Source organism: Salvia miltiorrhiza, unplaced genomic scaffold (genome assembly GCF_028751815.1).
Source record: "Salvia miltiorrhiza cultivar Shanhuang (shh) unplaced genomic scaffold, IMPLAD_Smil_shh fragScaff_scaffold_61, whole genome shotgun sequence".
NCBI lineage: Eukaryota > Viridiplantae > Streptophyta > Magnoliopsida > Lamiales > Lamiaceae > Salvia > Salvia miltiorrhiza.
This window is the reverse complement of record NW_026651474.1, coordinates 228,396-300,484: the sequence shown is the minus strand read 5'-3', so window position 1 is coordinate 300,484 and position 72,089 is coordinate 228,396. Positions and strand designations below refer to the sequence as shown.

The following is a 72,089-nucleotide window of genomic DNA, read 5'->3' as shown; positions in this document are numbered from 1 at the left end:
GCCGAATGAAGATGCCCTGCAGTTTATCCGGGACTTCTGCACCCAAGTGCAAACTTTTCCACTGTTGGAGATCACAGATGATCAGCTGAAGCTTAAATGTTTCCAGTATGCACTTAAGGATCGGGCAAGGACTTGGCTTCTCTCCTTACCGCCTAGTTCTATCACTACTTGGGGAGAGGCCTGCGAGAAGTTTATGTTGAAGTTCTACCCAAATCACAAGACACGAGAGATTAGAACTCAAATCATGAACTTTGTTCAAGGAGTCGACGAGCCACTTCATGAGGCTTGGGAGAGATTCCAGGAGCTCCTCCGCCAGTGCCCGCAGCATCAGTTAACCCCAGTGATGTTGATGCAACTCTTTTATGACGGGTTGCTGCAGACTTCTCAATTTATGGTGGATAGCACGGCAGGAGGCAACATTGCCCGGAAGACAGCTGATGAACTCAAGGAGATCTTCAACACACTTGCCGCGAGTTCCCAACAAAAGTCGGTAAGAGGAAGGAGGGTTGAAGCTAATGCAGCAGATCCAAACAATGAGCTTCAGAAGCAAGTAGCGGACTTGATGAGGCAAGTACAGCACCTCAGGATGAACCAGGTGGAGGCTCCACCCGCTCACGCACCACCAGCAGAAGGTTGTGGCATATGTGGCGAGTATGGCCATGGAGCCAACGAGTGCCATGGGATGGGCGAGCGTACTTATGAAAGAGGAGTAGAAGTCTTTGCTGCACAAGGGTATTCGAGTAGGCAACTCCAGGGTCACATGCAAGGACACGGGCAGAGTTCTCAATACTGTCAATTCCAGCAGCCTATGGGTTATCAGAACCAGCAGCAGTTCTACCCACCTCAGCAGCACCAACCTCCAGGCTCCTTATTTGAGGATCAGATGCAAGCTAGCAAACAGGCGATGGAGGCTCAGAGTGCTACCATCAAGCGCCTCGAGACTACAGTGGGGCAACTAACAGGAACCTTGAATCAGCTGCAGCAAAAACAGCCAACTGGGAAGTTCCCAAACCAGGGCAAACAACCGCATCAAGCTCATGCCGTAGCGGTAGTCAAGGAAAATGCCCCAATAACCATGGGGAAATGGAGAAGCAAAACAGTGGAAGCAATCAAGGCTACCCAATGCCCCAGTGAGCCACTGCCACCTGTCATTGTTGTACCAGACCAACCACCACCCAAGCAAGGAGATCCAGGTAGCTTTATTTTTGATATTAGCTTAGGTGGGGTTGAAAAGGTTTTTGGAATGCTTGATCTGGGCGCGGCAGTGAATTTGATGCCACTTGATATTTTTGAGAAATTGGGTAATAAAGAGCTGAAATGCACGAATATTAAGATAGAGCTAGCTGACGGCTCCATTAGCAGCCCACGAGGTCTTGTTGAGGATGTTGAGGTGGTAGTGAGGGGGATTAGGATCTTGGCTGATTTTGTTATCCTGGATGTGGGAAAAGGGATTAGAGGCGAGAATGGGCATCTAGTGCTACTTGGCCGACCCTTTATGGCTACCACCCATACTCGCATCGATGTGGGTACGGGAACTGTAAGTATGGTAGGGGCAGGTAGAGCGGTAACATTCTCAGTTTTTGATAAAAAACCTACTACCCCCACTCCCTTAATTCAAATCTGCTCTTATGTTGAAACATTTGATGCTTTGGATGAGGATTGTATTGTGCAGGACTTCCTTAATAAGCTACAGGAAGAGGACGAGATCGTGGAAGAATTTCTTGCTAACTTGCAAGATGAAAGTGAGATTGAGAGAGAATTCCTGGATAAGCTACAAGAGAAAGATGATAAAGAGCAAGGCCTTCTGTGTGCCTTGCTACTGGAAGAGAAGCTGGATGAGGTTGGGTCACTAAATTTCGTTGGATGTGTGGATAGAGGGCCATCCCAGGATATGAGCATGGAGCACTCATTTGGAGGACCCGCAGCTGCAATTCAAGAAGATGAGTTTACAAGGGCGTTAAGGCAGCTGGAGCTTCAATCGGATTTTGGTTAAGGGACCTTCTTAGTCGGGCTGACGACTTAAAAACTAGCGCTGCATGGGAGGCAACCCATGTTTTCTTGCTTTTTCTGGTTTTGTTTTTCTGTCGTTTTGTTTGTGTTGTGTTTTGTTGCATCTGTTGTTTGGTGCAGGTTGTTGCGTTGGAGACTGCTTGTTCTTTGGATGAGAGAGAGGCAGACATCGTGGGACACTACAGACTCACCACTGGATCGGTATTTAGGGAAGTTTCCTCCTTCACCCCTCTTTTTGTTTGCACTGAGGACAGTGCCAGAGTTTAAGTGGGGGGGGGGGTGTTTGTTGGTAGTTGTGAATCCTGTGGGTGTCTTCTTGCTGTGTTCTTGGGCTTTCTTGTGTGGGGCGAATGGTCCCCTTGTCTTGATTTCTTGTTTGTTTTTTAGTGCACCTCGCATGTTGATGGTGGTTCACTAGCGATTCTGGTTTTTGTTTTGAGTGGTTTGTTGTCCTTGTTCTTTGTGATTGAGTTGTTCCCAATTTGGTGTAAGTAGTTTAATGTTTGGATGCAACACCCTGATGAGCAACTCTTGATGTGATTTGTCCGATAGAGGCTAGGGGGAGTGTTTTCATTGCAATTTCCTAATATCTTTCTCTGAGTTGAAATGTTTGGTTGGTTGTTGAGTTTTAGATAGCTCTGGGTCTCTGCTCCTCTAATGGCATCATTATGAGCATGGGAAACCACGCGAGAATATTTTGGATCACCTCCAAAAGTGTCAATCTCGTGAATTACGGCCCATCTATTAAGAGCGAAAATAACTTCACCCCAAAAAAAAAAAGTGAAATGTGAAAAAAAAATGAAAGAATGTGAAAAAGGAACGAGATATGATTATAAAGGAAATTGCATTAGGAAATTCACCCCTAGCGGAGAATTGGGTCTGATCGGATTGAGTTGTATCACCTTGTTGTTGCATTATAAACCTTAAATTTGAACACCTGATTGGGGACATTGATATCTTGGAAGACTTGGATTGGTTGGTGTTTTGGCTTGGTGAGTAGAATCGCTTGTGGATTTCCATTTGATGTTGTGACTGTTGCTTGAGGACAAGCAAGGATTTAAGTGTGGGGGGGTTGTTTAGCCCTATTTTGTGATGAATTTGTGGGTGTTTACGACTTATTTTGACTTTTATTTTGGTCTCTTTCACTCAAGAGTTGAATGATTTGAGCTTTTGTGCTAATTTTGTTGTCTCAGGATTTTGTGCTCACATTGATTGATATGTGAACAAACGTAAAGTCAGAATTTAGTTGATTGGTCTGAAGAAGAATCGAAGTTCGTCTCGATACGAGTTCGTAGGCGAAAACGGATCTAAAATCCGACTTGAAACGAGGGAGAACGGACCAAAACAAAAACGCTGCGCATTGCAGTCTGCGAAGGGCATACACGGCGCCGCCGTGGGACGGCGGCCGCCGTCCCTGGGCGCGTTTTTTTCCGTTTAAAAGACGAATTTTAGGGTTTTTCACCCCATTCTCGATCCCAGCAGCCTCTAGGGCGATTTCCACTATTTTCCTTTGGTTTTTAGAGATTCAAAACATCAACTTTCGCTCTCGGATTCATTGGATTACTGTGGATTGCACTTTTCATTCCGTTGGATTAGTTTACTTGGATCACTACGTTTTGTAAGAACTCATTTGTTTCTCTTAGTTAATTTGAATCCTTTGATTTATTTGAATCCTTTGTTTTATGCTTTTGATGAATGTGATGATTTGAAGTTACTTTCGTTGAATCTTGATAATTTACGTGATTCGTTAGTTCGTCATTGTTTGCCTACGTATTTCTCTTGTTTGAGTATGCTTAGGAATCTCTCGCTTATGGTGATTTAAGCTTTCTTGAAAACTGAATTGGATGCTTGATTTAGTTTCTTGCCTAGGTAGTAATTAATCGTTGATTTTCATGAGTTTATGATCGTTTGGTTTAGAGTACTAGATTGAAACCCTAGTTGATAGCCTTAATGTTCAATCTCTATGTTCTTAGTTATTACATGTCTACTGCATTAGTTAATGTTTATTACTTTCTTCCGTTTATGTTTTGGTGATTAGAGTGCGAGATAGTGCCAGACCCAACTACCCGATTAGAGTGTTTAGGTTTATTTCCCGTTTTCTGTGCGTAGCATGATCAGAGCCCTGCTTAGCCTTCCTTGAGAGACGACTTGGGTTAGCTTATTACACTAGGACGACCTCGTACGATTGCGAGTCAATCCCTTAGGTGTTTTGGGTTGAGTCAGTGGTTTATATTAAATTTAATTAGTAAAAAAATAGTGAAATTTAGATGAGCATTAAAAGATATAAACAAATGACTATAATTTGAATTGAAATTCTCAATTTCGAATTATACACGGTCACACGGATTGTGTTAATATTTTAATTAAGCAACCTAATAAGAATTACTATTAATATATTATTCATATGCAAAAAAATCTACTATCTATTCTCATATGGAATTTCATATATATAATTTGGCTAAGTACGTAATTCAAGCACGGTACACGATACAGGCGATCGTGGGCCGTGTGCGGATGAACGTGAAGAGTGTCGTGCAATCGTGTAACTGTGTTCACATTAAATGCATAGCTTCCTTTTAAGTTTTGATTAATTAGATTTTAAATTTATCATCACTGATGTAGTTTACTAGTTTCCCAAGGTACAGATTGGCTCGTCTATGCGGTGGAACGATTACTATGGTGACATCTTGGCATCTAATTGCAGCCATTGATTGAAAATCTTAGTCAAAATTAGGTGGAAACCTAGACTTAATAGTGGAAGCTAATAAAGAACCATCAACATATGTGATTACTAACGAACCATTATTAGCTAAAAAACATTCATAACAATAAGCTTATCACATTTTTTCGTCATACTGCATTAGGCATATCAAACAAAATTAGAAAATCACTAAATCAATGCCAATTCCCTAACAAGTCACGGTTAGGGCTCACGCTTAAGGTTTAGGGCACACGATGGGGAGTTCATCGGCCACGCTGAAAAAGAAATCGTGCACGGTACACGCTATATGCTGAAATGAAAATTTTATTGAAAAGAAAGAAAAGTTGTTACAAAACCGGAGTAACGAAAAACAGTACAGCTGGGACCAACGTAGGGCGCAACACGACCGAACAAACAACCCAAAAAAACAAAACCATAGTTCAAGGGAACGGGAAAGCCGCCGCCACAGCAAACGAGCCGCGCAAACAAACATCAAAGCAAACGAGCCACGCAAACGAGAGCACGCCAAACCACTCCAGCTTTGCAAAAGCATAAGACCTCCGGAGCCACTGTAGACGCCGCATCAGCGCAAACGGGAAACAACACAGATCTGCAAAAAACCAACAACCGACAGAAGAGGAAACCGAAACAGCAAAAAAGAGCAAACAAACGCAGAAAAGGAAAAAGAGGGGACAACACCACAAAACTAGCCCCAGCCCATCGAGGGAAGACCCAACCAAACAAGACAAACTGGCCACCAAACAAACTTCAGTACAGGTTGAACTCCAGAGGGGCACAACCTCTAAACAAGCACCAATCAAATCCAGGAGCAAAAGATCAACCATCACAGATGAAGAGAAGAACAAAAGTAAGGGGCGTCACAACGAAAAGACCAAACAAGACGATCAGACCCAGTTCTCCGCTAGCAGTGAATCTCCTAAAGCAATTACTTTTATAATCAATTCTCAAACCTATTAAGCTTATGCTCAAAATATTAAGCTTATGCTCAAAACGTGCTTTTAAAGGTCATAATCACGGGATGAAACCCTTGGTTGTAACCCAAGTTTTCCCGCGCGGTTTCCCATGCTCATAATGAGGGATCTATCAGAGGAGCAGAGACCAGCAGCAAACACCAATACAAACCAGAGAAGATATTAAGCATATCGCAGTGAAGACACTCCTGCTAGCATCTACCGGACAAATCACGACAAGCAAGGACCGCCAAGTGTGACTACCCAAACTTTGGGAACCTTCCCAACACCCGGACAGCAGGATCAAAAGAACCAGAACAACAACCAAAACAAACACAAACCAGTGCCCCAAGGAGACCAAGCTGGACCAAAGAAGTAAGAGAGGCAAGAAAGTGCGAGAGGGATAAGTCATCACCCCAGACAGGCAGAAGCAAGAGCAAATAAAAAACAAACAAAATGCAAACAAGAAAGGTGGTGAGAGGAACACCCAAGAAAGAAGAACACCTCAAGTAACAACCCGAATGTAAGGTAGTTGCCGCCTGTCATCCTGCACCAACTGGAGGATCTCCGGGATCGTAAAATTCCAATAGCCTTCCTCCGCTACAGAAGAAGCCAAACAATCCGCAACCCGGTTCCTTCCCTGTAGATGTGAGTGATAATAAAATGAAAACCATCAAGGGAAGAGAGAACCTTACGCCAGCGGCTGAAGAACCTCCAAGGAACCGTGTCTGACCGAGAACGGAAAAGATCCACCAAATAAGCGCAGTCAGTCTCGATCCAAACATGTCTCCAATCATGATTGACAGATTGCTCCAAAGCAATGATGAGGGCAAGCAGCTCTGCCTCAAAAGCCCAACCACGTCCAGCAGAGAAATGAAAACAACCCAGGACGCTAGAAGAATCTCTGATAACTCCACCAGCGTGAATCAGAGGAGGGGAGCCATGAACCGAGCCATCAATATTGATTTTGCGCCAAGGAGTCGGAGGCGGAATCCAGAAAACATAAACATAAGAGATCGGGCGACGAGGTCTGCCCGGCACCCCAAGGCCATGAAGAATCAGTAAGTCCTCAACAGAGTTAGCCATCTCCCCAGAACAAATGTGGGAGGTTTCCAAAATAAAAGCTTTGATCTGGATCGAAAGAGCCCTCTCAGAGACAGGAGCCTCATCAAATACAACTCTGTTACGAATATTCCAGATGCTCCAAATTGTGGACATAACACCAATATGCCAGAGATTTTCAACCTGCTTGCTAGCCTGCACCTTCATCGCCCAGAGGAGCAGACTCCCAATGTCGTGAATCAACGGACTATCCACCCTGAACCAGCTGAAAAGGGAGCGCCATATTTGTCGCGCAAAAGTACAGTCCCAAAAAAGATGATCAATATCCTCATTCGCATTCCGGCAGAGGGGGCACCAGCCCTGAACGACGAAGAGAGCTAGCCGTCGCAAGACGACCCAGAATCACCCGCCAAGTGACAATGGAACGCCGCATTGGGATAAACGGAGCCCAGATCCACTTACCCCAATCAACGGTCGGAAAGCAGGGACGAATATGATCCATAGCAAGCGACGCGGAGACTTCACCAAAATGAGAATGGGTCCAAGCTCTTCGATCCTCTCCCTCGCTAATAGGAACCGAGACAATATCAAAGGCAATATCCGGAAAGATCTGTAAAAAATCCAAAGTAAAGTGCCAGGTATCATCAAAGTAGTAATCCGAGATCGGCTGCAAAATAGCGTGATGAAAAGTAGCCGGAATGCCGATTCTATCAACCAGACGATACCCTAACCAGTTATCAGTCCAAAAAAGAATAGTAGAACCAGAACTTATAGAACAGTGAGTGTCGCTGACGAGAGTCTGAATAGCAGCCCGAGTGCCCAACCAAATCGTAGAAGAGAACCAAGGGGAGCGAGGTCTGAGGCACGCATCCAGATATCGCTGGCGAAACAACTGAAAGCCCATCGAATCCGCAGTAATCAGCAACCAGCCTAACCTCAACATGAAACTTTGGCTGATGTGTGTAAAGGATTTCACATTAAGCCCACCCTGAGTCTTGGGGGCGCAAACCCGATTCCAAGCCACAGAAGACTTAGGCCTAGAAGTAGTGCAGCCAGTCCAAATAAACGACCGACAAGCTCTATCCAAATCATGAAGAAGCTTAGCTGGCCAACGATAAATCAGCATACTGTGAACAGCCACGCTCTGAATGACAGAAGTGACGAGGCAAAGACGGCCCGCCATAGGCAACCACGGTACACGCTATATGCGGCGGTGTACCGTGGTTGTGCATTAAATGCATTGATTTTGTTTTTTGTTTGTTTGTTTAATCTATATATAATATATGAATATATATATATATATATATATATATATATATAGGGGCGCGCTCCAGTGAGACCCCTTATTTTTCGTGAAACACTAGGACAATGAATAAGACATATAATACTAATGAACAAAACGTATATCTAATGAACAAGATGTATATACTGATGAAAATTAAAATTTAAAAAATTCGTAATGAATAAGACATATATACTGATGAACAGGACCGTATATACTGATGAACAATGCAGTATATACTAATGAATAACAAAATTTAAAATATTATGCTCCCTCCAGGATTCGAACCCTGCGAAAAAAAATCACCCTCCAGATACAATATCAGCCATAGGATTGATAAAATAAACGCACCAAATCGTGCCCTAGATCTCACTAAAATTAGGGGGTCTCATTGGAGCGGCCCCCTATATATATATATATATATATATATAAAGAGAGGAGTTTTCCCTCTATTTCTTTCCTTTTTCTTTTTTTCTCTCTCTTTTCTTCCACCAATTTTTTCTCCGTTCTCTATAAATTTTCTCGCTGCTCTTTTATTAATTTTTTACTAAATATCCTTAGATTTGATTCACGATAAAATATCTAATACTCATCTTAAATTTAAGTTCGTGTGAAAAGATCTTTAATATGGTATAAAAAAATCATCAAAAATGAAATTAAAACAAATAAATTTCAAAATTTAAAATATATTATGTTTTCTCTCTAGTTTTTTTACAACTTTTTGTTTATGTTAAGTATATGAAATTTTTATTTATTTATTGAAATATATTTTGCATTTATTTACATTTTGGTTCTATTTAATATTATGATACACAACATACTATAATATGTAATACAATAATGAAATAATTATATTGTGAAACCATTTCATATTATCAAAATAGAGTGAAGCGTGCAGCCGTGAAGCGTGCAGCCGTGTAGCGTGTAGCGTGCAGCCGTGAATGTTACATTGTAGTTTATATTAAATTTAATTAGTAAAAAAATAGTGAAATTTAGATGAGCATTAAAAGATATAAACAAATGACTATAATTTGAATTGAAATTCTCAATTTCGAATTATACACGGTCACACGGATTGTGTTAATATTTTAATTAAGCAACCTAATATTGAGTTCAATATAACGTGTATGCATATTTTAATTAAGCTGCTATAACGGATTGTGTTAATATTTTAATTAAGCAACCTAATATTGAGTACAATGGTTTTGATTCCAAAAATTAAGCAACCTGACCGTGTACCCGTGGTTGGATGAGCATATATAACGTGTGTCGTGCAGTCGTGTAATCGTGTGTAAATTAAAATCTTAGTTTTTTTTAATATTTGTTTAATTAGATTTGAAATATATCATCACTATTATGTTTTATTAGTTTCCCTAAATACATATTGACTCAATATTCGGTATGAATGATTGCTACAGTGTCATCTATGAATCAAATTGCACCAATTGATTGAAAAACATAGTTGTACTTAGTAGTAAGCACTACTTAATAGTTCAACCTAATAAAGAGTAATCAAGTTATGTGATGAATAACAAATGACTATTAGTTAAAAATCCTTCATTACAATAAAGTTATCACATATTTTAGTCAAAATCCATTACGCAAATGCTATAAAATTGTCAAAATATTAAATCAATGGTCATTCCCTAACAAGTCACAGTTAGGGTTCACGGTTAGGGTTTAGGGCACACGGTTAGATGTTTCTATCACGGTTATATAGAAATCGTGCACGATTACACTGCACGGTCTATTATAACTTGTAAAGAATTATAATATCGTGTATATGAAAATAGCGTGAAGCGTGTAGCCGTGTGACCGTGTACAATTCGAAATTGAGAATTTCAATTCAAATTATAGTCATTTGTTTATATCTTTTAATGCTCATCTAAATTTTTAACGTATGCATAACGTATATTGAGTTCAATATAACACAATTTTTAAAACAATTTTTAATATTATATTTTGGCGTGTTTCATTATAACACAATTTTTAAAACAATTTTTTTGGTGCTAAAATTCTGTCTCATCTCATTTATTCTAATTTAAGACTATTAAAAAGATAATAAATTTAATTCATAGAAAATATTTAATATGCATCTTAAATTAAAAATTATAACATGATCTTTAATTTGATGAATAATTCATAACAAATAATTTTTTTTTTAAATGTTATAGTATTTAAATTGATACTATAATAATAATTAAAAAAAAAAACTGATTTCCATTATCCCCACATCCACGTTTTTTATTTTATTTCTTTGTTCTCATTTTCATATTTTTTGTGTTTAATTTTGTGTTTTTTATTTACATGATTTTTAATTACATTATTTTTTAATATAAAATTTAAAGTAATTAAATCTGAAAAAAAAAAAAAATTAAACCCCAAGCCCGTCCCCTCCCTCTCCCATCCCTACCACCACCAGAACCAGAAAACCCATCGTCTACCTCTGTCTCCCCCCCCCCCCCACCACCACCAATCTCTACCACGACCAGAGAACCCTCCGTCGTCGATCCTCCTTCTCCTATAATCGTCGTCGCTGGTCTTCCTCCACCAACAACAGTCGTCGGTTTTTTTTTCCCTCCATGACCGCCGGTCTTCCTTCCCCAATTCCAGAAACCTTCAAATCCCACCAACTACCAGCAAAATCAACAATCGAATTCACCTATCTTTGAAATTGGAAGCCAATTTTCGATTTCATCAATCTCTGAAATTGGAAGCTAATATTCGAATTCAAATAGAGAAGGAGGAACCACGGCCAGACGACGCCGCAGAGGCAACCCGCCGCAACCATGGCCAAACACCGCCGCTACACACGTGGCGGCGACGTTGTTGGCGTCTCCGTCTGGATTCTCAGCTCCGGTCACTGTTGCTCAGAATTATTGGCGGCCGCGCCGCCTGGACTAGATCTACCAAGAAGTCTTCAACCTTCCTCGGTTCTCTCTTCAATTCCCGGCGACCTCCGATTCACCCCACAATCGCCGCACGCTTCACCCCACATTCAATTGTAACAGTATACACGGTTGCACGCTTCACGTATGCACGCTACACGGCTGCACGCTTCACGGCTGCACGCTTCACCCTATTTTGATAATTAATATGAAATGGTTTCACAATATAATTATTTCATTATTGTATTACATATTATAGTATGTTGTGTATCATAATATTATATTTTCTAATAAACTTATAATTAAAATAGAGCTTATATTTTATAATAAACTTATAAAACACACACATATAGGGTGTGGTTCCAGAGAGAACTACATTATTTGTGAGAACGAGAGAACCATCAAATATAATGCATCCACTGTAAAAATTAATGCATTCGCTGTTAAAATTAATGCACTAAATTTTTTTAAAAAAAATGCTCCCTTCAGGATTCGAACCCAGGATCTGCATTCATCCAACAAGATGATGCATCCACCGTAGATCTTGATGATCGAATGGCTGAAAATGGTTCTCCGGTCTTCTTTTATTTATGGTTCTTTCTTGAACCTCTCCCCACACATATATATACATATATGTATATATATAGACATGTATAGCAGAATATCATTATGTCAATGTTTTACTACAATAAATTGTTAAAGTTTCAATATTAATTAATTTATATACTACAAAATAGTTAGTATAAAATTAGAGCTCGAGTCAAATTAAGTTGAGCACCACTAACTTTAAGTTCGATAATTTGTTAACTACCTCATTGAAATTTAGTCGTATTATTGAAATTCCTAAATATTTATTTAAATCTAATTTCTTAATTATTTTAATAATAAATTACTACTTTATTCTAATATATATTATATGTGCTAAAATATTAAAGGAGATGAATCAATTTTATTAAAAAGAAGACGAAGATGAATCAATAACTAATATATTTGTTAAATCTTGTAACAAATAAAAAATTATTAAAAATCTCTCTATCGATCTATATGCTCTATATATATATATATATATATATATATATATATATATTGGGGGGATATATATATATTAAAATGGTATTTGTATTGATTGCCATTATATTTTGAGGAACTTTGGACGTAGAGAAACAAGAAGAAAATGGATAAAGCGACGTTAAAACGCGGGGGGGATTTGCTTAGGTTTAGCCACGTTGAGGTAGTAAACAGCGCTTACCCTGACTATAGGGTCCTATACGCGATAGGGGTCCCAACGTTTGGGGGGGGGGGGGGAATTTGGTACTTAACTGTAATACCCGGGCTTTTGATGACGTGTTTAATTTATTGAGTTTGAGTAATTAGGGTTTAGATCCCTTGTTTGATTTACTTTGTAAAGAGATGAGGAGTTATATGAAGTTTTCTTGTTATTTTTTTTTAAGATGTTGAGATGTTCTTTCGATGATATGAGAATGATGTGAGATTTTATATCCGTATTTGAGTTTGAGTATTTGAATAATTCGAGATAATTATTTGAATGAGAACGATGAACTCGAAAGTGAGATCTGAGTCCGTTAAGACGTTTTTCAAAATTTTGACTTTTTGACGATGAATAGTAAAATACTGCTATTTCGTCTTTTTGTCGACTTTCAAAATCTTATGTGCACGTCGTCGAGAAATATTCTTAGTTTTTCGATACGAGTCCAATAATGAAAGTTTTTATTTTTGGACGACGAGTGAATAGTAAATCAGGATTTCTCGATAACTCGTTTATCAGAATTTCGAGAACGAGCTTGCGTTTTCTTTATTTATATAGAATTACGAGTGCAATGAAAGTGAGTAGAGGTTGAGAGGGCGAGTAACGAAGAGTATGGGTAGTTAGTCGTTAAAACGAGACGAAACGAGATATTTAACGACTAACGGGTTAATATCCTAAATATCTAAACCTACCCTACCCCAAACCACCCCCCAACCAACCAAACCCACCCACTCACATTTATTACACGGCTATATCAGCCAACTCACACAACAACAAACACATTCACACACACAACACCTAAAACACACACACACTTCACGCCATTTTCATTTTAGCTTGAGCTCAAGCTTTTGACTTCCGATTTGAGCACCGAGACGAGCGCCGATCATCTTTTCGATCACATATCTAAGTAGGTAAGATCTCTACCTACGTTTTGATGGTTTTCTTTTCGATTTTCGTCGACGTCGAAAAACGTCGATTCTCGACTTTATTTTGAAACGACGTCGGATCGTCGTGAAATTTTAGTATGTTGTTCTTGGGTAGATGTTGAGCATGTTTAATGAAGGGAGTAAGAACGGAACGAACCGTAGCTATGAAACCCATGAGGGCAGCCCCGTTTTTCACATATTAGCTTGTCTTTCGATTTTTGTTTGATCGTTTTGACTTGATATTTGTGCTTAAGGGTATGCTAGAATCGATATATATTAAATTCGTATTTTTCCAAGCACGAAAATTGTATAAGTTTTTAGAGTATGATTATTTAAATTCGTGAAGTTTGGGACGTTGCATAATGAATATTATTGCGTATATGTGTTCTACGATATCACATGAGCATGCTAATTGATTTACAATTTATGGATGATAATTGTTGAACGAAATTAAAACTGGAATTCTGTCAAAATTTTACAGCAGTTTCAAGCTTATGTTTCGATGAGTTTTCATTGCTTGATGGCTCTGAAATTTTAGTATGTTTATCTATGATATGTGTATTTCGTCGCTGCAAAATTTCATGTCTTTTGGATGATGTTTGGTATTTTAAAGATATTTTGAAAAAATCCTTGACAGAATCTGTCAACTGTTGGTCGACTTCACAAAAACGTTTATATCTATTAATCCATGAAGGATTTTGCATCACCGTTTTTTTTAAAAGAAACTAGACTTCAATACTTTTCTAAAAACATAAGAGTTCGATTTTTATGACCTCTGAAACAGAGCAGTTTATTATTTCAAAAATGCCCTGTTCTGCTGTCATATTTTTCCAACAGTAAAAGTGTATGAGTTTCATTGTTTATTTGGCAGATCATATGAACGTTTTCTCTTGTGAAATTTTAACCAAATCTTCAAGGATACCTTTAGTTTTGGCTGATTAAATTTGATGGAATTTTATTAAGGTTTGCCTTGGTTTCTAATGGCCTAAACAAAATTGGCAGAAACTGTCAATCTTTGACAGCCTGCACTAAAAGAGCAATATCTCCAAAAACCTTTAACCTTTTTGGTTAACTACCATTTTTAGAGTGAACTACACTTCATGGAGTTTTTGAGATCAATTGGTATGAGAGTTTATGATGATTGAGTTGGTTGTTATGAATTTTTAAAGATGACACAAAAACAGCAAAACTTTCTAGAAAATAACTTGATTATATTTGTTTTGATGGATGATACGATATGACTAAATGGTGTGAGTTGTGAGAGTTATGATTAACGCACATAAATGTTGGTATCTGACACTCGAACAATTGGTGTCGAGTATAAATGATAGTTTACTGATAAAGAGTTTTGATGATTTTGAATTGTTTGGGTTGCGTTGAAAAGATGTCAAGATGTTAAGTTTTGAGTCGAGAGACGAGTTCATGTAGTGAGATTCACGCGTTGAAATCTCGTGGCTGACATTATATATGAATAGGTCATGCCGAAATTTTTAGTGAAATTAGAATTTGAGCATAGTCGATTCTTGTTGACCCGTGACTCAAATACATGCCTAATGGAAAGTTTAACTTTCTAATTGGTTAATTAGACGAGATGAGAGCGAATAGATCTGCTAAGAAAGTGGACTTTTCGATGTGTTAAATATTTCTTTTAATTGAAGCGCTGCTAATTATAACATAAGGATGTTATAATTAATGAGTAATGACGAGAGATAATAATTGTTATATTGATTAACAATCAAGAGAGATGAACATTAGAGATACTAATGTTTCATAAAAGAAATTAGATTATTAATCGAGGTTTCTTTTATAACTTCTCACCAATTCTTCATAACGATGAAGGTCCTGTTGGGAAGTAACGACTTGAGGGAGAGAGTGACGTTACTCATTGATACAGAGACACAACGAGGTGGGCATTACTTTTACTATACGTATATAGAGATCCCCTGCGTGTCGCAGGCCTCTTATACGAATGAATGCATGAGATGATTTAACTGTTAATTTCAGTTTTATATATCTATCAAACGAGTTTAATGCTACCTTTGAACAAGTTATTTCGTTACAAATCTTTGAACTGGAAAATATTACAACTGTTGTCTTGCCATAAAATGTTTAAATTTTAGTATGATATCTATCTGCTTTGGCTTTGCCAATGATGCAATCGAATTCGGGTCCTGAGCAGTTGATAGCTATCCTGCCAGGGCTAGTGTACACCAGTGACCGTGAGTCATCTAGCGGGTTGGCCGGTCAAGTGACCGTGAGAGGTGGCCACCTCTCCGGCACACAGTTTCAGATATGATAGATTACAAAAGAACTTAGTCTGATCAGACGAACTTTAAGAATCACAAATGAACTTAGTAAGCTTGGGCATTTTTAGCGAAAAACTCCCTTGCTGTACTGATTATGATGGCATGACAATTTACAGTTTTGAAGCATGTATTTTTATACCTAGGCATACGTGCCCACTGAGTGCTTTTTGTACTCAGCCCTGCATATGTTTTCTAAATGTGCAGGTTGAGCTGATGTGATGATGGTGCTGCAATGAGCGGAGTCTCCAGGGTTGTTAATAAATAGTTAACCTGTCTAGAATATGTCTTCATACATATGTCTAGCTACTTTCCGCTGCAAGATGTTGTTGATGTTATAGTATGTTATGTCATACTTTGAGTCTTAAGAGAATGGTTTCATATGATGTATAACTTGATTAATGATATTAATTAAGTTTTATGATGTCTTTCATAGACTGTTTTCAATTGAGTATTAATGAATAAAAATGACGAGTTTTATTAAGATGAGTAAGTTTTACGGCTATAAATAACGCCCCTTTTCTTCCCCTTCTTCTTTAACCCCATCCCTAGTCGTGGATCACTCGGCCTAACTATCCCTAGTTAGGGCGGGCTGTGACAGAGTGGTATCAGAGCGAAGGAAAGCTCTGAATTAGAAGTCTTGAGTTTAGTGTAGAATGAGTCACTAGACTAATAGTTATTAACAACCGTGAGCTCAGCGCACCATCACACCAGGCTCAACGAGGTATGTAAAATTTCAAAGTTTATTTGACGTTAAATTTTGAAGAGCATGATGTTGAGGTTATATGATGAGTTATGATGTTACACTTTTAAGGTGCATAGTTTGAGTTTGAGGATGACAACATGATTAATAATGAGTTATTATGTTGTAAGAGCATATGTTGATGTTACATGATGAATCATGAGAGCGTTTGTATCGTATGATGTTATATGATTGAGGATGCATAATTATGAGTTATGATGTGATGTATTTGAGATGTTTTGTGATGAGAATTGTTTGAGCAGTTGTGATAAGTCACGATGATTTCGATGAAGGAATCTAATGTCATTGTTAAGAGAGATTTTTTTTTTTTTTTTTTTTACTAAGTAGAAGGATGAAATGAGAACTTAGAGCTAAAGCTTGAGAGAATTAGCAATTGCTTTAAGTACTTGTTGGTTTGAGTTATGAGTTTGAGTTATGAGCTTGAGTATAATAGCATGATTAATGATGAGTTATTAGCATGCTGCAATGAGATATTGTACGATATGTTGAGTTGTTTTGTGACGCGAGTTTTGCTCACGCAACCTTAATGGTACTTGAGGAGGTATCATGAGCCATAGTCTTTGGAGATGGCTTTGAGAGAGAAATGTTGAGTTGTCTTACTGAGTCACGATGATTTAGATTAAGGGATCTAATATCATTGTTTAGAGAGATTCCCTACTGAGTAAAGATGGGACGAGATGAGAATTTAGATGTTTTGAGCTTGAGTTTTAAGATAACAGTACTACTTAATAGGAGTTTTGCTAAGTTATGTTTTGTTTATTTCTGTTGCTGGAGCCAAGTAGAGTTAGTTCCTAGAGTCACCTTTAAGTTCTCCTTATAGGTTGGCCAGGACTGTTGGCACTGCACGAAAGTGGACTGTTGTGAGATCGAACTCAGGAAAGATCGGATACGAGGACGAGGCGTACAGTATGTGGTACAGAGATACCCTAGCAGATTTTCAAACACATGTTCATAGACTATGAAAGGATGAAAGCCTTATGGTTGTTACTAGACTGGATGGCATCGTGCACCTAGTCCCCGTGCTACCAATCGAGTGGTAGGATTGAGCAAGGAAGAAAGCCACTCAATATGATGGGACATGTTGTCTTGAGCATTGGACCCACAGGAGATGAGATTTGTTACAGATACCCAGATTTTCTATGCGGATCTACTGACCGGATGCTTGTTTTCTACCAGGGACTCTAGAAGAGTGTAGTAGATATCGAGTCGATCCTTGAGTATCAGTTACCAAAGATGATAAAATGACAAACGATAATGAGGATGAGAAGTAGCCGAGGAGGGCTAGAGTTGATGAGGATGAGAAGAGAAGTCGATGTAGGCTAGAGCTAAGGATGATCTTGAGAGTATGCGCGGTACACCCTCGTTTTTGATTAGTTGCAATTACATTGCGATGTATATAACTTACTTAGGAGATACTGGTACTTGAGATTTTGACATGATGATAGATAAGCATGCGAATATAGTACCCTACTGATGTTAAGTAGATGGATGTTCCTAGTGTGCTAAAGTAGCAACTAGATGAGTTAACTGGTAGCAATTACCGTAGGAGGTCCAGACCGAGACATAGTACTATTAATGGTGTCGGTTTAGAAGGGACATTACGATAGATACTATGGTTTTTGTAGGGTTTAAATAACCCCTTTATGTAAGCCCTCTAAAAAGAGGCATTCTACTGATGGATATATTAGGTTGACCAGAGTGGTCTTTTTGTTAGCATTTTGTGAGTGCTTATTGCCTTACAGATGAATGTTAAGGTGACCGTGAGGGTTTTCCTTAAAGTTGAGTTAGTAAATTGAACTTGAGTTTTGAGGATGCTTAGAGCGTTGGTCGAGTTGAGTTTTCCTTTTGTGATTTCAAAAATGCCTCAAAGATGTCATCAAGAGTGTGATGTGAAGGATAGGCGGGATAATACTCCGCCACCACCACCGCAACATGAGAGGAGAGTAAAAAAATCATGAACTTTCGAAACAAGAGTCTAGAACATAGGACCCTGAGTTTAAGCTTTTAGCTTGCTGGTGTGAACTTAAGTTTTGTTATGTATAGTATGTTGAGGATTTAGAAGACACAGAATTTCCAAGTTCGGGATAGTATATCCCGTGTGACTGGGGAGTGATTATGTTGGACCTGGCCAGTCCGCATGATCCAAATCTCAGTAGACGTGTTTTGGGTTTATAAACCCATGTGTTTCAACTTTCGGTTGAAAAGCCAGATGGGTTCTTACTCTAGGTCATTTTTGTTCGACCTGGTAGTTACTTCATTCTACCCTCTGGTCATTCATTTGAGTCTCTTGAACAATTTGTTTTGATGTCATTCTAGGGTTGAACCCTTACAGCTTTTGAGTTATCCTAGTAGATTCTTTTGATGTATAAGACTAGTGGGAGGCACGTCAGAGGACTTTAACACCTGAGCAACTGGCAAACTACACTTGAGAACAATTGAAGACTACTCTTGAGAAGTATGTACAGAGGAGTACAGTAAGCAGCGAGAGGCTGATTATCGAAGTTTGATGCAAGGAAAGAAATCGGTTGTAGAGTATAATCGAGAATTCTGTGAGCTAACACGTTCGCTCATCAGAAGATGGATACTGATGAAGAGATGTCTGAGTTTTAAGTGCCGGTTTAAGGCAGGACTTTAAGGTAGTATGGGCAAGTTATTGGATGCACCAGTTAGAATCCTGTTTAATACAGGAGCCTCGCATTCTTTAATTGGTTGAAGCATGTTACCTTCAAACTCGAACCAAAAACAAGCTAGTCCCGAGTTGAGAGTAATCACTCCTGTAGGAAGAGCTACTACAATTTCTCACATGATTTCTAACTTAGAGCTTGAGTTAGGATCACTAAAGATGAAAGCAAGAACCTTGCACTTGATGCCTATGTGGAACGTAGACATTATTCTAAGGATGGAATGGTTAGCAGAGAACTTTGGCCCGATTGATTGTAAGAAGAGACAGATAACTTTCCAACCACCTGGGAAGGAACAGACATGTTTTCACGACATTGATAGAAAGAAGAGAATTTCAATCATTTCGGCACTTCAGGCATCGAAATTGGTAAAGAAGAAAGGAGCACAAGCTTACCTAGTTTACTTGAATGATGAAGGAGAATCAAGTAAAAACTTTGAGGATGTAGTAGTGGTAAGGGAATATAGAGATGTATTTCTCGAGGTCTTACCAGGATTGCCACCAACAAGACAGTTGGAGTTCACTATCGACCTAGAACCTGGATCAGCACTAGTGTCGAAGGCACCCTATAGAATGGCGCCTAAGGAGCTACAAGAGCTGAAGATTCAGCTACAAGAATTGCTCGAGTTAGGTTTTATTAGACGTAGTGTATCCCCGTGGGGAGCACCAGTCCTTTTTGTCAAAAAGAAGGATGACACGTTGAGAATGTGCATAGATTATCGAGAGCTGAATAAATTGACACTCAAGAACAAATATCCTTTGCCGAGGATAGATGACTTGTTTGATCAATTGCGAAGAGCGAGTTTTTCTTGAAAGTTGACTTGAGATCATAATACCACCAGTTCAAATTTTGACAGGAGGATACACCTAAGACAGCTTTTCAAATGAGGTATGAGCACTATGAGTTCATAGTTATGCCATTCGGTTTGACGAAGGCACCAGTAGTTTTCATGGATCACATGAATCGAGTGTTCCATCAATAACTGGATAAATTTATCCTAGTTTTCATAGATGATATTCTCATCTATTCGAAGAATGAGAAGGAGCGCCAAAACATTTGAGAACGATGTTGGAAACGCTAAGAGTTGAGAAGCTTTTTGCCAAATTCACCAAGTGCGAGTTTTGGTTGAACGAAGTAACTTTTCTAGGACATATTGTATCATCCGAAGGAATTAAAGTTGACCCCGTCAAGGTACAAGTTGTACATGAGTAAAGATCACCAACTACGCCTAACGAGATTCGCAACTTTTTAGGTTTAGCAGGATACTATCAGAGGTTTATTAAAGGATTTTCCATGATAGCAAGACCGAGAAAAGAAGTTAAGTACAATTGGAAAGAGGAGTGTAAAGAGAGTTTTTAAGAGCTTAAAGGAAATTGACTACAGCACCAGTGCTGCTAGTCCCGGAAATGGATAAAGAGTATACCATCTACACAGATGCGTCAAAGAATGGGCTAGGATGTGTTTTGATGCAAGAAGGAAGAGTTATAGTCTATGCATCACGACAACTTAGATCCCACGAGATAAATTATCCAATGCATGATTTAGAGCTTGCAGCCGTTGTGCATGCCCTGAAAATTTGGAGACATCATCTCTACGGAGTTAGATGTGAGATTTTCACGGACCACAAAACTTTGAAATACTTTTTCAAGCATAAGGATATTAACATGAGGCAAATGAGATGGCTCGAATTAGTAAAGGATGTTAACTGCGACATTAACTATCACCCTGGCAAGGCCAATGTAGTAGCCGATGCATTGAGCCGAAAGGTCTCGTCAAAGTTAGGATGTCTTCTCACGAGAGAGGATGAGCTTATAAAGGACTTTGACAAGATGAGGATAGAGATGATAAAACCACCAGGGACGATAGCAAGTATTGTTGCGACGATGCCTAGTTTGAGGAAAATGGTGATTGAAGCACAAGGAAAGATGAGACAATGAACAAGTTACGAGAAAGGATAAGAGCAGGAGATCTCAAGAGTTACAAAAAAAAAAAAATCAGACAATGCTATCTTATTTAAGGGGAGAAGATGCATTCCCCGCGATGATGAACTTAAGAATACGATCATGAGTGAGACTCATGACACGCCTTACACCGCCCACCCAGGAGGCACAAAGATGTATCAGGTTGTAAAAAAAATAGATTTTTGTGGGACGGAATGAAATGAGACATAGCTTCGTTTGTAGAGCGATGCTTAGCTTGTCAGCAAGTGAAAGCATTACACCAACGACCATATGGGAAGTTAAAACCGTTGGAGATTCCCGAGTGGAAATGGGATCACATAGCGATGGATTTTGTGACAGCTTTACCCAAAAGTCAAAGAGGAAATACAGCAATTTGGGTGATTGTAGATCGACTAACAAAATCTGCACATTTCTTACCGATCCTAATCGCGTATGGACCAGATAAGTTAGCACAATTGTACGTTCGTGAGATTATAAGATTGCATTGAGTACCGGTGTAGATCACCTCAGAAAGAGAAAATAAATAAATTTCATCACATTTTTGGATGAGTTACAGAAAGAGTTGGGTACAAGGATGAATTTTAGCATAGCAGGCGATAGAAGATATGATAAGAACTACTATCCTTGATAGAGGAGTAAATCGGGAGAATGTGTTGCCACTAATTGAGTTTGCCTATAAGATGTGAGACAAAGTTTCGAGATAGGAGACAAAGTTTTCTTGAAGGTTTCACCCTCAAAGGGGATGAATAGATTTGGAGTTAAAGGACAGCTTAGACCCAGAGTTATAAGTCCTTACGAGACATTGCAAAAGATAGGTCCAATAGCGTATAGGTTGGCTTTGCCACCTAGCTTTGGAAATGTGCATAACGCGTTTCACGTGTCACAATTGAGAGGATATATATTTTCGACCCAAACCATGTGGTTTACTAAGAAGAAATGATCTTAGAATCAGACTTGAGTTATGAAGAGATACCTCAGATGATGCTAGATCATAAAATTCGGCAATTGAGTAATAAGTCGATTGCATTGGATAAGGTCCAATGGAGATATGATAGTTAGAAAGAAGTGGAAAGAGAGCTTGAGGATAAGATGTGAGAGAAGTACCCGAAACATTTACAAGAGGTACAAATTTCGGGACGAAATTTATTTTAAGGGGGAGGGTATGTAATACCCGGGCTTTTGATGACGTGTTTAATTTATTGAGTTTGAGTAATTAGGGTTTAGATCCCTTGTTTGATTTACTTTGTAAAGAGATGAGGAGTTATATGAAGTTTTCTTGTTATTTTTTTTAAGATGTTGAGATGTTCTTTCGATGATATGAGAATGATGTGAGATTTTATATCCGTATTTGAGTTTGAGTATTTGAATAATTCGAGATAATTATTTGAATGAGAACGATGAACTCGGAAGTGAGATCTGAGTCCGTTAAGACGTTTTTCAAAATTTTGACTTTTTGACGATGAATAGTAAAATACTGCTATTTCGTCTTTTTGTCGACTTTCAAAATCTTCGTCGAGAAATATTCTTAGTTTTTCGATACGAGTCCAATAATGAAAGTTTTTATTTTTGGACGACGAGTGAATAGTAAATCAGGATTTCTCGATAACTCGTTTATCAGAATTTCGAGAACGAGCTTGCGTTTTCTTTATTTATATAGAATTACGAGTGCAATGAAAGTGAGTAGAGGTTGAGAGGGCGAGTAACGAAGAGTATGGGTAGTTAGTCGTTAAAACGAGACGAAACGAGATATTTAACGACTAACGGGTTAATATCCTAAATATCTAAACCTACCCTACCCCAAACCACCCCCCAACCAACCAAACCCACCCACTCACATTTATTACACGGCTATATCAGCCAACTCACACAACAACAAACACATTCACACACACAACACCTAAAACACACACACACTTCACGCCATTTTCATTTTAGCTTGAGCTCAAGCTTTTGACTTCCGATTTGAGCACCGAGACGAGCGCCGATCATCTTTTCGATCACGTATCTAAGTAGGTAAGATCTCTACCTACGTTTTGATGGTTTTCTTTTCGATTTTCGTCGACGTCGAAAAACGTCGATTCTCGACTTTATTTTGAAACGACGTCGGATCGTCGTGAAATTTTAGTATGTTGTTCTTGGGTAGATGTTGAGCATGTTTAATGAAGGGAGTAAGAACGGAACGAACCGTAGCTATGAAACCCATGAGGGCAGCCCCGTTTTTCACATATTAGCTTGTCTTTCGATTTTTGTTTGATCGTTTTGACTTGATATTTGTGCTTAAGGGTATGCTAGAATCGATATATATTAAATTCGTATTTTTCCAAGCACGAAAATTGTATAAGTTTTTAGAGTATGATTATTTAAATTCGTGAAGTTTGGGACGTTGTATAATGAATATTATTGCGTATATGTGTTCTACGATATCACATGAGCATGCTAATTGATTTACAATTTATGGATGATAATTGTTGAACGAAATTAAAACTGGAATTCTGTCAAAATTTTACAGCAGTTTCAAGCTTATGTTTCGATGAGTTTTCATTGCTTGATGGCTCTGAAATTTTAGTATGTTTATCTATGATATGTGTATTTCGTCGCTGCAAAATTTCATGTCTTTTGGATGATGTTTGGTATTTTAAAGATATTTTGAAAAAATCCCTGACAGAATCTGTCAACTGTTGGTAGACTTCACAAAAACGTTTATATCTATTAATCCATGAAGGATTTTGCATCACCGTTTTTTTTAAACGAAACTAGACTTCAATACTTTTCTAAAAACATAAGATTTCGATTTTTATGACCTCTGAAACAGAGCAGTTTATTATTTCAAAAATGCCCTGTTCTGCTGTCATATTTTTCCAACAGTAAAAGTGTATGAGTTTCATTGTTTATTTGGCAGATCATATGAACGTTTTCTCTTGTGAAATTTTAACCAAATCTTCAAGGATACCTTTAGTTTTGGCTGATTAAATTTGATGGAATTTTATTAAGGTTTGCCTTGGTTTCTAATGGCCTAAACAAAATTGGCAGAAACTGTCAATCTTTGACAGCCTGCACTAAAAGAGCAATATCTCCAAAAACCTTTAAACTTTTTGGTTAACTACCATTTTTAGAGTGAACTACACTTCATGGAGTTTTTGAGATCAATTGGTATGAGAGTTTATGATGATTGAGTTGGTTGTTATGAATTTTTAAAGATGACACAAAAACAGCAAAACTTTCTAGAAAATAACTTGATTATATTTATTTTGATGGATGATACGATATGACTAAATGGTGTGAGTTGTGAGAGTTATGATTAACGCACATAAATGTTGGTATCTGACACTCGAACAATTGGTGTCGAGTATAAATGATAGTTTACTGATAAAGAGTTTTGATGATTTTGAATTGTTTGGGTTGCGTTGAAAAGATGTCAAGATGTTAAGTTTTGAGTCGAGAGACGAGTTCATGTAGTGAGATTCACGCGTTGAAATCTCGTGGCTGACATTATATATGAATAGGTCATGCCGAAATTTTTAGTGAAATTAGAATTTGAGCATAGTCGATTCTTGTTGACCCGTGACTCAAATACATGCCTAATGGAAAGTTTAACTTTCTAATTGGTTAATTAGACGAGATGAGAGCGAATAGATCTGCTAAGAAAGTGGACTTTTCGATGTGTTAAATATTTCTTTTAATTGAAGCGCTGCTAATTATAACATAAGGATGTTATAATTAATGAGTAATGACGAGAGATAATAATTGTTATATTGATTAACAATCAAGAGAGATGAACATTAGAGATACTAATGTTTCATAAAAGAAATTAGATTATTAATCGAGGTTTCTTTTATAACTTCTCACCAATTCTTCATAACGATGAAGGTCCTGTTGGGAAGTAACGACTTGAGGGAGAGAGTGACGTTACTCATTGATACAGAGACACAACGAGGTGGGCATTACTTTTACTATACGTATATAGAGATCCCCTGCGTGTCGCAGGCCTCTTATACGAATGAATGCATGAGATGATTTAACTGTTAATTTCAGTTTTATATATCTATCAAACGAGTTTAATGCTACCTTTGAACAAGTTATTTCGTTACAAATCTTTGAACTGGAAAATATTACAACTGTTGTCTTGCCATAAAATGTTTAAATTTTAGTATGATATCTATCTGCTTTGGCTTTGCCAATGATGCAATCGAATTCGGGTCCTGAGCAGTTGATAGCTATCCTGCCAGGGCTAGTGTACACCAGTGACCGTGAGTCATCTAGCGGGTTGGCCGGTCAAGTGACCGTGAGAGGTGGCCACCTCTCCGGCACACAGTTTCAGATATGATAGATTACAAAAGAACTTAGTCTGATCAGACGAACTTTAAGAATCACAAATGAACTTAGTAAGCTTGGGCATTTTTAGCGAAAAACTCCCTTGCTGTACTGATTATGATGGCATGACAATTTACAGTTTTGAAGCATGTATTTTTATACCTAGGCATACGTGCCCACTGAGTGCTTTTTGTACTCAGCCCTGCATATGTTTTCTAAATGTGCAGGTTGAGCTGATGTGATGATGGTGCTGCAATGAGCGGAGTCTCCAGGGTTGTTAATAAATAGTTAACCTGTCTAGAATATGTCTTCATACATATGTCTAGCTACTTTCCGCTGCAAGATGTTGTTGATGTTATAGTATGTTATGTCATACTTTGAGTCTTAAGAGAATGGTTTCATATGATGTATAACTTGATTAATGATATTAATTAAGTTTTATGATGTCTTTCATAGACTGTTTTCAATTGAGTATTAATGAATAAAAATGACGAGTTTTATTAAGATGAGTAAGTTTTACGGCTATAAATAACGCCCCTTTTCTTCCCCTTCTTCTTTAACCTCATCCCTAGTCGTGGATCACTCGGCCTAACTATCCCTAGTTAGGGCGGGCTGTGACATTAACCCTATATTAAAAGTCTCATGCATCTACTAGGCTATTAATATCAAGTGTCTTTAGAATCATCCATTGCACACTATAAATAGTGTTGCTCTCATTTGTAAAATCAAGTAAAACCAAGTAAAATATATGAGTGTGCTATAGCAATTCAAGTAAACTCTATCTCAATAAAATTCTCCCTAAATTTTCCCTATCATAGCTTCTGCAAAACCAACATATATCACATCTAAGTAGGTATATATGTTCTTATATCCCCAATAATAATGTCATTTTTTTTATTCATATGAAATGTAAACGTTGCATATGGGGTTACGCAACCTCAATGATTCCACGGATGACTAATTCCGGCAAATGAATACAAATTACATTTTCGATTCTATCGTGGATTGAGGTGAAAACTCAAAAATACTATTCTTGATTTCCTAGCTATAATAATTGGCTTTCCAATAAGCATTCTTAAGCAAAAGTCACACACATAACGAGTGAGTGATGAAAGTCTATGCACGAGAAAATTAGTAAGATAATAAAGAAAAAAAAATTACAGTGTATTGATTGACGAAAATTAGTCGAATTAATAACCTAAATTTAGTTAGGCGAGAATATTAGATAATGTATATATTCCTTGAGAGAGAGAGAGATAGAACTATGCAGTACTATATGAGAAGGCTTATTAAGTCAGCAAGGCATAAAAATAGTATTAGAAGGTGCAGCGCATAACTAAATTATTCAAGAGTATGTCAAATCGTCACAAATAGAGGACTCAAATTATCTATTGAATGATACTCACTAATTAAGCTAATGTCAAATATTCTGTTGAATATATTTGGCTACATTAAGTTTTGTGCATGCACCTCATTGATTTATCTATTTTATCTTGAGGAACATGATTTTCATCTCTAGAGAATCCTGCTTTATGCTGCTGATTCAACTATTTGGATATCTCTTCTCAAACATTATTAAATTCAACTTTATTCAAAGATTCTTCCCAACTTAATTACGCTTCATAAACTTTTGTTCCGTGCATGGGATGCAGATTTGGACACTACCAATTGCTGTTAAGTCTGCGGTATTATTTAATGGCGATTCGGTTTAATTAGTTATTCGATATTTATTCTTGTCAATATTTCTTTTCTTTTCTTTTTTCTTTGGGCAGGAGGATGAAGATCGAATAACGATTTCTTATAATTCTTGTATTTCATGAGCTTAGAATGATTATGATTGGTGCAATAAATTATATGGACTTTAAGCTATCATAGGGAGATAATTAACCAATTCAAATTCAGATTGATGATATATTTTAACACTCATGTGTTCTCTTTATTTGATAAATTTATCATATGAAAAAAAAAATCCCTTTAAATTCCTTATTGCTTTTTCCTTAACACTACAAATAATCACGCCGATACCGTTGGAAATATGGTCACAAGCAGCGAGACGCCGCTGGTATTTCGCTCGTCGGTGACTCGAATACCGGCGGCAAAAGCTGACCGCCGGTAATTAACAGCGATATCGCCGCCGCTACATATTGGCGGTCTATTGTCAGAGATTTGCCGGCGGCGGAGCGTCGTCAAGGCAGCGGCGCCGATAATTTATTAACGTAAATAAATAAATTAATATTAGATACTGGCGGCACCGCCGTTGGTGAGTGGCCAGTAATTACCAGCGGCAACCGGTAATTTTGGCCTGTATTTTTGCTTTTTTTTGTAGTGTTATTATCTATAAAAGAGAATTATATCGTTTCTCATTCCCTTCTTATCACTCCAATGAGGGATAATATTATCCCTTCATTTTAGAGGGCGTTTACTTTGCATGATTGATATAAGATGCATGATTGAGTATTTTTATCCTTAAGATTGGAATATCTCCAATTCCACCTCTTTAATGGGATAAAAATCAAGTAAAACTAGCTCGAATGATTAAAATAATCAAGGGCCTTGGAATATCCCAAAGTTTCAATCCATCAATGTAAACAATGGATTAACCTTATATCAAAGCTAATCCTTTAAAGTAAATGCGCCTACTTAGTGTGATAATATTATCCCTCTTTGAAGATTTTAAGGAAGAAAATTTTGTTATTCCTCTTTTTCTCATGATAAATTTATCAATATAACTAAAGAGAACGCAAGCTTATACTAAATGAGAATTAAGGGCTCCTCTCTATGTGCATGAGAAGGGCTCGAGATAAATGGCATCCCATTAATAAGACTTGGGTTTGCCCAACGAAATTGCGTTCCTTTTCCAATTATATTCAGCAGAATAAAAGGTGGATATAGTTTTTGAGATGAAGTGATGTATCTGAAGTTGAGACTGTTGGAGTGATTAGATTTATTCAAATTAACTTATGTAGAAGTGGGAATTGAATCATTTGCAGATGATGAAGGGAAGTTTAGCATGATTAGGAATATAATATATGATTCTAACATTCCAATCAAATGGAATAATAATGGCTTGGCATACATTTGGTAAATAAAAGAATAAAAGATAAAACTTAAAAGAGAAGCAATGCCGAATTATTTTTGAATCCCTGATCTTCTTAAGATCAAGTATGGACAGCCCAAACTTGAAGTTGTTGAAATGTAACAAGTCAAATGTGCAATATGACGTTACGAATACAACACTAGTAAAGAAGAAGCAAAATAATGAAATAGGGTTATTCTTAAATTATAGCCCAAACTTTGACCATACCGTGAGTTTTCAATTTGAACTTATAAATACTTCAAATATAATATGCATTTTATCTATGTTATTAACTTAATAGTTAATTATGTTTAAAAAAATTGGCCAACTTAAGCTAGCGTGTGCATCGTTGGGAGTTAATCTGGAGAATTGACGTACGTATTGAATAAGAATGAAACTAGTGTATAAGTTAATTTTAAAGATGGTAGTATTAACTTCCGGCGATATATGTCAATTTCAGTTCGTCGAAAACTTTGACTCAAGGCTTTTCAGTGAACAACAGATATAAGTAAATAAATATATTAATTAGTAATGATTGAAATTTGGAGCTAAAAAGTCATGATGAGTCTAATGTTCACACTAAAAATTAAGAATAACCCAAACAAAATAGGATATGGCCAGGCAAGCAACACACTGATATCTTACAAGGAAAAGTAAAAAGAATATCTGTTGCATTTACCATGATTTCAAGGTGTTGACACATATCTATCTCAAAGGATCTAATCCCACCATCTGGTTACATAATATCCTCGAATTTATCTTCTTGTTGATGACGATATATGATATTCCAAGATGTAGAGAAGAAAATGACACCTCAAGAATTCACCCAAAATGATAATAATCTTTCTTGACTTGTTGTGACCCCCCTTTGTGCATGAGACGAGAGCCACATATTCCACACACAAAAATTAAAGAAAGGAAAGAAAAGATAAACAAAAATATTCATCAACTTGAGCATCACCTTGTGTATTTAAACACCTTAAACCAAAACACACACACATCACATTACACTTGTTGTTGGTGTTCATAGAAATGGCATCAAGCTCTATGACATGGACGCCAAAGCAGAACAAGCAATTCGAGGAAGCCCTAGCCATGTACGACAGGGACACACCACGCCGTTGGCATAACATTGCTAGAGCCGTTGGTGGGAAGACCCCAGAGGAGGTCCGGAGGCACTACGAGGCCTTAGAGAAGGATATTATCAAAATTGAAACGGATCAAGTGCCCATACCTAATTACACAACCATAGCCAATGCTAGAATGAGCAGAGGTAGCTTTTTTCACTATTAGTTCTCTTACTATATTAAACTCGTATTAATATATTGTGGAGATGTTATCAAATGTATTTTTACATCTTTTATTAATTAGCACCGTTTCTACTAATCATGCATCATAATTTGCTCATGGTCTTAGCAGGCTTATGAAGAATGCGAAGCTGCAATGATATATCAACAATTTGGATAGCAAATCACTATCATCCCCTTGTTCACAAATAAGATAGACACTTTGACATCATCATGGTATATAGATTGTAAACATACGCGCTTGAAAATATATAAATTAAATAATAGTACTACTTGATTGTCTTTGTTCAAGGAGATCTTCATGCTCATGTATATATTTACATTTATATTTATCCCGGAATATGCTTTTTGTTAGTTTAATTAGTTAATACGGCGAGTCCACATTCGAATTATTGTCTTTAATTAAGAATTAAGATTTGAGTATTCAAAGTATAAAATAGAGATTCAAATTAGTATAAAATGGGAATGGTTTTTGTTAGTATGGTTAATCGTTAATACGGAGTCCGCAGCCGAATTATTTTTAAGAATTAAGATTTTATGTTATAGTAGTATTTGAAAGAGCACGTAAAAAACAAAGTCAGTAAATAAGTATAAAACGAGATGCAAATAAGTATAATTGATCACTAATTTTGTTGGGAAATAAATGAAATATCCTAGCCCTAGTTTTGATGATATGAAAACCCTTAGTTTTTCTCTTCAATAGACTAGAACTTTTCGAACTCGTGTGTTAGAGTTCAGTTGTTAGTTAGACTGAAGATCTGAAGACTGAAGACCAGTGGACTGAAGTTTGAAGACTGAAGATTGCTCGACTGAAAATCGTATTTGAAAAGACTAAAGTCAAATACTCAAGTATTTAATGGACGAAGTTATGACTGAATAACTAATGCTGGCTACGTGGATTTAGCGGACTGATACATAAGTCAAGTATCAGTTCATATTCTTCCTCGGACTGAACCTCTTAAGTTAAAAGGAAGCCAGGTACACATCTGTACAGCCGCATTAAATGTAGAGATATTAAAGATCGTCCTTTCCTGAACAAAGCATTCCTTTTTTGTGATAACTTTTTAGAAGCTCTATGCTCCTGTGCCTAGAGACACCATTCCTCACCAAATCAGGAACCTCGAAGATTGAAGCCTCAGTCAAAATTTAAATCTATCTCACAACGGCCGAATTCTTGAAGATCATCTTGCCAACGGATCTATTCAAGACTTTGCTTATAAATAGAGCTCGATGATCATCTTCAATCTTCACAGATTCAAACGCTCAAGCTGAACCTCTGCCAAAATTGCAACTCGGCCTATTTCACTGCTATCCAAAGTTTGAATCGAAGAAGAGAACATCCAAAGCCCCAATCAATTTACTGATTACATAAATTCTCTTACACCTTTAGGCAAATCCATTGTAAAATCACTAGCCTAAGTTTCCGATTATAGAGAGACTGTTCTCTGTAATCTAGTTGGTATTTCGAACCCCTTTTCAATCAAGCGAAAAGAGAGTTTGAGTGAGAAAGTTCGAGACAGTGGTCTGAACTCAAGAGTTCTTAGCCCCCGCAAGCAAGACAAGTGTAGTCTTTGCAATTGCGAGCTGAGAAGGAGACTATTGGGAACTTAATAAAATATCCTAATCCTAGTTTTGATGATACCAAAATCAATAGGTTTCACTTGTAATAGACTAGAACTGTTCGAACTCAAGTGTTAAGAGTTCTTTTTCTAGTTTAGTTGTTGTTCTGAAGAATGAAGACTGAAGATGCCGACCGATGTGACGATTAAGGCACAGTCAAATACTGATATTTGACTTATCAGTCGAAGAATCAGTTTCGACTGATTACTTAATGCGCGCCACGTGGATTCAGCGGACTGATACTAAAGTCAAGTATCAGTTAAACATTCTTCCTCGGACTGAACCTCTAAAGTTTAAGGGAAGCCACACACTCCAGAAGTATAGCCGCATTAACTCCAGAGATCTCAGGATCGTCCTTTCTCTGCAGAGGCCACTCTTTTTGGTGATTACCTTTTCAGAGATGTCTTATCTCCTGCTCCTCAAAGTAGCCGTTCTCACCAAATAAGGAACCTCGAAGATTGAAGCCTCAGCCCAAGTTCAAATTACTCTCTAACGGAAGAAATCTTGAAGACCATCTCCGCCAACGGATCTATTCAAGACGTCTCCTATAAATTACGTTCGAGGATCACTTCAATCTTCACCGATTCAACAACATAAGCTGAAACACTACCGAATTCGTTACTCAGCAAAACCAAGCCTCCCCAAAGCTTGAATCCAAGAAGAGAATCACAAAGCCAAAAATCAATCACCGCTGATTACATATATTCTCTTAGAACTTAAGCAAATATCGTACATCCAAAGCCTAGGTAAAACTGACTGCAGAGAACTTGTTCTTTGTGGTTTAGTTGGCAAGTGTTCAAACCTCCTTTAAACGGACCGAATTGAGAGTTTGTGTCGAAGAGGAGTTCAGGCTAGTGTTCTGTTTCCGTGAGATCTTAGTGCCCAGTGTGGGCTAGGAGTGAGAAATCCAACCCAGTGTGTTGGTACTAAAGATAGGCTCTTCAGTTGTTTCGGTTTGTTGTGCACCCGTAAGCACACGTACGTTCAGGTTCGTTGTGCACCCGTAAGCACACGCATAGGTTTGCTGTGCACCCGTAAGCACATGCCCAGTGAAGTTGTCGGTCTGATCACCTGACCGTAGATGTAGGAAGTGTTTTCCGAACTACGTAAAAATCTCTGTGTTGTTTACAGCTTTCAGTATTTAACTTCTTACTTGTGCTCTTACTTTCTTAAACTGAAAACTGATTAACTGCAAAGAGAAACTTAACTGCTGACAACGTGATTAATATCACAGGCTATTTCGAAACAAAAGTTTTCCGCTGCGTGTGTTATTAGTCTAACTGATCTATCTTCAGATAGTCAGTAAGATTCATAACATCTCTCTGTTTAACAAACTCGACTGAAGCCTTACGTGTATCAGTTAAAGTCTTTGACTTAACTGATAACTCTTTACTGAAGAGTATTCAGTATCAGTCGTCAACCCTGTTTTGATAAAACTCTTATAACGAAAAAGGTTGAGTCAGTTTGTATTTAAGTTTCATTTTCAAAAATAGCATATAGGTGTATTCCCCCCATACAACTATTCGAGACCCTCCGGACCTAATAGAGACGAGAAGTCCAATCCAGAGTATTGGCACTAAAACCTAGTTTTAGTTGAAGGTTTGCTGTGCACCCGTAAGCACAAGCCCAGAGTGATTATCAGTGTGATTAATTGACCGGACCGGACCCGGACTGACCCGCCGGGTTTGTTGGACCGAAATTTTTGAAAAATTGGACCAACCCGGACCAATCAATTCGTGTAAACCGGCCCGGGACCGGACCGAACCCGAGCAACGGGTCCGGTTCGGTCCGAGTCAAACCCGCCAATTACCTTCCCCCCCTGTTTTGCACTAATTTTTCAATTCTAAAAATTAGTGTGCATCTACGATTTTAACTCTCTTCATAGATAATAGTATGCACTATATTTTTCAGCAAGATCTGTAGATCTTCTGTACTAAAAACAATTGTAGATTATTCAATTTGTGCATATTAAATCAATTGAATCATGTGTTGCTTTCCATTTCGTGAATTCCCTTCACTCCTACTGCTTAGGAACTTAGTTCAAAAGAGCAAACAAATATTTACATTACTTTGATACTTTCCAGTAACTTAGTTTAGGGTTTTAGAAATTAGAAATTTAATATTATTAATATTATTAGAAATATTAAATATATACAATAAATAATTAATTTTTAATGATATGGGTTGGTCCGGGTTCGGCGAGTTCGACCGGGTTTCGACCCGGACCGACCCAGAAAAAAATCGGTCATAGGAATTGGACCCGGCCCGGACCATACATATACAGTGGGTCGGTCCGGTCCGGACCGAACCCGTCAGTCCGGGCGGGTTCGGCAGGTCCAGTTCGGGTTTGCTCACCCTTAGTTTCGAACCACGTAAAAATCTCGTGTTGTTTATTGCTTTCGGTATTTACCTTTCTTATTTGTGCACAAACTCTTCATCTCACTGAAACTGATAAACTAAAAAAAAAATCTAACAAAGTGCTAATCACAAAAGCAATTTCTTAAGTTTATTTTCCGTTGTTGGTGTTATTAGTCTAACTGACAAATCCTTGGATAGTCAGTAAGATTCATAACACTTATCTGATTTCAAAATACTAGACTGAAGCCTTACGTGGATTATCAGTTAAATCTGCATGCCTAACTGAAATCAAAATACTGAAGTCATTTCAGTATCAGTCTTAACCCCGTTTCAACTGAAAATATCTTTGACTGTTGTTCTTCAATCAAAACTTTTCAGTATCAGTTGGTACTTCTTTAGTCAGATAAAAGATTTTAGAAAAATAGCCTATTGGTGTATTCCCCCCCCCCCATACACCAGCTCAGTGACCCTCTGCGGTCCAACAAATTTAATTAAGGGTTGTTAGCGTGTAATACACGAACTTTCAGCATTTTCTAGCTAGTTTTTTCCACAAACTTTATTTTTTGAATCTAAATACACAAATTTAGTGTTTTTCTAATTTTTCCCACGACAAACAATTCCGGCCAAATTAAAATTGATTTGGCGTCTATGTTGCCTAATTATTTAAGTGTCATATACATGTCAATATTTTAATTTTTATAATTTTTTTTTTTTTTGATAAAAGATGAAATAAAATTAAAAGAGATACCCTTCCCCACAAACCCTTAAAAAAGAATAAAGCCATAGAATTCATCTCATTCTCTGCATAAACAACACAAATTCTTTAAAAAAAGGGGGTTCTATCAATTCTCGCTTACATTCTCTGCTAATCTATATCAATTCTCTCCATTCTCTAATTTATGTCTCTAATTAGGGGTAGAATTAGTCTTCGATAAATCCACCCCTACAGTGTTGTTCGTGGTCCGAGGGCGTCAAAGTCGGCTTGAGTAATGGCGAACAGGTAGGTCCTTAATCACCACTTATAACTATGACGGTCATTCCACATCAGCAGCTCCGGCGACCACAATAGCATCAATTTAGGGAAAATTAAAAATCATGGGAAAATTAGAAAAATACTAAGTTCGTGTATTTAGATTCAAAAAATAAAGTTCGTGGGAAATACTAGAAAATGCTGAGGTTCGTGTATTTACATGCAAATAACTCTTTAATTAATAGCAACAAAAACTGCAACTACAACTGTGTGATTGTAGTAATAAAAAACAAATGGAGCGAAAACACCCTAAATAATATCCTAATAAATTCTCTAGTAATATTCAGGCAAACACACTATGATGGATAATCAAAACTAAACTCAAAACAGAGCGAATAAAAACCAAGTAGAAATTTAGATAAATAAACTACTGATCCTTGGGATGTAATTTCATTAATCAAATTCACACAATCAACCACTTAATCCAAACCAATTTAATCCAGTTTTGATGAGAGATCACATAGATAATCACACACGCAAGAGCAGTTTATGATAGTAGACTAGTAAATTCTCTATCTCTGTTAGGTCTCAAGAAAATCTACTAATTAACTCTCAAAAACGATCACAAGAATAGCTCTCTATGATCCACATATCTCCGCTAGGTCTCAAAGTTAAAATCTCATCATACATTTCTGAATCCGCTAAACAGTTATCTCCGTTAGGTCTCAAGCTGAGTAGCTAAACATGCAAATTATTGGCCAGATAAATCACACGAAATCAAGCACCATAAATTATGAATCAAAACTTGGAAGGCAAAAAGCAGCAATAAATCAATCACATAAATCTAATCAACTATATACAAACCCTAGAATTAGAAAAGAAAACTAGCTAGACATCATAAAATAAAAGAAAGCAATAAAATAATTGAAATAAATAAAACTCGGAAAGAATCTGAATGATAGTTTGAATCTTGAAATCTTGAATCGTGTAGGAAAATAAACCTAATCTATGAAAGCAATAAAGTTCTGAGTCTAAGAAAATAAAATAATAAATAGGTTAATAATGAAACTTATTTATAGGCAGAGGGATAAACTCAGTCTAAAACTCAAAAATAAAGAAAATTCGCGCATTACTGAGAAAATGCGGAATGCGGAAACCTCGGTGACGGGTTCGGCGATCATTGTCCCAGTTGCCGAAATCCTTCACAAACTCTAGCTTAGACAGCAACTTTGACAATCACCTCGGCGATCGCCGCGATCTACTTCTTCGTCCTTGCACAAACTCGCCCGATTGCCGATCATCACGCCTTTTTCGTCTTTTCTCATCCTTTTTTTTCAATTTATGAACCTGTTTTTCTTCGTTCTCGTCCTTCAGAAACATTTCTTTTTTTTTTCGATTTATGAACCTGTTTTTCTTCGTTCTCGTCCCTCGGACACATTTCTTTATTAGTATTGCTCCAAAACACTCAAAATAGTAAAGTGAGTAAATAAGTATAAAAAGTGAAAATGCAAATATTGCTCCAAAACACTCAAAAGAGTAAAGTGAGTAAATAAGTATAAAAAGTGAAAATGCAAATAAGTTATAAAATGGAGATGCGGGGTATCGATCCCCGTACCTCTCGCATGCTAAGCGAGCGCTCTACCATCTGAGCTACATCCCCTTTGTTGATAATGTGAACTTTAATTTAACTTAAATTAATTAAAGTTTATACGTAGAAATAATGTGAGTTTTTCATGTTTCATTGCCATCGCAGGGATATACATATATATATATATATATATATATATATATATATATATATATATAGGGTCATTCGTAAAATGAATTCATTATTAGAATATAAAATAAAATTTGAATGGGTAATAATAGTATGCACATATAAAAGGAAGCACCGATTAAAAAACCACATTAAATGAATAACTTTCAAGCCAATTAATGAGCATAAATTTTTAGTCATTAAATAAATTACTTGATTTGTAACACCCCGATTTTTTCTAATAGGATTTCCCGAGAATACTTGAACTTAGAATATTATTTAAGTGAATTCTCGCCCGGATAAAAATTTTTGTAGATAAAAAAAGGGTATTTCTTTCAGTAAAAGATTTTATTAAATTTTACCAAGTGGGATTAAATGCAAATACATGACCATGTGAATTTATTTCATATTAACACCAGACGAGCTCAAAGGAAATGGTCTTACATTTTATTTTTCATTTACTTTTAATTTGAATTGGGCCTAAATAGAACTATTATACTTTTTTTTTTTGGTCAGAAAAGAGGGAAATTCATTAACCAAGAAGCAATGGTACCAGCAGTACCAGCACAGTACAAAGAGAAGAGAAAAAGGCACCCAAAAACAGGGGCCAATTTCTTCAGGAAAAGAGAGCAAAAAGAGAAGAAGGAGCAGCGCAACCGCAAAACCCAAAGACAAAAGTCGAAACAGCAGCTAGTCAAGGAGGTTCGTGCAAGAGAACCAATCTCTAAACTCCACCGAACGTGGCATCAGACCATAAACTTCATTCCATCCCCAAACCCTGGACTTAATCTCCGCCAACATTTTATCAAAATTCTAAGTGCCTTGATTGAATCTGCAGTCGTTCCTACCTTTCCACAGAGACCAAGTGGTACAAATCCAGATCCCAGTTAATAAGGGAATGTCCTTTTTATCTCCAATGTTGCAAAAAGCCACAAAATGATCACTGGCCTTATGATGAAGAGCAGAAACTTTACCAATCCAAAGGAGAATGGCATTCCACAGATCACAAGATCTTTTACACTCGAAGAAGAAGTGCTCAGCCGACTCATTTTCCTCTTTGCATGTCGTGCAAAGAGCCTCCGATGCCGAAAGAGGTACCTGTCTGCGGAGGAGGTTGTCACAGGTTGGGAGCCTTCTTTTCAGAAGTCTCCACGAGAAAGTTTTAGCTTTGAACGGCACTCGGGCTTTCCAAATCTGTGGTAACTCAATGCCAACCTCTTGGGGGCGGGGCGTAGTTACTGCTGCACTTAACACTTTGTACGCCGACCTGACTGAATGAGCTCTGGTCCTGTCTGCCACCCAGCTCCATCCATCCCGCTTTCCTGCAATAAGAACAACATTGTTGAGGAGAGATGAGAGGTCATGGTAAGAATCAGCTTCTCTCCCCCTCAACTCCCGAACCCAATCAAGTTTTCATTTCCAAACTCCCTCAACCCATTCACCCATGCTCGAAATTGACCCTTCCTGATTATTATTCAGACGGAAGAGCCTAGGAAATCGTTCCTTCAAACTCTTATCCCCACTCCAACAATGGTGCCAAAAGGAAAAAAGATCGCCCTCCCCAACCCTAGCAACCATGTTATCTCTCAGCCACTTACCGGATTCCCCCCAACTCAAACTCAACACCTTCTTCCACCACCCCGGTCTCATCGTCCTCTTCCCTTCAATAGAGAAACCATCGCCATTCCAACCAATTTCGCCTTGGCACGCCCTAATAACCCGAGCCCAAAAGGAATCCTTATCCGTAAGGAATCTCCATAACCACTTGGACATCAAAGCCTTATTGAACCATTCAAGATGTTTAACACCCAGTCCCCCATCGTGGAAATCCAAACACAAGTCCTCCCATTTTATCCAATGAATTTTCTTCTCCGATGAGTCCCCCCCCACCCCAAAGGAACTGACTCATAACAGAACGAATTTGCGCCAAAACTCTCTTATTAACAACAGAAAAAGACAGCTGGTAGATAGGTAATGAAGTCAGAACCGATCGAAGTAAGGTAACTCTCCCAGCAAAAGAAATCTTTCGATTGTTCCATTTGCCAATCCTTTTCTTGATTTTGTCGACCAGATAATTCCACTCCGAAGTTCGATGAAGACTTTTTCCAACCTTGATACCGAGGTAGTTGATTGGCAGCTCACCCATTCGACAGTTAAGAATCCTAGCCATATCCTCCCGGGAGCAGTCCCCCATTCCAAGGCCCACAAGGTTGCTCTTCTCAAAGTTAACCTTGAGACCCGAAAGGAATTCAAAAATCTTGAAGATGCATTTGAACGCCCATGCATTTTCTTTCTTGTCAGTTGCCAAAAGAATCGTGTCGTCAGTATAATAGAACTATTATACTAACTTATCTAGTTTGAGTTTTATTTAATTTTGAGTTAAGATTATATGTACTTTATAAGCCCATTTATCTTTATATTTTGGGTTAATTACGCCAAAAACCATGAACTTTGGGCCCATTTCCAAATTTTCCATGAACTTTGATTTTTATCAAATTTTCCCTGAACTTAAAGGCGGGAACAATTTTTCCATGAATTTCAGCTCCGGTAATACTCCGGTCTGACCTGGCTCCTACGTGGCAGAAACTGATCTTACGTGGTAGCTGCTAAAACGACGTCGTTTCATTTCTTATCATCTATTGTCAATGTTAGGGTTAAATCTTAGGCCATTTTCACCGTCCCATTTTCACACCCACCATTTTCACACTCACTAGTTTCACTATATTGACTGAATCTGTGGAGAGAAGTTGACCTGCGGAGAAGACGACATATTGCGCGCGAAGAAGCCACGAGATATTGGCGATGAGATTTTGCAAAAATGGGGGACAGGTATATCGCTTTACCACTGTTTTCGAGTTTTCGCCCATGGGTTTTTGGCGCCCTAAGCTTCACTAAAATTTTTCCCGTTGTAGGGTTCAGACATTAGTAGTTCTTTTGCGCCTAAAAATTTCATTTTCTTTGAACATTGCATTGAATTTTGGTACTTCATTCGTTTGCAGCGACGAATTTGGGTTGTACATACACCATGGAGGTAAGTTCGTCAATTTAGGCTCAGGAAGGTTGTATTCAGGTAGCGAAGTGCAGAGTAGATTCGGGCTAGATAAGGATAGGTTCGGGTATTTGGACTTAGAGGAGGAAATCCAGAAGCTTGGTTATACTTCCTGGAGGTGTTTAGCTTTTATGGTTCCTCGAAGTTTAGTGTTCATGGATGTGCGCGAAGATAAAGAAGTCATGCAGATAATTCGATGCATGACATCTTCAATCAGGTCTATTAGTGTCTATGTGGATGATGGAAAGAAGGGCAAAATGGGGAAGGTGAAGGCTGTCAGTGAAACTGTTACTAAGACAATTACAAAGACTGTCACTACCACTAAGAGTAGCTGTGGGCAGGGGAAGGGGAAAGAGAAGGTGTTGCATAGGAAGGAGCCTGTGATGGCAGTGGAGGAGGTTGATACTGCAGATGAGGATGATGATGATTTTCTTCCTGAATATATTGAAGAAGAGCCTGTTGAATCAGATGATTCACTAGGGGATAAAGAGTTAGGATCAGGAGATGAAGAGTATGAAGAGGCAAGAACTAACATAAGGGAGAGCTTAGGTGTTATAGGTGACATGGAAGTGGGGAAGGAGACTGTAGAAGATAGATTATCTGAATATGGTGATTCTGACAAGGAAGGTTCTGATAGTAGTGACTCGGATGGGCAAATTGTTAGGAGTAAATAGTGTAGGTCAGTGTATGATCCTAGGGGAGATATGTCTGAGTTTAAATTAGTGTTGGGTATGCGTTTCGAAGATGGTTTTCAATGCAAGAAGGCACTGATTTCATGGAGCATTGTAAAGGGTTATCCTATTCATTTTAGGAGAGTGAACAAGGAGCAATGTGAGGCTTTTTGTGAGGATCCTTGTCCCTGGAGAATGTTTGCAAGTATGCTGAAGAAAGAGAGTTCTTTGGTGGTCAAAGTTCTACAGGAGGAGCACACTTGTTCATTTGCAGTGGGTAATAAACAGGCTAGTTATAAGTGGATTGGGGAGCAATACACAGAGGTTTTCAGAGTTAGACCTCAGATGTGTATTGAAGAGTTTAGGAACGATGTTAAAAGGAGATTTAACATAGCTATTCCTAATGGGAGGTTGTATAGAGCTAAGGCACATTCATCTGTGCAGGGTCACTATAACAAGTTGAGAAGTTATATTCTTGAGTTGATGAGGGTGGATAGGGGAGGTAGATTTGAACTGTTGTGTGGTGATGGTAGTATATTTCAGGGGTTATACATTGGGTTTTCTGCATTGAAGAGGGGTTTTTTTAGAGGGATGTAGACCAATTATTGGTCTTGACGGGTGTTTCTTGAAAACACACTTAGGGGGGCAACTGTTATGTGCCATAGGAAAGGATGGCAATAACCAGATGTACCCAATAGCTTGGGCCGTAGTAGAGGTGGAAAATGAGGCTTGTTGGAAGTGGTTTTTAGGTATATTGCTCGAAGAGCTTGGAATCCATGATGGGAATGGTTTTACACTGATTTCTAATCAGCAAAAGGTTAGTATTTGCCTTGATATATTGTTGTCAAGGAGTTGAAAACCTATGGCTGTATATGTCTTGTGTCCATACTGAAATGATGTTACTATGCAGGGGCTAACAAATGCTGTCAAGGAGTTGGCTCCATTGGCAGAGCACAGAAACTGTGCTCGCCATGTCTACATGAACTGGAAAAAGCAGTTCAAAGGTGTTGCCTTGAAGAACCTATTCTGGCAAGCAGTGAGGGCCACATACATGGAGGAATGGGATGCAGTCATGGAGACTCTAAAAACTGAAAATATGATGGCATATGATGATCTGCTGAACAGAGATCCTACCAGGTTTTGTAAGGCTTTCTTTTCAACTTGCTGTGTGAGTGACATGATGGATAATAATGTGTCAGAAACGTTTAATGGGTATATTCTGAGTGCTAGGGTGAAACATATCATCCATATGTTAGAGGACATTCGAAGTGGGCTGAGGGAAAGACAATATAAGAAGTTTCAACATGTTATGACTATCACTGATATAATTACACCAGTTATTAGGAAGAAACTTGAGAAGCTTAAATCACTAGCAAGGTATTGTACTTCTCACCTTGGGCTAGGAGGAAAGTTTGAAGTGTCAAACAAAGATGACATGTTTATTGTCTCTCTTCCTGAGAAGACTTGCAGTTGTAGAGGTTGGGAGATAACTGGTATACCTTGTGTGCATGTTGTTTCTGCTATTCACTTTATGAAGGAGGATCCAGCCGTGTATGTGCATCACTATTTGAGCACAGAGACTTATTTGAGGGCATACTCCTTCCCACTTGAGCCAATCAATGGTGAGAGGTTGTGGCCAAAGGCTGAGGGATATCCAGTTCAACCCCCACAGGTGAGGATCATGCCCGGCAGACCAAAGAAGAATAGAAGAAGAGACACAGATGAGAAGGGCCCTAAACAGCCTTCAAGGCTGAGAAAGACTGGTTGTAAGATGACATGCCAACGGTGTTTACAACAGGGTCATAATTCCAGAGGATGTATGAATGATGAAGTACAGAAACCTGATGGTGAGAAAAGGAAGCCTGGACGCCCTCGAAAGTACCCAATCCCTGAACCAACAGAAGCAACAATCCCAACAAACCCTACTGATACCACAGAGGCTACATCAAGAGGAAGGGGCAGATGCAGGCCCAAGGGAAGTGGCAGTGGCAGGGGTAAGGGTAGGGCTAGGGATATTACAATGGAGAGGCAAGAGGTATATCCCAAAACTATTTGTGCTGATAATATTTGATCATTTTAGTTTCTTATTCCATTTGCATTTGAGCTATGTTAAATGATATTCATTGTAGGCAAGCAAAGGAATAGGACTTTACTGTGGAGAGCAAACAGGCAATTCATATATTGCATCTGGGAGTGGACTGCAGCAAATCCTAAGGGGAGAAGAGATCTGCCTGACGGGCCCCACACAAGAATCTCAATCCAATCCTTGAAGAAAATCTGTTGTTGTTTTGATGTTGCTCTGTTAGCATACTGGTGTTCTTTTGATGTAGTTTTTGCAAGCATTTTGCTGAGATGTAAAGTGATTAACACTTAAACAAGTTATGTATATGTTATTGATCTGTTATGTATATGTTATTGATCTACTTTGCATATATTCATTGAAATCCATAGAAATTCATTGTCATCATGATTGTAAATGAGATTACAATGACACTACAAAATAGATCTCATTATAACACCCTAACAAACAAACACCAAGAACACCTAACAAACAAAGGCTTGAATCACCAACCAAACAACACCCAGAACACCTACGAAACAAAAGCTTGAATCACCAAACAAACAACACCCAGAACACCTACGAAACAAAAGCTTGAATCACCAAACAAACAACACCCAGAACACAAGCACAGGCAACCATCTTTTTCATCGAACACTTGTTGCTCTCGACGTTCTCCATTCTGAGGAGTCTCACTTCATTCTCCAACAATCTAATTCGCTTCATATCTTCCTCCACATATTTCCCTAGGCGATAGCATTCTCCAATCCAGAAGTTCAATTTTTCATCTTCGTCATCTTCAATTTTAGGCTTTACTTCAAGATCTACCCACTCAAAGAAGCCACATTGTTTCTGCAAAAACAAAGATTGCTGCTTTGGGAAAAAGACAGCACAGAGAAAAACTCAAACGAAAATAACGTCAAAATTACCTCTTTGTTGGAGCATCTCAAGAATCTTCGCCCAGGATTGAGCTGTGTTCGCGACGTTTTCATCTCTACTTGAAGTTTGCACGCGCATTCAGGGAAGAAATCGGGTGTAGTCATGGACGAGGCGCCATAAGAGGAGGCAGATGGCGTGAACTTCATTTCTCCCTTCTGAAACCCTAACCGACGAAATGGGGATGCAATTTCTTAAATTCCAGATTTGGGGAACAAAATTTTAATCAAAAGATGTAGTATTACGGGTATAGGACGACGTCGTTTCTTCATATCGTCGCCGGTGCCAAGTCAGCTTTCAGGCGACTTAAATGGTTCCAAGTCAGCAGGCAAATTGGGGATTTTCGAAATTCATGGAAAAAATGTTCCCGCCTTTAAGTTCAGGGAAAATTTGATAAAAATCAAAATTCATGGAAAATTTGGAAATGGGCCCAAAGTTCATGGTTTTTGGCGTAATTAACCCTTATATTTTTAATTGTGTGATAATAATTTAAATGACTTCTGATTTATTTTTATTTTTAATTTTCTTTTCTCTGCTATGAGATTTACGTCCAACCAGAGTCAGCCAAGTTTCACTCTGCAATTCACCACATTTTGAACCAATCACTTTACATGCATTTTTCTCTCATGTAGTAATAAATTTGCCAAAACTCTCACAGTGTTAGCAGATTTCCTCTTTTCTTACCTTTTCTTTGAGCAGAGCTTCTTCATCCGGTAATTTCATGAATCCTTTTCTTTGAGCAGAGCTTCTTCATCCGGTAATTTTATGAATTCTGCTCACTCTTACAATTTTCAACATAACAATATATATTTTCTTAATTTTCTTTTTTTTGGCATCAACACAATAGCAGGCATTTCACAGCAACTGCCACACAAAATTTTTGCATACATTCAAACTGGAACACACTCTTATGCATAATAATAAAAAAAAAATGAAACCTTTCATAACAAATCATATGAAGAAGGGCTTTACAGATTTTTCTCATATTAGTGGATAGAATAGGATGATTTGGGGAGGGGTGTTGGCCGGTGATTTTTAGCCGGAGAAGGAGAGCAGCATCGGCTGCTCGGCGTGGCAGGAGGAGGCGGCGTCGGCCACGGCGCCGGCGCTGTCACGGCGCTGCTGCTGCTGTACTGCTGTCGACACGGCGCCGGCGGTGCCAAATCTGCAGGAAAGGAGGGGCAGCGGCGCTGCTCCGTGCAGGGACGGCGGAGACAGCTGCTGCTGCCGATCAAGAGGGAGACGGGTGAAGGGGAGGCGGCGGCTGCTGCTGTGCTGCGGTCGACGCGGCGCCGGCGGTGGTTTCCGCTGCCATCGACGGAGAAGAGGGAGAGATGAGGAGAAGAGAGAGGGCTGGGGGAAGAGAGAGGTCGGAGGAGAGAAAGAGGGGGGCGGCTGCCGGCCTCCGTCGGGCGACGGCGGCAGTAGCGTGAGAGGGAGAGAGTGAGGGTGTGCGTCTGGGTGTGTGTGTGTGTGCGTGCGTGCGTCTGTGTTGTGTGTGTGCGTGTGTGGGTTGTGTGTGTGTGTGTGTGTGATTTTTCTTTTAATAAAGGAGATGGGTTGTGAGCTAGGTTTTAATATTGGGCTATTAAATTTTTGGGCCTATACTATGATTTAAGATGAGTTTGATTTAATAAAAGAATTGGGCTGCATTTTTTTTTAGATTTTGGACTGATTTAATTCTTTAAATCATGTTTACTTAAAATTATTTAGTTAAGTTCTTAATCAATTGATTTCTTAATAAGGCTATTTATTTTATTAAGTGTAATTATTTACCTTATGTGATTTTGGAATATCATATGAATATGCATAGTGAATATTGCAATAAAAGTATTTTGATAAATTCGATTTTTATTAGATTTCTAATCGAGTTTTGAAAATCCGGGTGTAGAATATTAAGATTTAGCAACTTGGTAGAATTGTTAGCTCATACGATATTTTGCGACCTATTAAGATTAGATTATCTTGTAGGTCCACTTGATAGAAGGTTTTAGCACTGGTTTTACAAGAAGAGAATTGTGCAAATTTTATCTACAGGCTTGTCCAATCAAGGTGGGTTTTATTTTCCAAAGTATGCTTTGAGTTATTGAACTCTACTTGTATTATGCAAATGCAAATGAATATCCATGTTAAAATGTTTCTTATATCTCTATTGTCTAAAGTGCTCCTATGTTATCTAACGATCGGGTCCTAGCCGGCGTAGCGATTGGATCGCCCTGGCTAGGATTGTGTACACACAAAGGGGTATTGTGGGCTGCTCCCACTTGCCTCAGACTGTCAGACTTGGGTTGCTCCCATTTCTGAAACATGCATGGTAGTGGACCTCTGTGGGCTGCTCCCACATGTTCACATTATAGGTGAAGCACCAATAGAGAGAAGACTGGAAATGGATCCACAAATTTATTTTAAGTATGCATGGAATGCTTTCAAATATTTCTATGTTATACTATTCATAGCATGGATTATTCTTTTAAATGGATTTTCAAATGTTTTCAAATGGCTAAACCCACTGAGTATATTAGTACTCAGCCTTGCAATTGTTTTCAAAACCTTTTGCAGGTTGAGCGGTGATTTACTTGCATTTTTACTCTTTTATCGCGTTATTCTTTAGCGTTTTGGGCGTTTCTTGTTGAGTTGTTGAGTTGTCTATGGTTCAAATTGCATAATTTTGTGGAATAGACTACTCGTCCGTGCTCGTGTTGTTTTTATAGGTTTTGGACTCGATTTGTGAAGTTTTGGATGAAGTATGTGAAGAGACGAGTCCATAGGCGCAAACGGGGCTCAAATCGGGCACCGGATGAGCAAGAACGAGCGTCGGGAAGTTCGCGGGTCGGAGTGCGTGCGCTGGAGGTCGCGCGGTCCGGGCATGCGGCCGCATGCCACGGCCGCGCGATGAAGCAGGAGTTGCTGGAGCACCGTGCGGGCCAGGCGCGGGCTGGCCATGCGGCCGCGCGAGACGCCGAGTTCCGCCCAGTTTTTCCGATTTTTCACTAAAAGCGCGTTTTTGGAGTATTTTCGGGCTTAGACGACCTAGGGCTTATAAATACCTTCCTTTAGCTTATTCCAAACATCTTTTATCATATTCTGACTTTTCCTGAGAGTTGTGAGACACGGAGCAAGAGCAAGACTGAGACTTCTCTGCGGTTTTTCATTGTTTAATGTTCTTTAGTTTTATTGAGATTGTGATTGTTAGTCATATGTCTATGTGTGGCTAAATCCCTTTTTCCCAGGGTTTAGGGAGTAAACATGATTCAAATTTCTGACTGTTGATTTAATTAATTGAGATTTATATTCCTTTCTTTGTTCTTGTTCTTAATTGCTTGCTTTATTGCTTGATCACCAATTTAGCATTATCATAGGTTTTAATTTGAGATCGGGAGATGATAATTAATACCTGAACTAAGAACATAGAACACATTTATTCTAATTCTAAAGGGAATTAATAATTGTGAGGGCGTTAATCCTAGGAACTTTTAGGAGTTACATGTTAGAAGTGTGATCCAGGGATGGTAGCCTTGCATGTAATCAACGATTTGTATGCCACGGGAGTGGGTATGAATTAACTTTGAGATTGCCTTAGGAATTATCTCATTAATTGAATCAAACGTGTTAGTTAGGAGAATCTGTTGAAACCTTTGCCTTGGGAAACTCTCTTTCTTCTGTTACTTCGCATTTTCACAGCTTGATTTCTTTTTAGTGTTTCTTTATTTCAATTTAAATTTGTTTTCCAAAATCAAACCTTTAAAATTCGTTTTTCCAGATAGAGTAAAGTAATTAAGAGTAGGCATTGATAACCATTAGTCCCTGTGGATTCGACCTTGTTTGCCACTATATACAATTGCACCCGTACACTTGCGGCGTGTAAATAAAATAGCGAACAAGCGACAGGTGGTGTCGTGCGAGGCTGAGGGAGGATGTTGCTGTAGTTTCATATAATGATTTCCGCTGCCATAATATTCACTTAGGTGGATATCTTTTGAGATTGACTCTTTAAATACTCTTAGCCTAATTATTATGAACTCTTTTGGCAATCACATTTCTAGCAATTGAACCTCGCATATATGTATGTCTAGTATGAAGTGTTATCTTGTTGTCTCAGACCTCCGAACTTTTGATCCTGGTTGGGAAAATTTCTATCCTAATTGTTGTATTTATTATCCTTCAATTGCGGCACTCCTTTATTAACAATGTATTACCCGAATCTAAGAACATATCACCCATTTTATTCTAACAAAGTCTAGCAATCACATTAAGTAGCCGTTTCTTATTCTCCCGGGAGTCGGGCTGTTACAGATGGTATCAGAGCAAAAGTTCTTGGTTCTGAGACCACAAGTTCATTGATGTTGAGTCTAGGATATCATCTCTAGGCTTCTAAAGTTTATACAGCAACCCTCAGCTCGCCGTCACACTGCCCTCAACCAAGGTATGTTAAACATGTTTTCAAAAATGTTTACTGAAATGCATGCACCACATGAATATGTTATAGAACATGTTAAGATTGAATATGCACTGAGATGGAACATGCATTGAGATGAACATGTATTGAGATGAACATGCATAGAGACGGGACACGTATTGAGACTGAACATGCACTGAGACTGAACATGCATTGAAACAGAGCATGTATTGAAGCTATAAACGCATTGAGGCTGAACATGCATTGAGACAGAATATACGTGTTGAGACTGAACATGCAATAAGAATGAATGTGTTTTAAGATTGAATGCATTGATATGAATTGTGACTGAACATATACTGAAGCGGATCATGTATGGAGATGTCCGTACACTGAAACGCAACATGTATGGAACCTTAACATGTATTGAGACTAAACATGAATTTGAGATTGAAAACATTTTTATCATGCAAGACTATGTGCTAACTTGTTTTGAATGAGGAAATGTTGCATAAATGCATGATATACAATTTATTACCATGAGATGATTCAACCACTATCTGTTATTACAAGTTTTAGTTAGGTTATGAACCTAGAAAAAATATGATGACAGACTATAGTCGCTTGGTGAACGGATGAAGGATGTCTTTAGATTTTTATGATCAGAGGATTTTAGAGGACATGAACAGACTAGAAATAGAAGGGACTATACATTGAAAGCACTGAACATAGACAGAGAGAACATAGAAAGTATAGAATGACAAGAACATAGAAAGATGATCAAGGAAGGGTAAACCATAGAAAGTCAGAATACGAAAGTTAGAATATCAAAGCACGATACATGAAAGGGTGACTTGTAGACAACCAACGATCGTTTCAGACAATAGAAGGATCCTTATGTCACCAGTATCACAGATTTTTATTAGAAAGAATGAAGAAGAAGTCCAACATTATTAATTGAATGCAGAATGGCTGGAGAAGGAGAAAGAGGACCTAACCCTGAAGAACATGTGCCACGAATTATACCAGAGCGTAGTGTGGAAGAAAGGTTTCGCAAGCATAATCCACCAACTTTTGATGGCCTCGGTGATCCTCTGGATGCCGAGAGATGGGTAAGAGCTACTGAAAGGATACTCAACCACGTTGGCTGTGGGGATAGGGAGAAACTCACATGCGCAATTTTTCAACTCGTTGATGAGGCTGAATTCTGGTGGGAATCGGTGCGACGAACCTTGACCCCTGAGCAATGGGAGGTGTACACGTGGAATAATTTTAAAGAAAGATTGTATGAAAAGTATATCCCTGGATGCTATAGGAAGAAGAAACAGGATGAGTTTTGGAATTTACGACAAGGAAGTATGACGGTCACAGAGTACGACCGAATGTTTAACCAGCTTTCGCGATATGCTCCACATCTAGTTGACACGGATGAGAAATGTGCAGAAAAGTTTCGACAAGGTCTGCGGCTTGAGATAGCCGTTCCACTAGCAAGTCAGGAAGCGTTAACATATGCTCAATCTTTGAGCAGGGCCCTAAACATCGAAGCAATACTACCAAAAGAAAAAGAGAATGTGTTAGCACAAGCACCGACCCAAGACTATGGAAAAATAAAACGTAAATGGGAAGACGGAAATGAAGGAAACCTAGGAAAAAGAAAGCAACCATGGAGAGGGAATCGGCAACAACAGCAAGGACATGCGGAAGGAAAGCCGTTATGTCCAACATGTCAGAAAAATCACTATGGTGAATGTAAGAGAGGTTCCAACGACTGCTTTAGGTGCAAGCAACCAGGGCATTTCGCCAGAGACTGTCCAAACAATAATGAGAACATGAGAATTCCACAACCTCATAACTTTGCCCCTCAAAGGCAAAATCAGGTACCAATTGGCAATGAACGACCAAATCAGAGAGAACATGCACGTGCTAGGGCTTATGCTCTTAACCAGCAACAAGCAGCTCAAGCACCTGAAGATTTAGAAGGTACAATCGTCATAAATTGACGTATCCGCTTTAACATCAAAGCTTCATACTTTTAACTCTACATGCATGTTAAATGTTAAGCCTATGGTGGTGGAAGCTTTCGAGAGGATATATAGAAAAATCATAAAGAAGCATGACAAGTTAGTCATATTGGGATTCAGAAAATGCGAAGAGGTTGATGGACATATTCGATCGAAAGATCAAAACTTTATGGGACAAGCGGATTTATTCTGCCTTAATAGAATCACTACGAACGAGAAAAGTATGTGTAGACTAGAAGTCAAGTTTACTAGCCAGGGTATTCCAAATTTCGAAGACGAAATTTTTTTTTAGGGGGAAAGGATGTAACACCCCGATTTTTTCTAATAGGATTTCCCGAGAATACCTGAACTTAGAATATTATTTAAGTGAATTCTTGCCCGGATAAAATTTTTTGTAGATAAAAAAAAGGGTATTTCTTTCAGTAAAAGATTTTATTAAATTTTGCCAAGTGGGATTAAATGCAAATACATGACCATGTGAATTTATTTCATATTAACACCAGACGAGCTCAAAGGAAATGGTCTTACATTTTATTTTTCATTTACTTTTAATTTGAATTGGGCCTAAATAGAACTATTATACTAACTTATCTAGTTTGAGTTTTATTTAATTTTGAGTTAAGATTATGTGTACTTTATAAGCCCATTTATCTTTATATTTTTAATTGTGTGATAATAATTTAAATGACTTCTGATTTATTTTTATTTTTAATTTTCTTTTCTCTGCTATGAGATTTACGTCTAGCCAGAGTCAGCCATGTTTCACTCTGCAATTCACCACATTTTGAACCAATCACTTTACATGCATTTTTCTCTCATGTAGTAATAAATTTGCCAAAACTCTCACAGTGTTAGCAGATTTCCTCTTTTCTTACCTTTTCTTTGAGCAGAGCTTCTTCATCTGGTAATTTCATGAATCCTTTTCTTTGAGCAGAGCTTCTTCATCCGGTAATTTTATGAATTCTTTTCTTTGGGCCTATACTATGATTTAAGATGAGTTTGATTTAATAAAAGAATTGGGTTGTATTTTTTTTTAGATTTTGGACTGATTTAATTCTTTAAATCATGTTTACTTAAAATTATTTAGTTAAGTTCTTAATCAATTGATTTATTAATTAGGCTATTTATTTTATTAAGTGTAATTATTTACCTTATGTGATTTTGGAATATGATATGAATATACATAGTGAATATTGCAATAAAAGTATTTTGATAAATTCGATTTTTATTAGATTTCTAATCGAGTTTTGAAAATCCGGGTGTAGAATATTAAGATTTAGCAACTTGGTAGAATTGTTAGCTCATACGATATTTTGCGACCTATTAAGATTAGATTATCTTGTAGGTCCACTTGATAGAAGGTTTTAGCACTGGTTTAATTACAAGAAGAGAATTGTGCAAATTTTATCTACAGGCTTGTCCAATCAAGGTGGGTTTTATTTTCCAAAGTATGCTTTGAGTTATTGAACTCTACTTGTATTATGCAAATGCAAATGAATATCCATGTTAAAATGTTTCTTATATCTCTATTGTCTAAAGTGCTCCTATGTTATCTAACGATCGGGTCCTAGCCGGCGTAGCGATTGGATCGCCCTGGCTAGGATTGTGCACACACAAAGGGGTATTATGGGCTGCTCCCACTTGCCTCAGACTGTCAGACTTGGGTTGCTCCCATTTCTGAAATATGCATGGTAGTGGACCTCTGTGGGCTGCTCCCACATGTTCACATTATAGGTGAAGCACCAATAGAGAGAAGACTGGAAATGGATCCACAAATTTATTTTAAGTATGCATGGAATGCTTTCAAATATTTCTATGTTATATTGTTCATAGCATGGATTATTCTTTTAAATGGATTTTCAAATGTTTTCAAATGGCTAAACCCACTGAGTATATTAGTACTCAGCCCTGCAATTGTTTTCAAAACCTTTTGCAGGTTGAGCGGCAGGTGGTGTCGTGCGAGGCTGAGGGAGGATGTTGCTGTAGTTTCATATAATGATTTCCGCTGCCATAATATTCACTTAGGTGGATATCTTTTGAGATTGACTCTTTAAATACTCTTAGCCTAATTATGATGAACTCTTTTGGCAATCACATTTCTAGCAATTGAACCTCGCATATATGTATGTCTAGTATGAAGTGTTATCTTGTTGTCTCAGACCTCCGAACTTTTGATCCTGGTTGGGAAAATTTCTATCCTAATTGTTGTATTTATTATCCTTCAATTGCGGCACTCCTTTATTAACAATGTATTACCCGAATCTAAAAACATATCACCCATTTTATTCTAACAAAGTCTAGCAATCCCATTAAGTAGCCGTTTCTTATTCTCCCGGGAGTCGGGCTGTTACATGATTTATTGGTACCCATGGTAAAATTAAACCGCTGGTCATTTTATTTAGAGTGAAGACTTCAAAATACAATAGATTTCACATTAACAATATACTAATCGATGTGGAAGTTTCTTAAAATAGGTCCACAATTTCTACACACCAAAATACACATCAATATATTCAATAAAGAAACAAAAAATATAATGTAGTGTGGTTTACTGGTAAAATAACTAATATTTGAAGCCAAAAAGTATTAAGTTCACCGTCATACGATTTTTAAAATTATTTTTTTAACTGTCATAATATATATATAGGGGTGGGCTATATATATATATATATATATATATATATATATATAGGGAGAGGTTCAAGAAAGAACCATAAATAAAAAAAGAACGGAGAACCATTTTCAGCCATTCGATTATCAAGATCTACGGTGGATGTATCATCTTGTTGGATGAATGCAGATCCTGGGTTCGAATCCTGAACGGAGAACCATTTTCAGCCATTCGATTATCAAGATCTATATATATATATATATATATATATATATAGGGTGTGGTTCTAGAGAGAACTACATTATTTGTGTGAACGTGAGAACCATCAAACTAATGCATCCACTGTAAAAATTAATGCATTCGCTGTTAAAATTAATGCACTCAAAAAAATAAAATAAAAAATTGCTCCCTTCAGGATTCGAACCCAGAATCTGCATTCATCCAACAAGATATCCACCGTAGATCTTGATGATCGAATGACTGAAAATGGTTATCCATTCTTTTATTTAGTGGTTCTTTCTTGAACCTCTCCCTATATATATATATATATATATATATATATATATATATATATATATATATATATATCAAAGGATAAATATCATATTAAATCTGAATTATACCTGTTTCATCAAAAACACCCTGAACTATAAGAAATATTCTCTAAATCTTCAAACTATCAGGTTTGTATCAAATATATCACACGTCCATTTTTCGATCACCAGAAACGTGATGTGACTCGTCGAATGCCACAATATAATTTATATTTATTTTTTTAAATGACATGGCATAAAACGATGTTGTTTCATACCATGTTATTTAAAAACTAAATTCATTGCTAAAATTTGAACTCCACGCTGAAAATTAAAATTTCCGTTTACAATTAAGTATAAATTGAAGAAAATTCCCAAAATTCTCCATCAATGCCGATCCTAATCTCCCATAACCCAAAGCCGATCTTGGGGTAGCAGTCGAAGTTCGATAGGTTCGGGGGAGGGGGGAGAGAGGATGCAGAGAGGCAGAGGAAATGGGGGCCTCGCGGAGCTCCAGAATGTTGATCTATGGTGGCCAATCATTTGTCAATGAGCGACGAGGCGTGGCAGCGCAAGCTGCGGGCCCTGAGCGAGATGGGGTTTTTCGACATGGACGTGACGCGATGTTTGGGAAAGCCCCATATGGTGTTCCTGGCGTCCGTGAAGGAAGATCAAGAAGGTGAAGCTGCTCCTCGTCACGACTATTTCAAACTTATTTCAAAGTTTTGGGAACTATATCAATTAGGGTTTGATAATTAAAAGCAATTTATTCTTAAAGAAACTAAGTGAAAATCACGATTTAGTTCAAATTCTAGCGCGGATTTTCATTTTTTAAATGACATGGTACGAAACAACGTCGTTTTATGCCATATCATTTTAAAAAATAAAATATAAATTACATTGTGGCATCTGACGAATCATGTCATAATTCTGGTGACCGAAAAGTGGACACGAGATATATTTGATAAAACCTTATAGTTTAAGGGTTTAGATAACATTTCTTATAGTTCAGAGTATTTTTTATAAATCGGGTATAGTTCAAGGTTTAATATGATACTTCCTCCGTCCCGTAAGAGTGTATCATATTTTTCATTTTTGTCCGTCCTGGGACATGGCCCAACTTTCACTTTTTAACCACAACCATCTATTTCTACATAACCCCACGATTAATTCAACCACAACCACTCATTTCCTCTCAACACATTATCTACCAATATTTTTTTAAAACTCGCATCATCCCATATGTGATACACTCTTACGGGACAGATGTAGTATTTACCCTATATCATCAAACTATATATATATATATATAGGGGGCAGTTATTCCACAAACTCCTCTTAGTATATAAATTAAGAACTAATCTTAACCTTAGATGTTGCCTATTCTAACGGCTGAGATCATTTTTACTAGAATCTCATCTGTTCATTTTAATTAACAAAGTAATTCATACGTTATTTAGTATTGAGGGTAAATTTGGAATCGGTAAAATAGGAATATAATTCGATTCCCGAAAAAAACGCCTAATTCATTTGGCAATGTGATTGAAAAATGGCATTTGGATATCATTCAATTACTTGCGTGAATTACTAAGACCAAATCTGCGAAAATATGTGTAGAAAAAAGGTAATTGTTTAATTGCGTGAATATAATTCAATGGTGTGTAAATATAATTAAATGGTGTGTGAATATTTGGGCTTAGCACAATATACTGATGTATCATAATGCGAATATTACAATGGAGCGAATATTTTAGTGTGTACGCATGAATAACCTACAAACCAACGTGAATATGATGATAGATTAATTGTAACAGTTTCATGTATATATTTTCTATCACAACGTGTCCATCACAAAAACTATGAGCATGCTCATACAGATTGAACGAACAAATTTTTATCAATGTATGAATCGCCTTAGCATATGTGCATGAATAAAAAAGTTTGTGCATTTTGTCAAGGTATTAGCAACGAAACAGTGACTTGCTCATTCCAGATTATGAACATGTTTATACAATTTGTACGAATATCTATGATTCATGTATGAATCATTATGTAACTATGCGTGAACACAGAATGAGTGAAATTAGGATGGTATATTATCAAATTCTGGTTGGTTGTCTGCGTTTATAGAAAAAAAAAAATAACATACCTTCATTTTTTTTTAACTTTTGGTTTTGTGTTTTGCGTGTTAACGTGTTTCCTACAGAAATAAAGGGATAAATCATTTAATTTTGATTGAATAACACAATTCCCTTAAATAAGGAAAGAATAATAACCAAAATCAGAAATTACCTTTCTATCCTATTATTGTAGTCAACGTGAATTTCAGCCTGATTCTTAGGATCAAATCTGGCCATTGATTGATCCTGATCTATTGGTTAATATTGGTTCTTAATTTATATCCTAAGTCTAGTTCTTATTTTAGCCTAACCCTATATATATATATATATATATATATATATATATATATATATATATATAATTAGGTTATAGTGAGAATGCTATTTTTCGTGAGAAATAAGAATAATGAATTAGTCAGTATAAATTATGAATAAGCTGGTTGTATTGCATAAATAATGTATTCAGATAATATGGTGAATTTTTGCTTCCTCCAAGATTCGAACTCAAGTTTGAAATGGTTATTTGTACATTACAAGAAACTTATTCATAGATTTTACTAACTTATTCAAATCAATTCTCATAGCATTCTCCTATAAAAATATATATAGTATATAAGAAAATGCTCTAAAATATACTATATATAAAAGATGAGCTTTCTCCCTTTCTTTTTTCTCTATTCTCCCATCATTTTTTTCACTATTTTTCTCTCATTTTTTTTTATAATTTGAATTATTTTCTAAACATCGTGAAATTTGATTTTAGAAAAAACATTTAATATGCATCTTAAATTTAAGTATGTGGCAAGATCTTTAATATGGTATAAAAATCATAAAAATTAAATTTAAAACGAATAAGTTATGAAAACTTCAAAATATTTTATTTCCTCTCTCTTTGTTAAAATTTTACAACCTTTTATTTTATGCCTATGTATGAAAATAATTATTTATTTATTATGATGTGTAATTTTTTTTTTTTGAGGCAGTGCGATGTTAATTTTCATTATCAAATGATTTACTAATATTTAATAACTATAGTTATAATTACATTATACATAGTTGAAAATTACATTTTTAAATTCGGAATTTTATTGAGTAATTGATGTGCATTATTTTATTTTATTTTCAAGACATATTTTATAATTATTTATATTTAAATTGTATTTGATATTAATATTTATTTATTTAAACATGTCATTTAATTTTGTCGTACATCACACAAATGGACGTATTAATCTATATAATATATAAAACACCAGTTAAACGGTAACAAATTCCCGGCAAAATTTTGACAGTTTTTCATTCCAAAATTATAGGCATATTTAAATAAACGTGGGTTTCTTCATTCGAGTGAACAAAATTCAATCAACACCTTCAATATTGAATCAACTATTTTTGTTCAGATCTCAAAAGTAAGACATTACTATTAACAATTTTTGAGAGATGAATTCATCATCACAACTTCAACTTATATCTACAGACTACAATCACCTATATATTACACAAAAGTCAAAAACTTTATTAAAAGGAAAAAAAGGGATCCAACAACAGCTAAATTTTAATGGATTAAATCCAAGAGGAAATGCAGAAAGAGAAACAGAACAAGATCTTAGAAATTTTCTCGATTTAAAATTCCATCATCCATCTCAATTCAATCGAGACGAAGTATTCCAACAAGGAATCCTCGCTTCACGCGCTTACCGGACTTTGGTGGCTGACTCGAATACTAAAAGCAAGTGAGAATTCGAGTGACGAGCGGCGGGACAGCAGAACAGACTGGTGGTTATGGGATGGAGCTTAGGCGGTTGCCGGTGGCTGGAATTGGAGTGATTAAATAAGGGAAGTAAGGCCGCCGCAAGAGGGCTGAGGGTGGGGATGCAGAGTAAAAAAATAAATTTATGCGTATCCGTAGGGTAATGGTGAGCGAGAGGAAATAAAGCATTACAAATTTTAAGAATTATAAAATTCAAATATAATATACTCCACATAGAAATAAGTAAACAGGTCCCAAAAAAAAAAAAGCAATTACCCAATTTATATGTATATTATATATGATGGGATGCGAGTAAAATAGATCTAAATGCCTAACACCAGTACACCACACACATACATCATACATGGAGTCTATATTACTATACGAGTTTAAATACTATAATTTTCTTTAATAATATATGTATTCTTTAAGATCTTAAATTTATTATTCTTTTATATTTTAATAGTGCTAGATTTAATTTATATTTACCTAAAAAATATTTAATTCATGCTTAAATAAAATTACACTAAATAATGTTAATTATAATTATTTAATAATTTTCAATATTTTAATAAATATAATTATCATTACACTTTATTCAAAGTTGAAAATTGATGTTTTCAAATTCGAATTTTTACTGGGTAATTGATGTGGATTATCTATTTTCTTTAAGAAAAAATAATAAGTTACATTTGCTTATAATTTGATTTTACCTAATATTTATATTTATTAATTTAAATATACCGTTTAATTTCAATGCTCGCCGTGCATCGCACGGGCAGACGTACTAGTTTATAATAAAAGCACAGCTGCACAAGTAATAATTGGAAAAAATACACAAGTAATAATTGAAAAAATAAATGATAAATAAAGTTGGTATTAAAATAAGCGGACACAAACTTGGAGATGCGGACAAAAAAAGCAACAAAATTTGGAATAAAGATTGGTATTAAAAATAAGCGGACCACAAACTTGGAGATGCGGGGTATCGATCCCCGTACCTCTCGCATGCTAAGCGAGCGCTCTACCATCTGAGCTACATCCCCTTTGTTGGTATCAGTTATCTATAAACTTTTTTATATTAAGAAAGAAACTAACTTTGATAAAATGTTTTGTAACTTCATTAGATACTTATATTTTATTCCTAAATCGTTTTTTCTTTTTCTTTGACATGAAATGTATAGTTATTTTATCATCGTCATTTCTTAATTTTATTTTTTTTCTATTATTTATTTTCTTGTTTAACTTTTCTAGATTAAAAAAAATTAAGCCCAATTAACATTTTAAGATGGGAGAATAAAGATTTCTTATAATTAAATGATGTGTTTATTGATGGACCTATCTTCGTCCCTATTTCCGTCGCTCCTCGGCTGCAATTCTGGTAGCGTAAGGGATAATTCCTCACATTATTTTGCCCTCTTTTACAAAATTGACACGACTTTAAAAAATTCAATATTGCTACTATTTTCTTATTTGTAGCAAATTTAACTGACATTATTTTATGGATGAAATCACATCATTTTAACTTAAAGAATTTAAGAGTGTTGAATATTTGAATTTGCTACAAAACATAATGTGATGGGTTATGACCCAAACATCGACCCTATTTTAAAAAGAATTTTTGACAAATAAAATCACGAACTATTTTAAGTTTGCACGATTTTAATGTGACTTTTGAAGTGTAGCGAATTAAATAATCACCTTTTCAATTTTTGCAATTTTGTTCCTCTTAAATAAATTTTTGTGGTCTCAGAGTATTAAAATTAGAGCTTACGTGGATTAGTAAATACGACGTCGTTTTTGTGAGGCTTAAACGACGTCGTTTCGTATAATTTTAATTTTTTTTTTCAAATTGTAAAGAGATTGTATACTGTGGTTGCACCATAATTTTTAATTTTCAACAATTTTATAGAAAACAACGTCGTAACATTTATGAATATTGTGTAGCAAATTAATCAACGTAAACTCTAACTCAACAATTTGACGACCAGAAAAAATTGGGGGGGGGGGGGGGGAGGGACGAAATTGTAAAAATTGGAAAAGTGGCGATTTAATTTGCCACACTTCAAAAATCACGTTAAATTATAAATTCGAAATAATTTGTAATTTTATTTGCCAAAACCCCTTTAAAAATGATATGATCTTTCATTTATTTTATGAAAGAGTTTAGTTCCTCAAATTATCAACAAAGTATAACTGTGCAAAGAAAAGAGTAATGTTGGAAAGAATGTTATCAACAGAATGTAAATAACATCGAAACCAACATGCAGCGGAAAAGAATAACACACATGAATACTTTGTCAAAGATTATACATAACTCGTAAGTACATATTTGGAAATTTTGGAGATCTATCTTTACAGATTAGCTGCCTAAGATAAATCAACCTATTTACTTTCCGCACTAGAATGTTGATACAACACAGAAAGCAAATCAGCTGAATAACAAATGTTAGTCGGACAAAACAAACAACCTGCTACGCTCCAATGGCCTCGTACTTCAATTCTTGCTCTCGACCTCCCGTCGATACAAAGATAGACTTTATAGATTGGCTGTCTAAGTCACCTTCGTCAAAGCAATCATTGAAGAACCGGTGTCACGTTTGCAGCAGGAAAATGACGAGTTGGTTGTGAGTGAACGTTAGGTCGCTGATTTTGCACTTCCAAAACGTAAGAATGAAGCTTCTTGCTGCTTTTATAGGCCTTCATGTGTCGTGGTTAGTTTCCTCCACTCTCCACTTCCAGAATGTTCCTATAAGTGCTGCAATCCATCTTCAAACACTGCTAGTCGACCAGTCTGGAATGTTGGTTGAAAGATCATGGGTCCTTAAAAGTAGGAACTAACACCCCACTACTTTGGACCATGAATAACCGCCTTTCCATTTATTGAAAATGTGGTCAACAAGCATAAAACCTTTATTTCACAACCCAAGAATAATAAAACAAAAAAGGAAAGTAAAGATTAAATATATACAATTACTAATGGAGAGTTAAAGCATGGAGTCAAGGCAGACTTCGGAATATTGATTGAAGCCCAGAAATATTGACACCATAAATGTTATCAACATTCAACCCAACATTAAAACACGAATGTTATCAACATTCCACCCAACATTGTCGAAATCAACATTGACTCTAACATTTTAAACAATCTCAAACTCTGCAAAAAAAAAAACTCAATTTTGATATACGACCAAGAATTTAGCGTCGAAATGCTGAATAAAAGAAAAAAAGTTTAAGAATGTCAATAGCATTATTTAAGGAATTAAAATTAAAATTAACATATAAGAAAATATTAACATATATTAAATATAAATATGAGTGGTGTTAAGAGAAGGCAATCATATCACTTCTCTCTCTATACATAGGTAATGAAAAAAAATTCAATTAATAGTACTACTAAATTTGATGGTCTCATGCAGTATGACTATAAATTATTTACCTAAAATGATTAGTTGAATTGAACGCTGTTTTTCTTAAAAAGAAAAGGAAAAATAAAAAATATACATCAATAATCTATTGACATATCGAACTATACATGAATATATTGATTGATTGATGGCTCTATTATGAAGTTTAGCCAGAAATTTAAGCGTTGCTCGTGAAGTTGGACCTGTGTCTGTGCTCGTGAATGCTGATACAAACATCCAAAGTCCTAACCAACCCCAATTAACGGACTTGCCTCCGGTTCGAACCGGCCGGAACGGTCGCTTTTCTTTTTTGAATTATATGAGGTATATATGATTAAATCTGTCATTACACGTATGTAGACGAGAACTCTGCACCACATAAATATAAAAATATACTGAAATGTAGATTGGTGGGATCACTATCCCACAAATTATGTAAATGTTAAAAGTGTAACAAATCAAGTGCTATTCCAACTATTTCAAACACGGAATCAATAAAGACAGAAGAGATAATAATTAATGAAAATTTCCTGAAACAAATATGAATAATGCATGCTCCCTCAACACACAGCATGCCCATGTTCCTCTTCAAAAGTACATTGAGTAACTAGAATAATTGTGCATAAATAGATCATATACGACTATATTAATTCAGTATATGCTTAGGAAAAGATATATCTGCTTCAAAAAGTAGTAGTTGAATACTTAATCCACCCTACAAAAAAGTGCATAAATACATAAGTTTTAAATATAATTAATTACGTGCTCATTAATTACCAGCCAGAAGTTTGTTTAGACCCCTAATTTTAGCCGTTTTGCAAATGTAGAACAATTTTTTTTTCGGATTTATAATTACAAGATAAATTTTCATAAATTCAGTATAAGCAGGATAAATTGAGCCCGAAAAAAAATTATCCTACAACTGCAAGTTCAAAAAAAATTGTCCTACCTTTGCAAAAGGGTTAAATAGTTTATAGCCTGAACTTTGAACAAATTTCAATTTATAGCCTCAACTTTAATTTTTTTTTGGTATAGCGTGAATTTTGAGAAATAATTTAATTATAGTCACAATTACACAAAAAAATTATGTTAGTAGCCTATTCTTTATCGTAATTACACTTAATTAAGAAGATGATCAATTGTCACGAAATTAGAATCTAACGTATTCTACACGAAAAGAGGTTTTCAACAGTAAATAGCACATTGTCATCGGACCACCGGTGTAATCGGAATCGCGCCAAAAAAGTTAGTGCAATGATGCCAACTTTCACACGTGATTTCGACTTCCCTGGTGGTCCGATGACGATGGGCTACCTATCGTTGAAAATCTCATTTAGTGTAGAATACATTAGGATCTGATTTCGTGACAATCGGTCATCGTTTGATATGTAATTTCGATAAAGAAGAGATAATGTCATAATTTTGATGTGATTGTGGTTATAATTAAACAATTTCACAGAATTCAAACTATATAAAAAACAAATCAAAATTGAGACTATAAACTAAAATTTACTGAAAGATAAGGTCATAAATTAATAATCATTAATATAATTATAATGTCATTTAAATTACATAACAAGTAAAAAAATAAAATAAATAATTTGTTTCAAAAATCACAATATTTCTCTCCTAGTTTGCATATTCTGAAACATCCGCATAGTAACATATATATATATATATATATATATATATATATATAGAGAGAGAGAGAGAGAGAAGGTTAAATAGAGAATGCTAAATATTTAGATAATAGAGAATCCGTGAAACAAAAACGAGCAGATGTATAAATTTGATGAACAAATCAATGTACCGCATGAATAGCATTTTACCCCAGGTTCGAATCCTGCTGGTGGCGAGTTTTTCTCTTTTTTTACCAAATACGTCTATTCGTTAGTTATATTGATCTGTTCGTAAAATAGATTTGTTCAAAATGAAATATATAATAATTCTATATATATATATATGTATATATCAAATTTAGAATGTAATAATAAAAGAAAAGTCCAATGTAACCATTAACAAGGTAGATCAAATGGTATTCTTATCTAAGCAAATAATAGCTAAGGAGTAATAATGGAATTCAACCAATATACATAAGGAATTAACATTGTGTTTCAAAGATGCTTTTTGTACTTTGATTTGGAACTATTTCGTAAACAAGCTATAATCCCAAGATAACAATAAACATTGCAACCAGATGTTTTATTTCTAAATTCACCTGAAAGTTGAAGCATTCAAAATTTAGAAATCCCAATAAGCATATCCATATAATTTTATTCTATTCATTGCCTAATTTATCAACGTTTAGACTCTTTTAGATCATTTTGCAACTGCACACTCTAATTTAAACAGTGAAATACATGTTATATTTATAATCTTCAAAAAAATAATCTCTAATTCAGTTGAGTGAAAAAAAAAAAAAAAGATCACAGTTACTTCAAAATCAACAACATGCTTCCTTAGTTAAATAAAGAATTTGAGGGATGAAAAAAATAAAATAGAATTTTACAAAAATTAAGGATTGAAGATGAAAAAAAACCCTTTAAAAACTAGTAATACAAAACTTAATTTTTTTTTTATTTTTTATAATATATGTGTGAAATTATGAAAATACCCCTATAAAAACTACTATAAAATCTCCGGGGAGAGGGGTCCTGTGACCCCACTGCACGCCTTAGCTCCACCCACACACGTGTAATTGACTCTTAATATTAAAATTAATGTATATTTTAGATAAATTGTTCATTCGAATGCCACCATCACATAGCAAAAAGTATAATTTTTTTTTTCTTTTTTTAAATTTTTTTTTAGACAAATTATTTTGAATTGTTTTTTTTTTCTCTCATATTTATATAAAATAGTAGAAAATATATTTAAGGGAGATAAAAAAATTTAAAGCATGAACATAATATATTGGAAAAGAAAATAAAACATGACAAATTAAATTAAATTAAATTTGAAAGTCCAAAGTTTTTTAGGCCTGTAATTTTGACCGTTTTTCAAATGTAGGACAAATTTTGTCGAGCTTACATTTGGGGGATAAATTTTCAAACATTCGATATAAGTAGGACAAATTAAGCCCAAAAAAATAATTTATCCTAAAATTGTATGCCCGAAAAAAATTTGTCCTAAATTAAAAAACGATCAAAATTATGACCCGAAAAACTCTTCGGACTCATTGATTATTAGCAATTTGTTCTACTTATGTCGAATTTTTGAAAATTTGTCTTGTAATTACAAGTACAAAAAAAATTTATCTTATATTTATAAAATGGCCAAAATTACGGGGCTAAAAAAGCTTTGGGTCGTTAATTATAATCGTACCTTAAGCATATGCATATATGAAATCCAAATCCAATTTCTTGTACCTATCACACTATCCTAACAAAAAGTAATTAAACGAGATACTGATATAATAAATCCCAAATCTGGAAATTGATGAATTAATTTACATGCGTTTGATGAGTTGAGGTTTTATGGGAAGAAATAGACTTGTTATTATGCATCCAGACCTTGAAAACCTGCCTCTTAACCCCAGCCTCACTGCAAAATCTCTGCAACTCGGCGTCGTCTTCTCTGGGAATCCTCCAGCCCACCTTGTCCGCGAAGTCCACCATCTTCTCCTTCTGCGCCGCCGTGAACTTGGTCCGGAAGCGCTTCTGCGGCGGGGGCGGCGCGACGGCGTTGAGATGGAAGGCGAGGTCGGGCATTCTGACGATGGAGGCGGCGCGGTGGAAGTTGCGGTGGCAGGTGCAGGCGGCGCAGGTGAGGGCTTGGAGGGTGCCGTCTTGGCCGGCGGGCATGAACTCGCCGCAGCCGTCGGTGACGTTGCCGCCGATGGTGGCGGCGTGGTTCTTGAGGCACTCCCGGTAGCTGATCCTCATCATGATTTTAGATGTGAATGGAACAAGAGACAGGTTGGTTGCTTGTAATGAAGCTGAGAGAGAAAGTGAAGGCAGACAGAGTCATGTTCGTCCTGCCACTTGGGCCCCTCCCATTCATGCAACACAATTCCTATTCCATAAAAAGCCCACCCCATTGGGCCGATCCATCTTCCCTCCAAAACTTGTTGAAATATATATACGCTTTATTTCATTTCAATTATGAAAGTAACAATTTTGTGTTGCATTCATTACACTGTTGGACTTTGCAACTTCAAAACTTCGATACATTTTAGGCTTCTATTTTGTTTCATTATTGTGAATCATGATACTCCCTCCGTCCCGAGAGTCTTGACATGTTTGGGATTCGGCACGGGAATTAAGGAGTTGTAGATTAGTGTTTTAAGTGTGTAATTAATAAAGTATAAAATTGATAAAGTAGGAGAGAGAAGGTAATAAAAGTGATAAAGTAGGAGAGAGAATATAATAAAGGTGATAAAGTAGGAGAGAGAAGGTAATAATTATTACCAAAAAAGGAAACGTGTCAAGATTCGTGAGACGGCCCAAAAAAGGAAAACGTGTCAAGATTCGTGGGACGGAGGGAGTACTTGATTTCACTTTAAAAAGATGGTTCATTAATGGTGGAATTTAACGCGGGAAAAATTGTCGTCGTTAAAAATGCATGTTAACAATATATTAACCACGTAAAGATCTTTTTCGATATTTATTATTATTTTTTTCATAAAATTGATATTGTCAATGAATCATCGTAAATAAATAATTTTTTTTTTTTTTTTACATCATTAATCCATTGTAAATTGCTAATTCATTAAAGGGTTATTGGTAAGAAAATACACCAACTTTGAACCCATTTTGGTTTTTCCCATGAACTTACAAAATTGTCAAATAATACATCAACTCTTTGATTGTAGCAATTTTAACATCCCAATTCTCAAATTATTATAAATCAACCCCTTCACAAACATATATGCTCAAAATAACCCCAAAATTGAAATCTCAAATACCAATGTTAAATTTGTTTAACAAAATAAAGAACATGGCCCAACATGCTTCCGTAACACTTCAAAATAGATCTTAAATATAAACCAACATTATACCTTTGTCGACTGGTCTTCTTCAGGAGTCAGTTCGTTGCGTTTTACAGCTCGTCTGCCCACCAGGCACGTTCCAACCACGCACTCGCAAGAGATGGTTGCAACCTTTCTCCTTCACTAAGTGCCGACTCAATACTATGTTGGAAAATATAAAGAAAATATTTTTACTCAACCGGAATAGTTGGACGAAAACTAAGCGTTTATAGAGGAATTATATAATAATTAATTTATTTTATAAAATCATCCTCAGGGAGGAGACTAACTTGTTTAGCTACTCATTAGTAGCTAATACTTGTATACATAAAATAAAAGAACTAAAAACTAAAATAAAACTTATTGAAAACTAGAATTTAAAAAAGATTACAAAGATAATTTTTCCAAAGAGAGAGTGCTGTGAAAATATGTTGTGATTTTCGGATGCCTTCTTCACTCCAGAGCTCGAGTTTATATAGAGGTTTGATCCCCTCTATTATTGCTTGGTAGTTGGCCTTGGATACCTTCTTCGTGGCCAGCTATCTTGAATGTGACGTCCACCATCTTTTGTCGGCCATGATTGCCGACACTAGTTAGTGCCTTCACATGGAGTTGAACCTTCCTTTATCCTTTTGTGATCATGGTTGGTGAGGTCCAGCTTCTTTATTTTCCACCCAACTTTGTCTCCTGCTTTTGGTGAGTGGAATTTCTGTAGAATTACCCACTTTGCTAGTGGATATTTGATTCGTCACCCACTTTTGTCGTTTCTTTGTGGGTGCCTTCCTTGCTGTGAATCACATGATTCACTTTGCTTTGTCGGCCACCTTACTTTTTTGGTACCCGAGGGTTTCTTCCTTTTGGAGTCTGATGCTCATCGTGTTCATCAGACCGGAACCTCCTTCTGTCAGGCTTTGGGAAGAATCCTTTGCCGAATTCTGGCTCCTTCTGCATTGAACATTGGTCGCAGACTTTCTCGATCCAATGGCCCAGATGAGCCATGTTGCAAAATTTGCGACGAGTCTCCTTGCTCCCCGCTATCTTGTTTTCCCATAGCATTTGCCGTTTATTTTCGAAAGATTTTTCGGCAAAAGGGGTCGTAGTTCCTGTCATTGTGTTAACCAGGAACGTTCCCAGATCTGAACTTTGGTAGAACTTGAATCTGGACTTCATTTTATCCATCTCTGTGAGACAGACCCATAGGCCCCATGCTCGTCTAGTGGAGATTTGATCCTCCTTGAATGTTGAGACGATTGCGGCCTGGAAATCGGGAACTTTGATCCGGTTCAGGGCTCCCGTGTCAGGTCTCCGAAGCTTGATGAAGTGGAAAGCTTCATGGATTCCTTTTCCAACTGGCTCTGGTGCTGCACTGAAAAAGTACAATTCCAGAACATCTCCCCGTTTGAGGGACTCGTTGTTCTCCCATGCATCAAACACCGTTTTTTGGATCCATTTGGGTAGACCCTTGATCTCGGTGAAAGCCGGAGAGGTAGTATAAACTGAGGCCAACGCCCCAAACTCATACCATTCCTTAACGTCGTGTGGATTGGCTCCTGGAGTTGTCCAAACCCGATGATATTTTCCTCCAACATCAACCCGACAATTTCCCGGATTAATGCCCTTTCTTGTGAGAAGTTTCTCCCACTTGTCTTGATACATCTGCTAAGAAGGAGAAATTTCAATAAAATCAGTATCAACCTTAACTTGGCCTATCATTGGCCTAAGATTGATCTCTTCCTCTTTTACCCCAGAGGTAGAGGGTTGACATGTTGATTCAAGGTGTGACCCCTTAACAACATCTTCTCCTTGAGGGTCCGGCTGTGAAACCGTTACCTTAGGACTTGGGCTAGGGGTACTTGAATCCCCTGCTATAGGTAATCCGCCCTGTACGGAAAGCATTGCTTTAATCCGATTATCTCGGATAACGCGCAAGAGCGGCTTGTTGATTACTTCTTGAAGATTGAACATCTTCATGAAGCATGCATCAATTTGGTTAGATACTTGAGCTTCGTCAATTGCTTGTATCTTCCCTGCTTGTTTGGTGTGTAGAACACACTTTTGCCATTCCTGTTGTAGCAACTCTAAACTTTCAAAGAGCTGCGCCTGTTTTGCCTCGATGGCCTCCACCTCAGGGAGCTCCATCCCTTGTTAGGAAATCTGCAAGAACATTTTGATCAGATTTTAAGATGACAATATCATAATCATAATATTGGCATTCTGCTTGCCATCTAAGCAATCTAGCCTTTTCAGGTTTAGATTCAATCTTTTTTGTTAAGAAAGCTTTAACATTAGTGTTATCTACTTTCAAAACGAATTTCTTAGCAAGTAAGAAAAGCGGCCATTTTTTAAACGCCTTTCGCACTGCAAAGAATTCCTTTTCGTTGATGTGCCATCGCACAGCTTCATTATCGGAGAATAAACCGCTACAATATCTGCAAGGTTCTTCTCTATAGGGAGTGATCTTTGCGAGCACCGCTGCCCACCAGAAATCACTTGCATCTGTATAGAGGACCAGATCATCCTCATCTTGTGGTATCGAAAGTTTTGGGAGATTTTTGCAAATCTCTTTTAACTTCTTCATACCCTCCCGATGCTCCTCTTTCCATATGAATGGAACATCTTTCTTCAGTAACGGACTGAAGACTTTTCGGTAACCTGCAAGATTTTTGATAAACATTCCTGCAAAGTTAACGACTTCGAGAAAACTTTGGAGTTGCTTCTTTTCTTTGAGATCCTCCGGGAAATTCTGGACTTTTTCCACAATATGATCTTGTAGAATAATTCCGGATTCATCGATCTCAATCCCCAGAAACTCCATCTTCTGGGTGGCAATGACTGCCTTCTTTTCAGACAGCACTAGTCCTTCTTGTTGGCAAACATCTGCAAAGATCTCCAGATGCCTGACATGTTCATGAATGTTTTTTGATGCAATGAGAATATCATCAATATAAATAAACATAAACGAAGAATAATCCTTGAAAAGATTATCCATCTTTCTTTGGAATATATGAGGTGCGTTGGCTAGCCCCATTGGCATGACATTCCAGACATAATGTCCTTGTGGAGTTGAGGAGGCTGTAAACTTCTTACTCCCTTCCTCCATGCGAATCTGGTAGAAACCTGATTTGCAATCGAACTTTGAGAATACCCTTGCACTTCTGATGCAGTTGATAAGGTGTTCTCTGCTTGGGATGAAGTATCCGTCAAACTCAAGAATGTCATTAATCCCTTTATAATTAATGACTAATCTTGGCTTTCCTCGCTTGATCTCCCCATGATTTCTCACCAGAAATCCAGGACTGCTGTAGGGTGATCTTCCTTCTTCGATCAGCATTAAATCAAGGTGTTCCTTGATTATACTCATCATATCCTGTTGATCTCGAGGGTTCATCAAGATAGGTCTGAACCTTACGAACTCATGCTCCTTTCCAGTTTTAACTTTCAAGGTCGCTCTGAGCTGGTTCTTGTCCCATCATGCCAAAGGATCCTCGTGGTAACACTTCTGGATTCTCCTTTTGACGTCGGCAATGGACACTTGTTCTTCTTCCTTGATATCTTTGTGTGATATCAGGGATACTTTGAGGATTTGAGTTTCTTCTTCGGAGAGATCTGAGAATCCCTCAGTTCTGCATTTGAGCAAAACTTCTCTAAATCTCCTTTGATCCTTCATTTGGGGTCTCCGGAGTCTGTCATCATCACCACGCTTGCTGCGGAATTTGATTGGCATTGAGCGATGAAAAGCTCCCTTGAGCCTTTGCACAATGATCTTGTGATCACAATTAGTTGTGAACACTAGCCTCCTGGCTTCATTGTCTTGTATGTACCTCTTAAAGCTTTGCAGAAAATTATTTCCAAATAATATATCTGCTCCGGTATCATGGAAGTAAATTGGTGGAGTCTTGACCTTGTACCAAGGTGTCTATCCTGCTCCGCCAATCAATATTTCCGTTTGTTTTACTCCCTTTGATAGAAGCAAGATCTTTTTGGAGAAATCCCTTCCTGCAATTCGAGGTAGATCTTCTTCCACTTCTGCTGGAAAGACTCCTCGTTTTGCTGTACAGATTCCTGCTCCTGAATCCACATAAGCAGCAAAATATTCTGCTTTGAATTTCTCATATAACATCCCTACATAGATGTATATCGAGAACGGACTTGTCATTGGATCATCAATCTTTGGCGTCCAATTGTGATCTCCATTCCTCCTGATTTCCATGACCATGGTTTATATTTGTCAAGGAAATCTCGTCCTAAGATCAGGACGTCCGCTTCTTGTCCGGCTTGACCTTCGGTCTGGATTTCAAAGCCTCCAATCTCCAGAGTTCCGATGTATCGGTTGTCTCCTGGATTTGCCAAATAATACAACGAACTACAAGGAAACTTGTTTTCCCTGCTTGTTGTATCAAATTTTGTGGAAACTTGTCTCCATCCTTCGGGACATTTAAGCTTGATTCTCATGTCCGGAACTGGTGTTTCCTGGATCGCCCTTCTCTCATACGATTGAGAGAAACTTCTTGTTATAGGCCCTGAAGTTAGCCTATTTCCTTGGAATGATAGCCTTGGTGCTCCCAGTCTGAGACTCTGGGTATGACTAAGCACCTGCTTGTCTCCAACGTCGATGTCGATTTCTCCGATCTGGGGAATCTCCACTCGGTTTGGATTGACTGCCTTGGCAACTTCCTTGAATATTTCTGGAATTTCAATAAATTCTTTTCCCAGAAATAGCTCCGTGTGATGGGAATTTGATAAGGCATACGAGACTTGATAAGTCAGTGAGTATGGCCTATTTCCTCCCGTCATAAGTTCCTTCTTCTTGTAGTCCTGATAGAGAGTCAGGGCTCGGCTGAAGGATGAATCCTGCAGATTATAAGCGATTTGTGGGTAGAACTCGGTTATAATCTTCTTGGCATAGAGATTGCCCGAAAAAGCTCCAAGAACTGATTCTCTGGCATCTCTTATCCTTTTGTCGCAAAGTGCGACGTCAATTGGTTGGTCTGTCCCTGGGAAGAGGAAAGATTTGATTACCAACTGAATTGCTCCAATATGAATCCATTTCATCGTACTTGCGACTTCTGGCTTCATTTTCTTAAGATCCTGCCTAATATCTTCGGCTGGAACCAGCTGGATTTCCACCTGATTACTTGTAATCTCAATTGGAAGCGTCATTTCTCGGTTTGTAACGCCAAAATAGACATGATGCTTCCTTTTGGATGGAATCAAGCTATGTAAAACTCGATTCAATCTTCCATTGGAAAACCCTTGGTATGTCTGTACCTCTCCGGTTTCCTTCTTGAGTTTTTTCACGAGTTTTTTCACTACCTCCTCTTGTGGAATCAGAAAATGACTAGAAAATCCATTCTGATCCTCTTTCTGGGTGTGGTCTATCTCTTGTTCTTCTTTAGTCTGACTCGTCTCCGGTTGATCCATTAGTTATCTCCGAATCTTCAGAACTAAAGACTTCTTCTTGCTCATATATGCTCTCATCAGAGGATATATCTTCAAACTGATACACGGGTATCAATATATGGTAATAGAGAGCATCTTCGATATCCTGTGTGGATTCAAATTTCTTTATCCCTCCTTTCTTGTTGTCGGGGCAATTGATAGAGATATGCCCCTTTGCACCGCACGTCCAACAGTTGCAATCTTTGAAACTTTCATTTGCTTTGGCCTGAGTACGCCTGAAAGTTTTTCTCGCTGGGATTCTCTTTTGATTTGAGAATTGGTTTCTTGATGGTCCGCTCCGTTGGCCTGATTTGTAGGAGCGCGCCTTCTGTCTGGTCCACATAGTTCTTGGCTTCCAAGAACTTCTTCTAGACTTTCTTTCATAGGGTTGGTACCTATGTTTCTTTCGGCTCCTCCTTTGATACAGTAATTCAGCACCAATCTCTGTTGGAAGATCAATGTTGCACACATCAATGGAGATTTCTTATTGAGTCTCCTCAATCTCTTGAGATTCCTCTGGTCCGCTGCCTTCTGGCACCATTCGGACAGCTTCTTGTGAACATATGACATCCTTCTTGATGCACTATCAAGTGGATATTCTCCTGGTGAAACGTACTCGTTGATGAGCATCTCCCTCCATGGACTTGGAAACTTTGTGAAAAAGAGGTCATTGGCCGTCTGATCATCAACCAACCCCATATGGACATATAGGGTGTACAGGCGTAGAAGTTCATCAAGAGCTTTTGGCTCTAGCACCACCAATCTTAGATTGTAAAGTGCCTGTCGATATTTCTTGCGCTTCTCCTCTGCGGATCCTTCGAAAAAACCCATTCCCAAGAAATGGATCTTAATTTGTTTAGCGGCCAACTCAAGGATGTCAGAAATTGACGTATGGCTAAACAAATCATTCTTTCCCTGGGTGTCGATTTTATCCCAGTATTGCTTTGCCATGCCTGCAAAACTTGCTTCGAAGATCTTGGCAAATTCTTCTTTATCATAATCAATCATGGCGATCACTATCTTCATTGCTGAAGCCCATTCATCGATGAGTCATTCCCAATCTTTGAAACTGGCTTCATCGAGGTTGAGAATCAATCCGTATGGATGGATTGGTTCTAATGTGACCTTTCCTACAGGAGTATCCCGCATCTGAGGTCGTCGTCGTCGGGTTCGTTGAAACTGACCCGCGTTTTCTTGAGCCGCACCCTTCTTTGATTTTTCTGACGACTCTCCTTCTTGAGGCTTAGTTTTGGGCGCCTCATCTCCTTGGTTCATCTTTAGATCAACCATGTTGAGGTTAGCAAAAGATTCTGCTAGCTCCTGTAGATCTTCTAATCTGATTCGATCAAGGCTATTCATTTGCCTTTCATGATTCGAATTATATCCTCCGGTGTCAGCTCCTTGGGTGCTACATCGAGTGGTAGTGGATACGTCGGGTCTTTGGACCATTTTTTCCGAATTTTTCCGGAACATGGTTTTCGCCGTTCGATATCCTCCACTCTTTTCTGGATATCACTCAAGAGGGTTAGTATTTCCTCTTGTTTGAGTGATATTTTGCTCATCTCCATTGGTAGCTCATACAGCTTGTTGCCATAATATTCCACCATTTTTTGAATCTCCCGCAAGTTGACATTGTCGGAAGAGCTTGGCTCGATCTTGTGGTAGCTTGGATAAGCTACTCCTGCCTTGTTCTTTGGTTCCATCAAGTATGAAATTGATGGAGATAGGCTCTTGCTTGTCTGTTTGCCGCTTTGGCCACGGCATTCTCCAGTAGGGCCTCGAGATGCCCTTGAAAGTCCGTAATGATTTCACGAACCGTTTCCTCATCCTCGGTAATGTTGAGCATAAGTGCTCTCCAACACCATCGTAATACACCCATTAGGTGTCTAGCTTCTCTTTCCAAAATTTGGAA

General features: G+C 37.2%; 5 protein-coding genes, 1 long non-coding RNA gene and 2 other non-coding genes across 9 annotated transcripts; 4 read left to right on the top strand and 4 right to left on the bottom strand.

Moving 5' to 3' along the window:
• The first annotated feature begins 22,517 nt into the window (after positions 1-22,517).
• LOC131003048 (uncharacterized) lies at positions 22,518-25,621 on the top strand. The gene is made up of 3 exons (XR_009094520.1): positions 22,518-22,831; positions 24,686-24,752; positions 25,357-25,621. It is a non-coding gene; the product is annotated as an uncharacterized LOC131003048 (long non-coding RNA).
• Positions 25,622-29,100: 3,479 nt separating this feature from the next.
• Positions 29,101-29,803, top strand: LOC131003041 (protein RADIALIS-like 6). Of its 2 annotated transcripts, none has more exons than XM_057929507.1 (2): positions 29,101-29,478; positions 29,622-29,803. In XM_057929507.1, exons 1-2 carry the CDS (start codon positions 29,238-29,240, stop codon positions 29,630-29,632), a joined length of 252 nt encoding a protein of 83 aa, XP_057785490.1. In that variant the 5' UTR covers positions 29,101-29,237; the 3' UTR covers positions 29,633-29,803. The 2 variants fall into 2 exon arrangements, with proteins under 2 accessions (XP_057785490.1, XP_057785491.1); XM_057929508.1 differs by having other exon boundaries at positions 29,121-29,478; positions 29,625-29,803.
• Positions 29,804-36,047: 6,244 nt separating this feature from the next.
• TRNAA-AGC (transfer RNA alanine (anticodon AGC)) lies at positions 36,048-36,120 on the bottom strand. The gene has a single exon. It is a non-coding gene; the product is annotated as a tRNA-Ala (tRNA).
• A 3,876-nt stretch (positions 36,121-39,996) lies between these two features.
• LOC131003038 (uncharacterized) lies at positions 39,997-42,206 on the top strand. The gene is made up of 4 exons (XM_057929503.1): positions 39,997-40,438; positions 40,578-40,753; positions 40,847-41,971; positions 42,066-42,206. The coding sequence occupies exons 1-4, from the start codon at positions 39,997-39,999 to the stop codon at positions 42,204-42,206; spliced, it is 1,884 nt and encodes a 627-aa protein (XP_057785486.1).
• A 368-nt stretch (positions 42,207-42,574) lies between these two features.
• LOC131003036 (uncharacterized) lies at positions 42,575-43,080 on the bottom strand. The gene is made up of 2 exons (XM_057929502.1): positions 42,925-43,080; positions 42,575-42,847 (listed from the first exon to the last, which is right to left on the bottom strand). The coding sequence occupies exons 1-2, from the start codon at positions 43,078-43,080 to the stop codon at positions 42,575-42,577; spliced, it is 429 nt and encodes a 142-aa protein (XP_057785485.1).
• Positions 43,081-48,295: 5,215 nt separating this feature from the next.
• LOC131003035 (uncharacterized) lies at positions 48,296-49,327 on the top strand. Its single transcript, XM_057929501.1, has one exon. The coding sequence runs from the start codon at positions 48,296-48,298 to the stop codon at positions 49,325-49,327; it is 1,032 nt and encodes a 343-aa protein (XP_057785484.1).
• Positions 49,328-57,335: 8,008 nt separating this feature from the next.
• TRNAA-AGC (transfer RNA alanine (anticodon AGC)) lies at positions 57,336-57,408 on the bottom strand. Its single transcript has one exon. It is a non-coding gene; the product is annotated as a tRNA-Ala (tRNA).
• A 5,759-nt stretch (positions 57,409-63,167) lies between these two features.
• Positions 63,168-63,837, bottom strand: LOC131003063 (zinc-finger homeodomain protein 5-like). The gene has a single exon (XM_057929540.1). It carries the CDS (start codon positions 63,654-63,656, stop codon positions 63,213-63,215), a length of 444 nt encoding a protein of 147 aa, XP_057785523.1. The 5' UTR covers positions 63,657-63,837; the 3' UTR covers positions 63,168-63,212.
• Between the last annotated feature and the right edge of the window lie 8,252 nt (positions 63,838-72,089).

Bases quoted from the DNA above. Each gene is read 5' to 3' on its own strand.
- LOC131003038 (XM_057929503.1), top strand. From the start codon at position 39,997: ATGCGTTTCGAAGATGGTTTTCAATGCAAGAAGGCACTGATTTCATGG. The intron at 40,439-40,577 runs GTAGATTTGAAC...AAACACACTTAG, and splicing joins GATGAGGGTGGATAGGGGAG to GGGGGCAACTGTTATGTGCC. The intron at 41,972-42,065 runs GTATATCCCAAA...TATTCATTGTAG, and splicing joins TTACAATGGAGAGGCAAGAG to GCAAGCAAAGGAATAGGACT.
- LOC131003035 (XM_057929501.1), top strand. From the start codon at position 48,296: ATGGCTGGAGAAGGAGAAAGAGGACCTAACCCTGAAGAACATGTGCCA.
- LOC131003063 (XM_057929540.1), bottom strand. From the start codon at position 63,656: ATGATGAGGATCAGCTACCGGGAGTGCCTCAAGAACCACGCCGCCACC.
- LOC131003036 (XM_057929502.1), bottom strand. From the start codon at position 43,080: ATGAAGTTCACGCCATCTGCCTCCTCTTATGGCGCCTCGTCCATGACT. The intron at 42,848-42,924 runs GTAATTTTGACG...TTGTTTTTGCAG, and splicing joins TGAGATGCTCCAACAAAGAG to AAACAATGTGGCTTCTTTGA.
- LOC131003041 (XM_057929507.1), top strand. From the start codon at position 29,238: ATGGCATCAAGCTCTATGACATGGACGCCAAAGCAGAACAAGCAATTC.